The following is a 72,089-nucleotide window of genomic DNA, read 5'->3' as shown; positions in this document are numbered from 1 at the left end:
CCGTTTTGGGGACCTATGGTCAACAGTAGGAACCTGAGACAGTTGACTCGAGTGGTAGAATCGACAGCTAATATTACTGCCAGTGCCCTTGGTAATATCACCACAGAACTTCAGGCGGATAGACTTATGACGTTACAAAACCGTATGGTTTTAGATGTCATCTTAGCAGATCGTGGTGGGGTATGTAAGGTGATCCATTCGAGCTGCTGCATTTTCATTCCAGATAATGCTCCTACTGTCTATCAAGCCATCTCGAGGTTGCATAAGATCTCCGAATCCATACACGTGGATGTAGGGGATTGGACGCTGCTTGGATGGTTTTGGGGCCTGATGTCGACTTGGGGTTGGAAGATTCTGATGATCATCGGAGTCGTTGTAGTGTTCCTGTTCACGTGTTGCCTTTGTGTGCAGTGTGGTTCTGCCTTATGTGGCCTCTGTGCTACAACGTGTATAAGACAACCACCTGTTACCAAGGGGACTCGGTTGGACAGAGCTATGCTACAGCAACATCTCGATGGTCTGATGAATATCGAATATGATTCCGACTAGTGCTTGCCTACATGAGGGCAAAAGGAGCGTCTGAGGTTCCGTGACAATTGTAAGTGGTGTTTTCGACTTGCACGAATATGGTCGAGTCTGGTATCTATGAACCGCAAATGACGAGTTTAGTAAGTGTGCGCAGTTTCGCTGTGCTAACTTAAACCGTTCGTTCGTTATGTGGGTTTTTCATCTGTACCCACGGGTTCCATCTTAGATACGGCATCCATTTTGTCTCTTGCCCTCAAGTAGCCAGCGAACGGACGTTGTCCGCTTCGCGACCCTGGGACTCCCAAGACATTTGCGGAAGACACGTGTTCTTTGTAAGTGTCTTTATGACGAGGGGGATGCTACTGTAAGGCAGATGGCGCCGCTTGAGGCTCATCTTGCCGCACGGACTTATTGTCTCAGCCGTGCATCTCATTAGGCACGTCCCTTTGATTCCTGTATCTCGTGTTTCCCGATACCTCCCCTTTTACACCCTTTCCGATCTCCCCACTGTCTCCGTCTTCCTCTGCACCTGTCCTTGTTCCTATTTCGATCTGTTTTACTGCCGATTGGAATTCGCTAATGGTGGGAAGATGGGTTTTTACAGTTGGGAACCGCCAAATGTTTCCGCACTTATGTTCCGGACCTCATGTGTTTCAAAGTGACCAAAGCGACCCCTCTGGGGGATGATGGTGGGAACCGGGTTGTAAACTTTTGTGTTCAATGTAACTCTATGGGTAAAAACTGTATAAAAGGAGCGATCCACAGAACCAATTTGAAGCAGTCTCCCCGAACTACACTCGATGTACTTCCTGTGACTTCTGTGTTCCCTGCAGCAAATAAACCTTGAATCTTTGACGCCGAAGGAAGTGTCCCGTGTCTCTGTGATTCGTACGCCGGAGCAGGTTACCCACGAAGGTTTCAGGTGTTGTGCCCTGGCACCGCTGGGTCTTAAAGAACCCAGTCCTTCACCTGCTAAACAGAAGGAAGTAGCCGCACGGCCCTACCGTCAACCCGGATGAAAGGTTTTCTTAAACAAACATTCAATTTTAATGCAAATCTCCTAGCTGCACGAAAAGAGGAATACACGTGAAAAAGAATTCAAAAATCAATAAAAGATGCAATTGTTCAAAATGTTCGTAGCAACAGTAAGAGGTAATATGAATTCAAAACGAAAAACAAAAAGGGATTTCTTTATTAGTCTTTGTCACGTGAACGAAGAAAATATCGACTTCTTCCAGGTCGAGTTTGCTCTTCAAATAACTGTTCAGATGGCAAAACAGTGTTCAATCGTTCCGATGACAGTTCAGGCCTTGAATTCTCCAATGCTGACGATTCAACAGATGTATCTCGTTGCAATGAATTGTCTCCTACAAGTTGAGCATCACTAAACAGCACAATACGTAGAGGGGTCTCTGTTTCCGTTGCGGCAATTCCAGTTCTAACCCAAGAATCTGCTGGCAAAGGGATCGGGACTTTCTTGGTGTGGGTGGCGTGCACCCAGTTCTTTCTGCCTTCCAACAGAACTGCAGTCCTTGTCGCCAGCAGAACTTGGAAGGGACCCACAAATCTTGGCTCCAGATTACGCTTTCTCCCAAAGTTGCGGGTGACCACCCAGTCACCCGGTTGGCGCCGATGTCCAGGACCCTCTGTCTGTGCCGGTAGAGCTTCAAAGACCTGTTGATGAATTAACCTCAGATTAGCAGTCAGATCATGAAGATAATCAATCAACATTGGATATTCGAGACTATCAAATGCCTTAGGCCTCGGGACTCCCCAAATGTTCGCAGGACGGCCGAACACAATCTCATATGGGCTAAGCCCTACTCGAGAGTGCACAGTCGCCCTGGTTGACAAGAGAGCTAGAGGCAAAGCATCAGGCCATGAAAGACCAGTCGTAGCTTGAATCTTAGCAAGTTTCAGTTTCAGAGTACCATTGTACCCTTCCACTAAACCTGCTGACTGGGGATGATTGGCGCTATGGAATTTCTGTTGTATTCCAAGGCCCTTACACACACTCTTCATCACACTCCCCACAAACTCACTTCCGTTATCCGACCATACAATCCGTGGCATTCCATACCGAGGAAAGTATTCCTTCAGTAGGACTTTTGCTGTGGACAGGGCAGTATTATCTTTAAGAGGATAGGCCTCAATCCATCTGGAGAATGCGCAAACTACAACCAAATCGTACTTCAGGTTATTGCATCTCTCCATATGGATGAAGTCCAATTGGATGACTTCAAAGGGACATGTAGGAGGAGCAAAATGGCCAGGTAAAGTGGGGGTGCCCTTGCCAGGATTATACATCATACATACCATACAATTCTTAACCACTCTCTCAGCACACTTAGCGATACCATCATTCTTCCATACAGGGGACAACAACTTACATATACCTTTCACGCTAATATGTGATAAGCCGTGAGCCATAGTCACAACGGCTAGCACATATGCATCCGGTAACATCCACCTCTGACATTCCGACAAATCAATCCAACATCCATGCGCGTCTAACTTTCCCGTGCTTTCTTTCCACTTAGTCTTTTCAGTTTCAGTGGCCTCATTCTGAATCACTTTCACACTCTCAACAGTGTCCTCACACATACCAGTCTCCGCCGGCCACCTCACTGAACTCGTAACGTACATTAGGGTTGCAAGATTCTTAGCTGTTTCCTTAGCAATCTCATCCGCAAACGCATTACCACGACCAACATCATCCGTAACCTTTCGGTGCGCGCTGCATTTAATGATTGCCACCTGTTTAGGCAATGTAAGTGCATCCAAAAGATCGTTCACGAGCTGTCCGTGTTGGATCTTCGTGCCATGCGATGTCATAAATCCTCTTTCTCTCCACAATCGACCAAAGCTATGTGCAACGCCAAACGCATATTGACTATCTGTAAACACATTCACTCGCTTTCCCTTAGACAAAACACACGCTCTCGTCAACGCAATCAACTCAGCCGCTTGCGCTGAATTCTGGCTCAATCTCGCAGTTTCCACAACCGTACTCAACGTCACTACAGCATAGGCAGTCGTCACATCACCATTCGGCAACTTAAAACATGAGCCGTCAACATACAGAGTACCATCTGGATCTGCCAATGGTGTGTTTTTTAGGTCAACACGACCCTTCGTTTCTTCCTCAGTTCGTAGATAACAATCATGTGGTGGTACATCAACTGATTCCATATTAGTCGGCAACAATGTCGCCGGATTCAGCACATTACAACGCTTTATTTGTATAGGACTTGCCAAAAGTGTTAACTCGTAACCAGACAACCTTGCGCTCGTCAACTGCATGCGGAACCATCACCGTAAGCATATTATCCATGACCAGTCCTGCAGATTGCCGGATGGACACCGCAGCTGCCGCTGTCGCTCTTAGACAACTCGGCAATGCTCTAGCTACTGGGTCCAAGGTCGAGGAAAAATATGCACATGGACGCTGCTTACCGCCAAATTGTTGCGTCAAAACACTCAACGCACAACCTTCTCTCTCGTGAAGTATAGTGTAAACGGCTTACTGTAATCAGGGGTACCTAACACAGGAGCCGAACACAACGCATCACGCAATTCAGAAAAACTTTTCTGACACTCTTCAGTCCATGGCAAAGGAGTCGGAACGTCCTTGCACGTGAGGGCTAACAATGGCTTCGCTAGCAATGAAAAATTTGGAATCCATTGCCTGCAGTACGACGTGATACCTAGAAAGGCACGCACATCTCTCTGAGTTGTTGGCACAGTCATTCGAGCGATCGCTGCAATTCTTTCTGGGGTCAACCTTCTTCCCTCCTTTGACAATAAGTGACCTAGATAGGTTACTTCTTGACAACAATATTGTAGCTTAGAAGGTGACACTTTGTGATGTAAGTCACAGAGATGCAGAGATGCTGTAACAGCGATACTGTAGCAGTTTTGCAAATCTGTTCAGTGTCAGCAGCCACTAACAGGTCATCAACGTACTGAATCAAGGCCGCACCAGCCGGTAACACAAACGCATCAAGTTGACTCTTAAGGGCTTGGCTGTAGATCGATGGACTCTCACAGTAGCCCTGAGGAGCGCGTTTAAACCAGAAGCTGCGACCACCTAATGAGAAGCCGAATAAATCTCTGCTTTCCTCAGCAATCAGAATGCTAAAGAAAGCATTCTTCAAATCGATTACCGAGAACCAAGAGGCAGAGGCTGGAATCAGAGTCAGTAAAGCCGTAATGTCAGGCACCACAGGAAATTGTGGAATCACAATTTTATTTACCTCTCTTAAATCAATGACAAAACGATACACAGGAGGCTTGGATGGATCAGTTTGTTTCAAAATAGGTAACACAGGACTATTACACACATTTCCCCGAGTTTCCTCAATAACATCCTTCTTGATCAAGTCATAAATGATCGCTAATAGCGCTCGTTCACCATCAAGAGAGATACGATATTGGGGGATACGTGGTAATCGCACATTTGATTTCAATTGGACAACATAAGGTGATATGTCCAGCAGGCCCAAGTCATTGGGACCCGTTGCCCACAAAGACTCAGGAAGAGAACTCAATTCCGGTGGGAGCTTATCAGTTGACAAGTACATAGGAGAGATCACTCTCTGACCCAATGTAAGCTCCACTCCCGCAGGAGAACAGTACAGAGTCGCATATAACCGTTTCAACAAATCCAGGCCCAAAACATTCTCACCACAACCAGTAGTTAAAATCAAAGGAGCTTCTAGCTCACGAGGCCCAATTGTAAGGGGCAAAGGGCTAGAAACCGGATTGCTAACGGGGGCGCCAGAGAATCCAACGGAAACATTCGTTAAGCCAGACAAAGGTGCGCCAGGGAGTTTCGAATCCATGATGGAACTTTTCGCTGCACCAGTGTCCAACAGAAAAGGCTCAACTACGCCCGATGTGGCAACTGCGACGTAAGGCCCTCTCTGATCAACTGGAACTGATACTACTCCCTCTCTTTGTCTGTGGCTGTCCTAGTAATTACCGTCAGCATCGATATCATGCTAGACATAATAGTCGTCCACATGATACTGTGCAGATCTACCAGACAATGAATCGCGCTGATCAAAGCAATTATTCGAGTCTGATGAAGTGGTAGAACGCTCATTCTGATTCTGAGTAACACCGCGACCTCTACCACGTGATGCCTGTTGAGGACCACTACTACCTCCTCTGGCCGAAATACCATTATTTCGGTCACGTAAAACTGGACAATTAAACTTCAAATGGCCCTCACCCCTACAATATGCGCATTGATTGTACCCAAGCATAGATCGTGGTGTAGAGGAGTCAGTACGCGACTGCGTCCTAGAAGACTGTGATTGCGATCGATTTTGCTGCTGTGAGTCATTTTGATTCGAGCCTGGAGGATACGCTTGTTGCAACAGAACCTTAGTTTTAAGATCCTTCGTTTTCTTATCTGCACGATCACTTTCTTCCTTTTCTCTATTTTCGTAGTATTGAGCCGTGGCTAATATTTGAGCAGTGGTAGAAATAGCCCACGAACTTTCGGAATTTTTCAATTTGTGGCTTAGTTCAGGCAACAAATTCGATACAAATTTATCAACAAACAGTCGCTGACCTCCCTCAGTGCTCATATCCTGACCACTGTGATCGATGAATGCCTCCTCAAATCTGGTAAAGAAATCAGAGACACTCTCGTCCTTCTTTTGCTTGCACGCAGACAGTTTATCCCTGTTAACTCTCATTGCTGGCATAAGTGTCTTCATAAGGGTAATTATTCTTTGTGGCAGATCCGTAATGATCTGTTCAGGCTTAGCCCCACCAACTTGTCATCCGTCAGCCGCCGCAAGAGCAGCCCAATCACCACCTAACTCAGCTACATGATTCTCTTGACGGATTTTTGCCCAAATTGGTTGAGGTACTACGTTACCGAACAACATGTCAATGTCGGCAAGGTTCATAATAGTAGCATCCACAAGTTGAGATAACTCCTTGTAATAACCTGCCGGATTTTTCCGGGGGTCAGGCAAAGATTGTTTCACCTGCAAAACTTCCGATCGCTTCCATGGGAGGTGTATCCAAACCCTCTGGAAATGTGGTGGAATTATAGGATTAGCAGTGGCATCACCTGGCATCCACACTGGAGGTACTTCTCGCATGGGATACTGACCAGGTTGTGCCATCCACTCCTCAGTGGCGTCATTAAACAATGCTCGAGGTTGTACTGTAGATCGAAAGGATAAGAGACGCTCTAAAGCACGTCGAACATTACCACCCACAATCATACCGTTCGAAAACTGATTCTGGAGTTCAGTCATTTCGGGCGGTACATTGTCTACCTCATCATTATCCCACTCCTCTCGTAAGGATTTACACATTTCCTCAAACACAAATCTTTGTGTGGGCTCATTAAATTGAGAGAATGTGTCAAAAACTATGCACGGGTGTACTTAGCAGGATGCTTAATCCATTTACGCGTCATTTTCACTAACGTCTCACTCTCCCTACCACCAGGAATTTGACTTCGTCTCTGAGAGACATCAGAAACATCGGACCCAAGGACTGGTCCAAATGGAGAGTAAAGATTAGCAACAGCATTAGGTATGCGACTACGGACAGCAGGAGAAGAGGAGAGAAGTACAGGGGCAACAACATGAGGGCTAAACGTAGGAGCAGTAGGAGTAGCCAAGAGAGCAGAAGTAGCGGGTACAATAGACTGAGAAGGTATAGGCAGTGGAGCAGTAGGAAGAAGGGCAGGCAAGGGAGCAGGAACAGCTTGAGGAACAGGAGGATTCGGAGGAACAGGACCAACGGCAGGCTGACCAGCAGCTGCCGGAACAACAGGTTGAGGGACAGGAGGAACCACAGGAGCTGCAGTATCCTGTGCATAAGGAGGTGGTGATTTCGGTAGATAGGACAGCAAAGGGTCCTCTACCGTTTCTTCTCCCTTTTTATCAGAACTCGACGGTAAAACAGGATAACACTTATCCACCGCCATATGTTGCAGTCTAGCAAAAACTTCCTTTTCCTTCTCTTCTTTGTCTCGCTGAAACTGCTCTGCATTTCGCATCACCGTAATGATACCTTCTCTCTTATTTTTCTTAATCTGTTTGATTTCTTTCTGCTTGGCCTCTTTGCGCCATAACCGAAAGGAATCAAACATGGCCGGCCTAGCTTTCTTTTTGAACAATTTTGCTTCGAGATTATCTAAAATTGCAGTTTCGAAACTACCATGGGGTGGCCAACTAAGGACACCATCATCTTTAGTGTTACGGATCCAATATTCATTATATACAATAGGACCTACTCCGTGGCGACTATAGAGCTCATAAATCGGAGTTCCAACTGGAGGTATCGGACATGAGTCCTCCAACCGGGAATCCGTACCGCAACATTTAAAGAAACCAAACAAAGTACTACGGCCAGGCATCGTGCACACTAACCGAGTTTACAAACTTCAAGGGTTATCGAATTACGATGTCCTCGCAAAAATGCAAGACCCTCGGTTTTTGGCAATTGCAATCGTCAAATAAAACCCAACAACTAAGAATCAACAACTAAGAACCACAAATGCAATGGAACCATGCAAACAACCAAGTTTCAACAACAACGACCAAGGATTCTGGGAGCGACCCACAAATACTTAACTGAAAGAACAATGGCGTCACCAGGAAGGCCCGTCTATCGTCTCGCCGTACAAAGGACTACGCCAGGCGCCAAAACAGGTCGACAGTCAGGGCATCAGTCCGTCGCAGCCGTCAGGAGGCGGGAATCTTCGCGGGAAAAGTCTTCGGACCACTTATTTCGACAACAGGATCAATGAAGCGGGGTGCACCTTCCCTCGGAGATTTCACACGAAGTTCCTCACGATCGTCGGGCTTTGGACCGGTACCGCTAATGTCGCCCTACGTTGGGCGCCAACTGAAGGACTGGGCTATTCTAAGGCCCAGCGGTGCCAGGGGACAACACCTGAAACCTTCGTGGGTTACCTGTTCCGGCGTACAAATCACAGAGACACTGGACACTTCCTTCGGCGTCAAAGATCAGCGTTTATTTACTACAGGGATACAGAAATCGCAAGAAGTAGACAGCGTGTAGGTTCTGAGAGACTGCTTCGAATTGCAACAGTGCATCGCTCCTTTTATACATATTTTAGTCATAGCACAACATGGCGAACAAAAGGTTACAACTCAGTTCCCACAGTAAACTTCAAAAGGGTTGCTTTCATGTATTCAGGAGCCCGGAACATAATTACAGTAGCATCGCCGGTTCCCAACTGTAAAAGTACGTTATCCCACCATTAAGTACATTCCATTCTGGCTATAAACGAGTTAAGAACAGAGACAGAAACAGGTGCAAGGAAGACAAAGATAGACAACAGATTGAAAAAGAGTGTAGGGGGCAATATCGGAAGCACGATTGCAAGATCAAAGGATTCGTGCCTAATGCATGCACGACTGAAACAATAGACCGGCACGGCAAGATGAGCATCGAGCAAAGCCATCTGCCTTTGCAGTGTCATCCCCCTCGTCATAAAGACACCCTCAAAGCAACACGTGTCTTCCGCAAGAGCTTGGGAATCCCAGGGTCACGAAGCGGACAGTGTCCGTTCGCTGACTACTTGAGGGCAAGAAACAAAATGGATGCCGTATCTAAAATGGAACCCGTGGGTTCAGATGGAGAAACCCACGAATGAGACGAACGGTTCAAGGCAGCGTAGCGAAAACGCGTACACCCACTAAACTCGTCATTTGCGGTTCATAGATACCAAACTCGTCCATATTCGAACGAGTCAAAAACACCATTACGATTCTCACGGAACCTCAACAGGGCGAGGACCCCAGGAGATCACTGCTGCCCGACCGCGGTGTGATCGACTAGTAAAGGGAATAGTAAAGTATCTCAGCAGGAAGGAGCATGTAGCAAATATCAACAGATGGGTCACACACTGATGGGCAAGTCTGCAACAGTGCTCCCCAAATGCATCTTGGTATATGTAGTGCAGAGCAATTTGTTTCAGAGTATAAATTGATACGCTCAAGTGTAGGAGTTTGTCAACTTCTACTTGTCTTTTAACAACAACTAGATCCAAGATGGTGATGTTAACAAAAAACACTATTTAGACTTCTCTTCCATTACCTTGCGTTATCATGAAGCTTCATATTTAAGTTAGACAACATGACTCTCAAACCCTTCAGCGAGAGATCCTGTTTACTGGTGGACACATTTAAATCCTTAATGGAGAAAACCATACCCTTGCAGGACTTGAGGGTCCCACTGACCTGAGAGTCTCCTCTTGTAAGCTCGAAGGCTGAGGTACTTGAACAGTGCTCAATTTTAAAAACATAAATGCCAAGGCCTAAGGTATTTCACAGATGTCCACTGCAGTTTGCAATACCCACTACTCATATCCCTACTGCTGAATGCCTGCGCCAGCATTGCCTACTGCTGATCACTCTCAACAAGTGTGACATTGTGGTCTATTCTAGGTCACCAAAACTGCAAGGACAGCTTAGACGTCATAGCTTTAATGTTTTTTAAAAGCATATTAACAGTTAAACTGTGCCCTAATGTGCTCTTCTTAAAACACTTATGGCCAGATGTAGATAATCTCAATTTACCTATTCTTAAATACCGAATGTTACCGATTCGGTATTTAAGAATAGGTAAATGGGATGTAGATAATTTTTCGGTAAAAATTACCGAATCTGTAAGATTCGATAATGAAGAATCTGTATTTACCGATTCGATATTTACCGAATCGGTAAATACAGATTCAGTAATTCCCAATTATTCCTATGGGCCTGGAGGCCCATAGGAATGAATGTGAATTACCGATTTGGTAAATACTGAATCGATAATAGGGGGAACGCTTTCAAGGGTGGCAGGGTGTCACATTGACACCCTGGTGCACCCCTGAATAGGGCATGGGTGCACATGTGGCACACATACATGCCCTAAAGGCATGTATGTCTGCCACATGGCACTGAATAAAAAGCAAAAAATTGCTTTTTAAAAGTAATTCGTTATTTACCACCAACTAATAGTTGGTAGTAAATAACGAATCCTTAAATGTAAGAAGCATTCACTTGAGTTCTCCCTACAATACAAATTTGGTAATTTACCGAATCGGTATTTTGAGAATTCGGTAATTTACAGATTTCTTAAATTACCGATTTGGTAAATTACCGAATCCTGAAATGTGGCCTCCTACAGCTGAAAAGTCTAATACCGGTCGGTAACGGACGAAATTCGGTAATTTCGGCCGTTACCGACCGGTATTAGGCTTCCTACATCTGACCCCTAGGGGCATATTATCAAGCACATGCAATAAACATCGCAAGTCGCGCATAGCTCGTTTTTCATTATCGCCGTCTATCGCTGGATTCAGCGCCGGGTTAGTGACGTATTATTAATGCTTTTCACCAAGGCGATGTGAAATCCAGCAATAAAGGGTGATAACATGCATTAGCGTCAGAAAAGCAGGGAAAATTACCTGCGATAATGTAAACCTTGATAATAGGCAGATGTTGACTTAGCCCTGAGGTCCACCTCCCATGTTACAGATGGCTATGTCGGATTAATAGCAGGAGCTAGAATCCTGCAATAAAGGGGCCTTATCCCGACTTTGATCATCGATTCGCGGGTCTGGGGCATCCTTGTAAATATCGCGATTCAGTTTTAGCAATGTTTACCCATGTTGTTCTGTGAGGAACGCCTACTTTGCATGTCATTAGTGATAATAGTCGCTGACATGCAAAGTGGAGAAGAGACAGCTGCTAACTCAAGGAAACACGCGTTAGCGTGTCCTTGATAATTGAGCGATATTTAACTCGCCGCTTTTTGGCCGAAAACGGCAGCTAAAGCTGCGAAATTGGGCTTGATAATGTGCCCCATACTGTGCCACCAAGTTGTGGATAATAAATACTAGTGCCGAGCACCGGAAAACACAGGCACAAATTAAGCACTTTGTTATGGGCTCTGTTTCTGAGAGCTGGAAAGCAGTTCATTTTGTAGCGGGGGCCCTTTAGCACTTCAACATTCCAAAGCTTGTGCAAGGTGCTCCTTGATCTTTTTTTACCTCCTCCTTTCAAACCTGCAACAACTACTTCATAGACATCCATGCTTATTAATGCCCCTAGAGAAATGTGTGCAGTGTAAGGATGCTCCATTGGCTGAGCAGTTGCGCTTAATTTAAAAGCAGAGGACATGTCCTTACTGCTTTCATATCCTAAAAACGGAGTCAAACCCATTAAGCTGCCACATCAATAAAACCATTCTTGACTGCACGTTTGAGTGGTTGACACAATTATCTTTAAAAAAGACAATTATTACAGACTTGTATTAAGTCTTTTTCAGCCTGCATTGTTCACTGCACTAAAATGAGTTTTTGTTCAGTTTGCATTGTTCTTTATAAGTGCTAGTGTTTGCCTTTTTTTTCTGCCTTACATTGCCTTTCCAGTCTACATTTATTTTGTTTCCCATACACTAACCTTTGACTTCTTTAGTAGGCACTTTGCAATATATACAATGACGTTTACATGCACTAACCTTTATCCTTAACAGCCTACCCCTATCTGTAAATGCACTAACGTGTCTTTTCAGTTCGCCTTAAGTGCATTATTCTTTGCTCTTTATCTTGAACAATTGGGCAGCCGCTAAATCATCCTCCTAAGGCAGTTTGACAGCAGAGAGTGCATCCCTTACAATGATCATAAATAAATAAACAAATGAATGAATAAATACACACATAAATGAATAAAGTAGCAGCCCTGTGTCAACATATGACACTATGACATTTGACACTTGAGACATATCTCTCATAGCTTATCCTATCAGTGTTCAATAACCTTTCCTGTTGACTGCTACTCGCAAACTAAAAAGCATTGCTAAACTTAATAGGTCTGGCGCTGGACCTCGCCATTTGACATTGTCAATGCTTGTTTTGTTTTGTCATTCTTTTTGCAAAACTTTCTGGTTTAGAAAGACGAGGGGGCTCATCAGTCACAAAGAAATAAATGGCAAAAATATTTTAATTTAGTCTCATGAAGGCTTATAGTAGACTATGGCACTTAAGTGAACTGACTTTGTGAATATGTGCTCCTTTTGAAAGGGCTGAATCAATCAAATAGTACTTGTATAGCATGGCTTATCACCCTAGACTAGATTGTATGCAGGCGCTGTGCAAAATGCTGTCACTGTGAATCACAGTTAAATTAGCCAATGGCTGAAGAGAACTAGCCCATTAACCCATGCTGTAAGCTGTAGTGGGCGGACGACAAATGTGAATGAAACAGTTACAGACTAATGATAAAAGAAGGCTGCTGAAAGCCCTTATATGTATGTTATGAACATAATTTTAGCGAAACCAAAGGGCCAGATGTATCTTACTTTGACACCGGGCAACGCAGGAAGACAACTTGTAACACTGCATCAAATGGAGACAGCAGGAATACACCACATTTACCATAATATGGTGCATTCCTGTTCTCTCTTTGCCTTGTTGTACTATGTGCTGCCTAGCACCAACGCAGACACCCTTACGCCATGTTGCAAGGGTGCCTGCGTTGCAGCCAGGAGTGTTTTTGTGCAGGAAGGGACCCCTTCCTGTACAAAAACAAACCTCAGAGGCATTTTCCTCTTTCTAAGTGTGCTTGCAGTTCGGGCTGGACTGTTCCCATGAGGCACAGGGTCAGACTGATATGCATATGGCCATGTCTGAACTGGGGTGGTGGAGTGAGCTAAAGAATGATGATGGATTAAATCCAGATCAGTTGACTGGGGGTGAGTGTTTGATTTGCTCAAACGCTCCGTCCATCATCCCCTTTGGTATCGCTTTGTCAGCAACGTGTACTTCCTTTTTTTTGTAGATTAATATAGTGCAAACTCGACCCCAAGGTGTCGAGTTCGCGATATATTAGTTCACGCTAGAGTGCTTTACATGAGCCCCAGTTATGTTACAAAAGGACACATTCATTTGTTTGGGTAGGTACAGGGAGTTTAAGTGATTTGCCAAGAATCACAGGATGTGGAGTCGACCCCAAGGCTCGAACCTTGGTTGCCACACTTCAAAGTTGCCAGTTTAGCCGTGAGACGACATCCCTCTTTCTTGCATTACTCAGATTTGCCAATCAACACAGGGCCATGCAAGGTGACCTTGCATCACTTAGTAAATCTGACATAAGTATTGCGTTGTCCTTGGACATCATGTGTGACACAAGTGCTACGCAATACAAATCTATATCTGGTCCAAAAGTTATTGGTTAACATCACACCAAATTAAAGGAGTGGGGAAGGCAGATACCTTCTAGCAAGCATCTGTTTTATGTACAAGACAATTCTAAATAAAATCATGCACACAATAGGTTTAACATTATTATCCGTTAGCTGACAGCAGTGGCTTGCAGTGACTAACCATACAGTGACTGTGGTCTCCACATTCTCCAATCACTCCAAAACTCTGTCTCTATGACATCCACTGATTCCCTTTTTGAGCTGCAAGAAAGCAAGATAGTCTGGGAGGGCAAAAGCACCACACAACTTCACTCTCTGTGTGTTCTTAAAGACTGAAAGGATTAACAGGGCTCAACATTACACACCAATACAAAGCAACAGATCTTTAAAGCGTACCAATACATGATTTTTCATTTTCCATGGAGCTTAACGTGAAACACTTAAAGGAAAATCACTGAAATATTACACCCTCACCTACTTGGTGACAGATAAGCACAGAATAATTCTTAATCGCCAGAGTTATAGACTTACAAAAAAGGAGACCTAATTTATCAAGACCCACGAAAGGAAAAATAATTTCTCATAACTGCTCAACAAGCAATCAGGATGGTGTAGCAATCTCCTTGTATGATGGAGTGACAACAGCAAGTGCACTGCAGACCAAGGAGCTCTAGGGTGCAATGTATTTTGTAAGTTGCCCTCCCACTGCATGCCTTTATATACACATGTTCTCTTTGGCTTTGGGACTTGGAAAACAAGGGTCTTTTTGAGATTGCAACTACATCTCCTTCCGTTAACAATATCTCCGTAGAGTCCTGGGAAAGTTATGTCATCACCAAAGGAGTCCAGACTTCTTCCTCAACCAATGCGAAGTTGGATGTCATGTGCAAGACTCTCCTAGACCTTCAAACACTGGTGGTTTTTCCACAATGCCAAAGTCCCCTAGTGATCATCCTTAAGGCAAAACCAGCTATGAACCAATAATAAGTAGGGGCCCCCTGAGAACTAATCAGGGGCAGACCAACAGGGGAAAACAAATACTATCAAACACAGAAATGTCTGCCCCCTCTGGTTTATACAAATAGCTCAAGCAGAGTCCAAAGTTTATAATTACCAGAATTGAGCTCACTAGGAGGCACCACCAGACCACATAATCAACAGAACAGCATAATGAAAATATATAAGGATTTTTTATTCATTAAGTTCATCACATGTAAATAATTTCATGATCGAAAGTCAAATAATTAAAATCACCAAATCAAAACTTAAAGGCCCCACACAACCCAAAAATCTTTCATTCACTCAAAAACACTTAAATACATTCTCTTCTTCCTCTCAAAAAACATACCAGCAAGCATACCCATATATTCATCAAACAATTCATCACTCATCCATATCAAGATTTCAGATGTAGCACACTTTAACTGTCCCGCAGCATCTTCCCAGTTGACAACTGGGAACCAGATAGCGTAATTACAGGGCAGGATAGAACAACGCCTGAACTTAATGAATAAAAAATCCTTATATCTTTTCATTAAAACCAGCTATGACACTAGATTTTCCCATTGCCAGAAAGGGACCGGAAAAGACTGGCAAACAGACAGAGAACAATTATATTTTCAATCAATCACTATTTGTAGAGTGCAGCACTGCCACCCCTATGTGTATCTGGGTGTTTAGGATGCCATGTCTCCATAAAAAGCCAAGTCTTGAGTTTTTTTTTCTGCAGTCCGCCAGGGAGAGAGCTATTTGGAGGTGGAGGGGCAAGTTATTCCACGTCTTTGTGGTGATGTAGGTGAAGGAGCTGCATCTGCTCTGGGGGTGGCGGATGCAGGAGTGAGAGCGAGTGAGGAGGAGCAAAGGTGTCTAAAGGGTTGATGGAAATTCAGTCAATGGTTGAAGTGGGATGTCCTTGATCGTGGAGGGCTTTGAAGGCGTGCTTAAGGACCTTGGACTGGCATCTCTTCTGCATGGTGAGCAAGCGGAGGTCTTGGAGGTGGGGGGTGATGTGCAATCGTTTGGGAAGGTCCAGGATGAGTTTGGCTGCAGCGTTCTGTATGGTCTGGAGTGTTCTGAGGTGTTGGGTGGAGATCCCGGTGTAGCGACCATTGCCATGGTCGAGGCGGCTGGTGACGAGGGCCTGAATGACAGTCTTTGTTTGTGCTGACTGTGATCCATTTAAAGATCCTGTGGAGCATACGAAGAGAGTGGAAGCAGGATGAGTCAGCTGCATTGACTCAACACAGCTGACTCATCCTGCTTCCACTCTCTTCATTGTCAATTAGCTGTCAAGAGTGATCCCCAGGTTGTGTGCATGGTCTGTTGGTGTAGGGGTTGGTCCAAATTCAGCTGGCCACCAGCGGAGGTCCCAGTTGAAGTATTGTTCCCAAAAAGTACCACTTCGGCCTTGTTGGAGTTCAGTTTGAGGCAGTTGTCTCTCATCCAGCTGGCAACATTGGTCATGGCAATGGAGAGTTTGTTGAGGCTGTGGAATCTGATGCCATCTACTAAAGGGGTCATGCAGGTGTTGAATAATGTGGGGCTGAGTAAGGATCCGTGGGGTATGTGACAGATGATGTCCTTGGGCGCGGAGGTGAAGGGAGGCAGTTGGACATTCTGTGTGTATCCTGAAAGAAAGAAGCGATCCGCTTGAGGGTGTTGTGCTGTATGCCGATGTTGTAGACTCTGTTGATGAGGGTGTTGTGGGAGATGCTGTTAAACACTGCAGAGAGGTCGAGGAGGACCTGGGCCTCTGTTTCTCTGTGGTTGAGGAGACTTCTGATGTAGTCTGTGACCACAATCAGTACGGTCTCAGTGCTGTGATTTGCACCAAATCCATTTTGGGAGGCTTCCAGTAGGTGGTTATGTTCCAGGAATTCGGTGAGCTGGTGGCTGATGGCTTTCTCAAAGACTTTAGCCAGGTATAGGAGCAGGGAGATTGGTCAATAATTTTTTACGTGTGTTGTGGTGTCTAGGTGGTAAGTGGAGACCAGGCAGTGAGCATTTGGCTTTTGTTCACTGGTTGGTTGAGTTTGGATGGTCGGGGGTCGAAGTTGTTTTAGATGGTGGCAATCTTGCTGTGGAAGTAGTCTGAGAGGGTGTTGCAGAGCTCCTCGGAAGGCTGGATTGTGTTCTCTGAGGCTGTCGGGTTGGGGAACTCCTTGATTATTTTGGAGAGGTCCTTAGTGTGATTACCTGGGGTGTCAATATGGGCGGTGATGGCTGATTTCTTGGCTTCCTTGATTACCCGGTGATTGTTGCTGAGGGCTGTTTTGTGGGCAGCTCTGTCGGCGGGGTTCTTCATGGTGCACCATTGCTACTCCAGCTGGTAGAATTAGCACTTGATAGTCCTGACCTCTGGGGTGTACAAGCTGGCATGTTTGGAGGTTTTCTTGGCTTTTGCTGGTTTCAGTGGGGCAACTCAGTCGAAGCAGTTGATGATTCAAGTGGAGAAGTTCTTGATGGCTTAGTCGAGGTTCATTTGGGCTTCGGTTTGGGTTGTGGTAAGTGCTTTTGTCCAATGGGAGTCGGTGACCCTCCTCCAGTTGCGATGGGACTCCTCACTTAATGATGGGGTGTGGGGCATTGGCAATGGTGAAGTGTACGATCGAGTGGTACATCCATGTGAGTTCTGTGGTGTGGCTGAATTTGATTTGGTTGCTGGAGGTGAAGACTGGGTTGAGTGTGTGTCAGGCCTTGAATGTGGGTCTGGTGACCAGTTGAATGAGGCCAATGTTGTAGAGGTTCTCTAGGAGGGCAATGGAGTGACTTGGTGTTGTTTGGGTTATCAATTTGGAAGTTGAGGTCACTGAGTAGGATGTAGTTGTGGGAGTAAATGGCCAGGGACAAAATGAGGTTGGAGATGGTGTGCAGAAGGAAGGACGGGGTCCCTGTGATCTATAGGCGGGTGTGCCCCTTATCAATCAATCAATCAGGTGACTTGTGGAGCACAACTACTCACCCGTAAGGGTCTCATGGCGCTGGGGGGGGGGGAGGGGGAGGGACTGCTGGTCTATCAAAGGTGCTGTGATTTAGTTGAAGAGCCAGGTCTTGAGGTCCTTCCTGAATTGAGGCAGTGACAGTGATTGCCTAAGGTGGAGAGGATATTTGCTGCGATGTAGGAGAAGAATCTTCCTCTGGCCGTGGTCTTGTGGATACATGAGATGGTAGCCAGGGCCAGTAGCTCAGAGCAGCGTCTCTGGTGGGTGCCTGGAATGCGAAGCGGTGGTTAATATATACAGGTCCTGCATCATGTAGGGCTTTGTAGAAGTGTGTGAGGAGCTTGGAAATAATTATTTTGCTAACTGGGAGCCAGTGGAGGTCTCTCAGGTGTCCGGTGATGTGGCTGTGGCGAGGGATCTTGGGGATAAGTCTGGTGGAGGTGTTCTGAATGTTCTGCAGTTTCTGGAGGAGTTTCTGGGTGATGCTGGCATAGAGTGCATTGCTGTAGTCGACTCTGCTGCTGATGAGTGCATGGATGACCGCCTTTCTGGGCTAGGTGGGGATCCACTAGAAGATCTTTTGGAGCAAATGAAACGTGTAGAAACAGGATGATGAGATGGTGTTGATTTGGCAGCTCATGGTGAGCGAGGTGTTCAGGATGATACAGAAGTTTTGTGTGTGGTATGTGGGTGTGGGGGAGGGGGTTCCAAGTGCTCCGGGTCACCAGGAGTCGTCCCAGGCGGAGGAGGTGGAGACTTCGGTCTTCTCTGAGTTGAGCTTGAGGCAGCTGTTCTTCATCCTGGTGGTGACAGCCTTCATCCTGTCATGGAAGTTGTTCATGGTAACTTTGGGTTTGTTGGTGAGGGAGAGAACCAGTTGGGTGTCATTGGCGTAGGAGACAATGTTGAGTGCGTGGTTCTTGATGATGGCTGCAAACGAAGCCATGTAGATATTGGTCTGTGAGGAAGGAGAGGATACATTCCAGGGCTTTGCCGCGGATGTCTGTGTTGTGGAGTCTTGTGCTTAGGGTGCAGTGAGAGATGGTCTTATCGTGGTATTTGCGTCACTCTCCAGTTGGAAGTTGATGTGCTCGATGAGAAGCTTGTGTCCTTCATTGGTGGTGTTGCATTTGATGGTTTCCTTGAAAATGATGGCGATGCCTCGTCCTTGTTGGTTGGTTCAGTCACAGTGAACAGGGCCCATAGTTGGCTCGGGCGTTTCTCCGGTTAGCTGCCAGGGTGAGGGCCAGTTTTGGACTCCTGAGGGGCGTTTTAGTTACCGGGCCGGTTTTGCAGCATAGCTGCAATATCAGCCCCCTTTGAAAAAAGAAGCTGCAGCATTTCCCACTCCCCAACCCATCCCCCGTGGCCGGTCGACTCAATTGCCAGGGCCGGTTTGTGTTCATAGTCCAGCCCTGATGTTGAATGACCTTGCAGCCATCAGGGGTGGTGATGGCTATGTCAGGGTTCGGGGAGGAGGTTGAGCCAAGTTTCAGTGATGAAGGCAACGTCAGTGGAGAGGGCGGTGATGGTGTCCCAGAATTTAGTGGTGTGCTTGCAGAGGAACTAGGCATTGAGCAAATACATTGGAGTGATTCTGGGTTGTTCAAGGCCTTCTGGGTGGCGTGGGAACCTATGTACGTTGTGTTGAAGAAGCAGTAGAGTTCTGGTCTCCAGGAGCCAGGCGTGGAAGTGGTGCAGAGACCAGAGGTCAATGGGATACTGAAATCTCTGAAAAACAGTAAAATCTGAAATGAAGACTGAAAGACCTCTTAAAGATTTATTTGTCAATAGGCATTAGGATGTATTGTGGTACATTGGCCTTCCAAACATTCATGTACTGTCCTTGCTCCGACAGCTCCTGGTGTCGATCCTAGCTTGTGGGCAAAGAGGGTCTGATAGACAGGGTGAAAAAAAAGAAAGAAGCCTTCATTATTAATAACAGAAAAAATGGTAGTGGTGTGATTCTCAGTGTGTTTAGTTTGCTGTGTTACCTTTTTTTATATTTCGATTTCTGATTCCTATCATAGCCTACTGCACCTCTTCAAAGAATGCATGATGCACTCAACAATTGGCACAACTTTGTTAACACTTGTCCTCTCAGACTAAAATAAGTTCAAGACACTTGATCTATGGATCTTTTCCAGGGCTGTAAAATGAATATTGATTTTATACATATGCCAGAGGGCACCTCTCATTAGCAGCACTATGCTGACACACAGCTTTCTGATCCAGATTGGAAATCACACTCCACTGACTGGCTGCATGCCCAATTCCAGCTAGTTAAGTAGAGTGTGTTTCTGCATTGCTCTCTAGAGGGCCTCATTATAAATTAAGCCTCAAGGCTGCTGTCAAGCTTTTGTGGCCAGATTCTGCACCTCTGCCACACTAGCCACATCCAGGCTCCATACTTTTACATTTTCCTTTTTTCGTATGGACATTTTCCCCCAGACAAACCTCCTGTATACAAGACACTTCGGTGAAAAATAATCCGACTCCTGGTCCATCAGGCCCTACTGTCATGGCTGACCTGCCATTACTAATACTATTCTAGAAGACAGACTTTAAAAGCTGAGATCCATCTTGAGGCGTAACATAACTAATGTCCTCCTCATGATGGGAGTTTTCTCCCTGCACCTAAGTGATATTTTGGGGGATTTATGTCAAAGGCTACCATGGTGTTCATAATGGTCTTGGACAGAAAATACACTGTTGGAATAGGCATTGGAGGGTCTTTTCTAAATTGGGTTGACTCTCCAAGACCACTTCCACTGGCTTTGGGTAAGCCAAAATGGTATTCTAATGGTGGAATCAACAGCAGTTTCCCAATTGAAAATACAGCATTGCCACAAACTCTAACTGAGATGGAGGAACAAAGTAGAGCTGGTGGGACAGCTGTGTGTTTTGGATGGATGTCCCATTACCTATTATAGCCATTTACACAATACATTTTTTTAAATATATTTTCTTCCTCCAAGATAAAGCAAGGCTTGGCACATGTAACTTTCTTCTTAATTCTAATAAGGCATATCATTGAAATCACAATACACTTGGAAGCGGTACACAATTTTGTAAGTTTAATTCTTACTTAATATAAACCATGCTTTTGGAATACACTGTCTCATTGCAATACTCACTAATTTCCACAACAGCCCCAATATTCTCAACAGTGTGACTGAATCTGGGACATATCATATTTTGAGTACAATTCAGCATATATCAGAGATGTATAGATACCGGTGTAGTTCCGGTTTTGGGATCTATAGTTAGGAGTCCTAACTTTACTACTACTAAATTGAGAAAAATCCTAATTTTAAGACTTTCGGTATTTACAGAACGCATTTAGGAGTCCTAAAGTTAGGACTCCTAACTTTACTACTACTAAACTGAGAAAAATCCTAATTTTAAGACTTTCGGTATTCACAGAAGGCATTTAGGAGTCCTAAAGTTAGGACTACTAACTTCTGTGAATACCGAAATGAGTAAGTGCATTCTGTGAATACCGAAATGAGTAAGTGCATTCTGTGAATACCAAAATAGTAGTAAGTTTAGGATTGAGTCTTAAGTTCATTCTGTGAATCGGGCCCTGAAAGTGCGAAAAATATGTTTATTAGAGATCGTCCAAATGTCATGGATAAAAACAACCTGATAGTATGGAACAAATTCACTATCATATGGCAATAGGTAAGGTCGACATATTTCAGCCGCTATGGCAATGTTACCCGGCTTTCTTCAGGACCTAGTGGGTGAAATATGCTACTGCAAGAATAAAACACTATGTGAGAGAAATAAATATATAATCAGTGAATATTTCAAAAGGAATGAGTACATCAGTGGTCTAAGACCACCCTACCAGAACTCGATGGCGTGTACGTGTAGGTAAGTACGTACTCTTCTTTCCTAAAATAAACCAAAGAGGAAAGTTAAACTGAAAAATGAGGAGCAAAACATTCTGAACAAAGAGGTTAAGTCAGATATCAATTCTAAATAGTAATTGACAATACCAGCCCTGTAAGTGGCTCCATTCGAAAATACTATGTTTCTAGAAGAAATTTTGGATTACTCACCCACCTGGCTGTGGGAGTATGCCTCACCTCACCCGGCAACTGCTCGGTGGTTGAGGCTCCGCTCTATTTGTAAGTGAAACAAGGGAACAAAGGTGATGTCATCATACAACATGGTCCCTCAGTTTTACTTTTATATCAAATAAAAACTAAATTAAACCTAGATCAGATATAAGATCTGAGCATTCAAACATTATGCCGAAATACAGGTAGGCCCCTTTGGAATAATATTTATTGCCTTATGAGAGGATAATTAAGACAAATTCATAGCTGATGAGGAATACTAGCCAATCACAGCTAATATGTATGGCCATTTCTCATAAATATGCACAATTGGTCATAGTTGTTTTAGCAGGTTCAACATATGTATAGAAGCAAGGGAGATCAAGTACAGTTTTCAGAAACAGCCAAAGTTCTACTGAGGCATTTTGCAGAAAGGTATAACCTAAAAGCTTGTATTGGTCGTTTAAAAACTTTAATGGCATATAAGAGAGGAAGTCAAGCAGCAGAAGCCCTCCAATTGAGTCTCCTTACCTGTCCGTCGGTACCCCCTGCCGAGCTCCGAGCCGAAGGGGAGGTACCTGACGGCACGATGGTGTTTCTTTTTTATAGTACGCTTGATTGGATCAATAATTTTTTTTTTTATTAATAAACTGCATGATTACTTAAAATCTTTACAGTATAAAAGTGAAAAAAAGAATAAAAAGCTTTATGAACGTCCCGACTCCCCCACTCTCAAGTCCCATCCAAACATAAAAGTGAGAGTCACTTTAAGTTAAAATACTAACATATTAGTCCTGATTAGCTGTCCTAAACATGGTTCTTTTAAAAGGAGTGATGAATAGATTGTACAAGTGTTTCCCAGCTGATAAAGGGGGGCACATGAAAGTTCGGTAGAGTCAATTCATGTACCTAGGGCTGTTGACGAAAGATGGATTCTTCGTGGATCTTTAAACCAGCCCAAGTTAGGTAACTGCGGCAGGAGGCTTCCAGTTACTTTGCAGACAATGCCGTTAAGTGGGAGTCGAGTGCCATTTTTACCTGGTGTATAAATTTCCCAACTCTGGCTATCAAACAGGTCGTGGAGACTGAGAGGCACCAGTCCGAGGCCTCTCTACAAGTTCTATAGGCCGTGTTACGTAAAATCGGAAGCAGCAAGCGATGGCGGTCATTGGTCAGCTTTGTGCAGCAGCACAGCAAGTGTAGCCAGGATTCTCTACGGTAATTGCATAGACGACAGGCCAAGGTGCCATCCGTACGGGCCCATTTGGGGTTGAAGTCCATGATCCTGAGGGCCAAAAGTCGAAAGTACAAAATTTTCTTTCTCGCGTAAGTGGATACTGGATCTTGCAGGTAAGGTTGGGGTTTACCTGGAATATATGATTTGTCCAGGGCCTGGGTTAGTGGATTTTGCCGAAGAGATGCAAGGTCAAGTCCAAAGGAGATGATCCGGACTTGGCGCTTAACAGCTTGGGCCCAGGCTGAGAAAGGAATTTCGTGCAGGGGCAAACTCCTTCTTTCGATTTTCAATGCTGCAATAGCTTGTCCTACCTTTGAGTACCAGGGGGAGCCCACCTCATCAAAGATTGATTTTAGGGAGTGCTTTAGCGAATGTTCTGGTGCTTTCAATACTCTAATATAGAGTTTTAAAAGGTCCCCCAATAATACCAGCTCCGGTCGCTTAAGGCCTATTTCTAGCCTTAATCTAGTGTTCCTTGCATATCTAGGGGCCTGTAGCACCAACTTGTAGGCTTTCGCCTGGGCTGCGTTGACCACTTTGTCAAATGCACCAGGGTAGGCTATGTGCCCATATGCAATGGCAGGGATCAGTTTTGCCCTGAGCACTGTCAACATTGGTTCTGCTGAGGGACTGTCCAAGCGGTGGCATAAGCGTCTTAGCGACAGAATGGTTTTGTCAATTTTAGGTTTAAGCTCCTTCAGATGTTTGGCTGCAGAGGCACTCTCAGAGACCCAGGTGCCCAGATAGTTGTAGGATGGGGCAGTGACGATACGGTGCTCCCCCAGGGACCATGAAGCTTCTTTTTTGTGGGGGTATTTGCCAAAAATGACAATTTTGGTCTTGCCCACATTGATCCGTAAGTCATTTGACTTATTGTATAATGCCAAACTGCTTAAGGCTCTTTGGAGCCCCACCCTAGTGTGGTCCATGATCACCGTGTCGTCTGCATACTGGAGTGTTCCCAAGACGAGCCTCCCCAGTTTTGGAGGTGCTAAGTTGGCATCTTTCAGAGCTGTCCCCATGTCCGCAGTATACAAGTTGAAAAGCATGGGGGCCAAGACGCACCCCTGCTTGAGGCCCGAGTTGGTTTCAATTCTTGCAGTTGTTATTGTAGGGCTTAGCTTCACCTTGACCCAGGTGCCCTCATAGAGCGCTTTTATAGCTTTTAGTAGAGCCTGTGGTAGCCCCCACGAGTCGAGTTTTGCCCAGAGCCGGCCCCTGTTCACTCGATCAAAGGCTGTGGAGTAGTCTATGAAACAGCAGAACAGGGGCGGTTTGTTTCTCATATTGGCCTTCTTCGCAAGGTAGGAAAGGGCTAAGATGTTGTCGAGGGTGGAGCTGTAAGCCCTAAAGCCGGTCTGTGTGGGCGGAAGAATGCCGTTCTTGTCCACCCAGTCCTCCAGATCCCTGAGAAGAAGGCGGGCGTATATCTTTGCTTCTACGTCGAGGAGAGCTATAAGCCTATAATTGGCCGGGTTCGTGTGGTCCCCTTTTTATGGATGGGGAATAGAATAGAACCTTTCCAAGAGGATGGCAACATTGCCGTGGCAAAAGAATGGTTAAATAAAGGGGTGAGTCTGGATGCAAAAAAGGCTGAGGCAGTTTTCAGAACCTGGGCCGGAATCCCATTTGGGCCTGGAGCGCCATCAGTTCTAATGGCCTTGATGCACTTTAGTACCTCCATTTCTGTGAACAATCCGGTGCAGGTCGGATTTACGCCTTCTGACGTAACTCTTTCGGGTTCGATAATTTCCGCCACCACCTTGGACCACGCACGGCTTCCTGCAGTGGCTTGATTTGACTCGCAGGTATACAGCCCCTTGGCATACTGTTCCCACACTTTCCCTGCAACACTATTTTCCTTTTGCTCTCCTCTGGGGGTCAGACTGTTGATGAAACGCCAAAGCTTGCTATTGTCATTTCCTTTAATTAAGGAAAACACAGTCAACCAATTCTGTTCAGTCTGCCGTTTTTTGTGGGCCCAGACTTTCTTTTTATAGTCAGTTCGCAGAGCAGCAATGGAGTATCTCCCTGACAGATGAGTGCCTTTCTTTTGTGCCCTGATTGCCTTATTTAGATCACGCTTACACTGTGACAGGCACCACGATGTTGCACGGCGAGGACCAGAGTGGAATTGGCGACTTCTTGGGTGACGGTTATTGCCCAGACGTTCCAATAAATCGGAGGTCAGGGTTTCCCAGAGGTGAATGACGTTCTTAGTTTGAACTGGGTTAGGTTCTTCCTCCCTTCTAGCTACATAGTCTAGCAGGCTATGACTGAGATTGATTGACCATTTTATTCTTTTAAGCACTTTGTGATGTTCCTCCCCCGTGGTAGTTCCAATAACTACTTGTAATTCTGCTTGTACCCGCGCCAGATTGAATGTGGCGCGGAGGGGCCTATGATCACTTTCCTCTCTGTCGTCCACTGTGAAGTTGCAAAGATTGTGGACAAGCCCTTCGTTGATAAAGATGTAGTCTATTGTAGAGACATTTCTAAAGGTCGGGATGGTGGGCCATTCAGGTTGGGTCTGTTTTTGTATTCTATGGGTGGAGTGCAGCTTAAAATTTGCGAGAAATTCAGTCAGTAGGGCTGACTTCTTGCTTGATGGAGCCTCTGAAATTAAACCCAAGCCTCTGTGATTAAAGTCGCCCGCGATTATTACGTCTTGGTCCTTCCAATTTATTAAAAGATCTTCCAAAATTGAAATAAGTGATTCCATGGCCTGGGAGGATTGATACTTGTTTGGATTGAAATAACAATTAATTAGTAGAAGGGGGCGAGATTTTTGACCCGATGACAACCCACTGATTATGATGGCTTGAAGATCAGGAGACCCCAACTTTAATTCAGTTGTGTTAATTTTGCACGCATGACTTACGTAGATAGAAAGACCCCCTGACGGGCGTCCAAAGATTGTCCTTTTGGTTGCTGGTTTAAAATGTTCGTAAAAGCCACCAATGGCGGTCGTTGCCCTTGCCCAGGTTTCCTGAATACACAGTATGTCCCCCTGTGCGAGGTATTCAGATGTAGTTATGTCCCTAAAGATGTTGCTCACCCCCGCAATGTTCCATGAAATAATGGATAACTCGCGGACTAGGCCCCTGAGTGGGTTTGAACAGGCGTTATTTGCATAGCTGTTTATTAGGTTAGGGACGCTGTCTCCATGTGGCCTCCAGGTGATCCGATGTCTGGAGATGCCGATTGGATCAACAAGCGCTCGTTAATCAATAAGCCAATGGGCCAGTGCAATGTTACAATGCATGCCGAGCCACCACCAATCGCGTAATGCGGGATTTCGTAATATCTATCCCTCGTGCGGTAAGACACGCGTCTAGTGAATACACTGCCTCACAGAGAACGCGCACATGCGTGCCTGGCAGTGTGTTCTGTCCTGCGCATGCGTGCTCGAGTTTAATGACGCTGTTTAGACCAGAGACAGCACAGGGCTGCGCCAATAGAAAAAGAAAAGTCGGGGCAGATGTTATTATTATTATTTTCAAGTAGCAGCATTCAGTGTCACCACAGAGCCTTGTTAGACATATTAATAGTGCCTCATATCCATTTTGAGCATGATGCTGTCCTGACAGGACAAGAGTGGTTTAAAAGGAATAAGCTACCAGTCAGGCTACCCACGCCATATTTTTAAACTGTTTAGAAAAACTGGGGGATAATTGTCATATTTGTTATATTTATTCACTGGTCTATCTAATTTCTTTTGTTACTTTAGCCTAAGATCTTTACACAAGAGCGATGGGAAATGTCCATTTTGATGCCCTAGATGTTTTTTTAAGACAGCGTACCAGGAATGGATTGGTTCACATGGTTTTTAATGGAAATCCTAATTAAATTAAGACCCAGCCTGGTGTGTGTCCTAGATATTCAGGGAAGTCCGTCGCTAGGGCTGAAATGGCTCCTAGTACTCATGATGTATAAATGTTCTGGTGGGTATCTTTCAGGATCGTGCACATAGGTGCTACTACATTAAACATTATAGCAAACTTTGTACATGGAGTAGTCGACAGACAACCGTTCGTATGAAGTGGCAGAGGTTGTCCAATGGAGATAGTGTTCACATCAACACCCACGGAATGTTGTCGTTGAGGCCGTTTGTATCACATTTAAGTTTAAAAATCCACTTTTGTTCTTTGATGAACAGAAATCTTGAGATGTCAGTCACATGTTGTGGAATAAATGGACGTTCCAAAACCAGCCAGCTCATGTCATCCGCTTTGTGTTTTAGGGCCAGAAAGTGATTTGTCAGGCATGTAGATTGCTTGTTACAGCGCACTGTGCTTTTGTGCTCTCTGATGCGCAATTTTTTTTTGCGAGTAGTGTGACCTATGTATTTCAGTGAGCACGGACATGTGATCATGTAGATTACACGATCTGAGTTACAGTTTGTGTGGGTTTTCAGAATCCATGGCCTTCCTGTACCAATATCCACGGATTCTGTCCTCGCAGTCTGTGGGCACACACTGCACGAGCCACATGGATAGTGGCCTCGTACTGGTGGAAGGTTTCTGAGGGTGTTAGTATCATTACTTGACTGTGACCTAGGTCGTGTGTGTATCAGACTGTAATGTAGACTCGGGCCTCTCTTGAATGAGAACAGAGGCATGGGGATGCTCTCTGTCGCAACGTTGAGGATCCGCAAGTGTCAACGCACAGTCTTTTGAACTTTATTGGAAAGTGTGCAAAACGTGTTTACAAAGGTCAGCCTGTTTGTCATTGGTTTGGTGATGCTATGGTCTAGCAAAGCATCCTGATTGCTATTGGACACCCTCTTCTAGGCGCGTCGCACAAGACGTTTGGGATAATCACGTGCCTGTAACTGCGATGAAAGTTCCTTAGCATGCTTCTCAAAGAGTTCCGTTGTTGAACAGTTCCTGTGGATCCTCAGGAACTGGCTTATGGGTTGGTTTTCACACAGGGCTGTAGGGGGATAACTATTGAACGCCAGAAGAGAGTTCCTAGCCATTGGTTTTTTAAAAAGTTCACAGTGTAGTTTCCCATTCTCCGGGAAGATGGAGATATCAAGAAACGACAGTTGGACCTTGCTAAAATCGATGGTAAATCTCGAAAAGGAATTTTGTTGATTTAACCAGGCGTGGAAGGCCTGGATCTCGAGGGCAGAGACCCGCCAAACCACCAGAATGTCGTCTATGTACCTCTTCCACAGCACCAGTTGATTGAAGAAGGGGTTGCTGGTGTTGAGGACATAGTTCTGTTCAAACAGATGGACATAGAGGTTGGCGAGGCTGGGCGCAAAGACACTGCCCATTGAGGTGCCCGAGATTTGAAGAAAGACCTGGTCTTCGAACCAAAAATAATTCTCCATCATGGCGAGCCTGGCGCACTCCATGATGAAGCTTACCGGAGTGATGCTCTCCAGGTCTCGTGCCTCAAGCAAACCTCTGATGGAGTCCAGAGTGTCTTGTTGAGGAATGCACGTATATAGCGACTCCACATCAAAGCTCGCTATTAGGTCAGTAGTAGTGTCAAAGTCTATCCCTGGTAGAATCCTAAGTACATCTGCTGTATCTTTCAGATAGGTTTGCATCTCTGCAACCAGTGGCCGTAAGAAAAAATACACAAAGGCGGATAGTGGTTCCAACAGAGACCCAATGCCGGAAATGATAGGGCATCCCGGAGGTGGTCGCTGGGTTTTGTGAATCTTTGGCAGACAATAAAAATAAGGCATCACGGGATGGCTTGTAATCAAAAACCTTGCTTCATGTGGTGTGATCCAGCCTTCCGCGTCAGCCCCCTCAACAAGTTGTTTAATCTCCAAGGATAACCTAGAGGTAGGATCTGAGTCAAGCAGACAATAGTATTTTGTATCATCCAATTGTCTGCGGCATTCAGATCGATAAGTCTCTGTATCCAGTAAGGCAGTGGCACCCTCCTTGTCAGCTGGTTTTATTATGATAGAATCATCTTTCATCAGGTTCTGGAGGGCCTATCTGTCTCTGGAGGAGAAGTTCTGATAATTGTTCTCCCTAGAGTTGCACAATGTCATAACATCATGTGTGAATGCCTTCTCAAATGTTGCAACTTGAGATGGAACCTGGTGTGCCAAAGGAGTAAAGACTGACTTAGGACGAAGTCCTGTATTGCTCACCCCAGTGTCTTGTTTGCTGGTGTCACCTTCTTTATTTTTAAAGAAGAAATGCAAGCAAATCTTTCTGAAAAAATTCTCTAATTCACACCTGAGTTTAAAAGGGTCTCCTGTGTGTGTTGGAACAAATCCTCCTAACCCTTTGTTTAAAACTACGTGCTTATCTGGTGTCAGTGTACGGGAGCTAAGGTTCACAACTAGGTCGATCACTCCGCAGCCGCGTTAGTCGCCTGTTGTTGGCCTCTCCTGCTCCGCGTGTTCGGGAATGAGGGGTCCGCTTCCCAATGTACCGAAGGTGCTCCCCTTCTTTTGCCACGGTTGCGTCCCCGGCCTTGCCCTAAAAAAGACTGGTCTTGAAAGAAATGTTGTGGCTGAAATGATTGTATATGTGGTGCAAATGGTGGTGGTTGATATCCCCATGGGGCTGGTGACCACCACTGACCCTGATTCTGGTAAAAGCCTTACATTCCACGTCTTCTGTTGGATCTACGTGAAGATCCCCTCTACCTAATCTGGGGTGTGTCGGTGTTTGATGAGTCGGAATCACTGGACCCTTGGTCTGATCCTGATGTTGAATAATTAGACCCATAACGTCTGGCCCTACTGTTAAACTCAGGTGCCACGTAAGTGTCACTAGTGTAGGGATAGATCTTCACAAGGGAGAAACGGGCAAGGCCTTTCTTAAACTTGTAGATTTTATTTATTAGAATGTTGTCCCGGTACCCTTTATTAGTTTTATTGATTTCATCCATTTGTTTTTTATATGGAGTCCCTGTGGTGGTTGTTTTTATTTGTCCCTCGAGGACCTGGATCTCTATAAGGATGGCGTCAGCCAGGCGTTTAGCAGTGCTGATTATTAAAATTAACCAATCACGAGTGCATCGCCAAGCCATTAGCGACCAGTCTCGCAGGAATTCCTTATCTGTAAGAAAGAGTCTAGGTGTATTAGTTACAATCAAGCCAGTGGGGGCACATTTGCCCCGTAAATACTCAGCCATTATGATTCCATGGATAGATGTGCGGTAGTGAGTTCTCTTGAGATTAAGTAGAGTAAGCCAGTCGTCTTTGGTACCGCCAGTTATCTCGTGTAAAGAGTCTAAAATGCTGGGATTGTTAGACAGAATGGTATTGAGAACCTCATCGTCGAAGACCAAACCTGCAAAATCAGCCATAGTGGAACGACTAGATTAAAATAAATGATAAAGGTGAGCGTGTAAATTGACTCCTAGTTATTCTGGAAGCCTGTGTTATGACCCTGCTCTAAGAACAGAAAATATAAAGATATACACAAGGGTCTAAGGGATAGTATTTATCGACCAACTTAACTCCATACCCCTAATTCAATATATACAACATAAGGGAGATAGTCAGTCTACCTAATCAGACAAAAACCTCTTATTGCTCTGAAGGAATGCTCCCCAAACTCAGATAGCTTGCCCAGCACTCGGCATGAGTGTGAATTCCATCAGCCCACCACTTCGGCGCACCTCGTCATCTGACCTTTGTAAACACGTTTTTCACACTTTCCAATAAAGTGCAAAAGACTGTGCGTAGACACTGGAGGATCCTCAACGTTGCGACAGAGAGCAGCCCCATGCCTCTGTTCTCATTCAAGAGAGGCCCGAGTCTACGTGACAGTCTGATACACACACGACCTAGGTCACAGTCAAGTAATGATACTAACACCCTCTGGAACCTTCCACCAGTACGAGGCCACTATCCATGTGGCTCGTGTAGTGTGTGCCCACAGACTGCGAGGACAGAATCCGTGGATATTGGTACAGGAAGACCATGGATTCTGAAAACCCACACAAACTGTAACTCAGATCATGTAATCTACATGATCACATGTCCGTGCTCACTGAAATACATAGGTCACACTACTCGCAAAATATAATTGCGCATCAGCGAGCACAAGAGCACAGTGCATTGTAACAAGCAATCTACATGCCAGACAAATCACTTTCTGGCCCTAAAACAAATAGCAGATGACATGAGATGGCTGGTTTTGGAACGTCCATTTATTCCACAACATGTGACTGACATCTCAAGATTTCTGTTTATCAAAGAACAAAAGTGGATTTTTAAACTTAAATGTGATACAAATGGCCTCAACGACAACATTCCATGGGTGTTGATCTGAACACTATCTCCATTGGACAACCTCTGCCACTTCATACGAACGGTTGTCTGTGGACTACCCCATGTACAAAGTTTGTTATAATGTTTAATGTAGTAGCACCAATGTGCACGATCCTGAAAGATACCCACCAGAACATTTATACATCACGAGTACTAGGAGCCAGTTCAACCCTAGCGACGGACTTCCCTGAATATCTACGACACACACCAGGCTGGGTCTTAATTTAATTAGGATTTCCATTAAAAACCATGTGAACCAACCCATTCCTGGTACGTTGTCTTAAAAAAATCATCTAGGGCAACAAAATGGACATTTTCCATCGCTCTTGTGTAAAGATCTTAGGCTAAACTAACAAAAGAAATGAGATAGACCAGTGAATAAATATAACAAATATGACAATTATCCCCCAGTTTTTCTGAACTGTTTAAAAATATGGCGGTGGTAGCCTGACTAGTAGCTTATTCCTTTTGAACCACTCTTGTCCTTATAGGACAGCATCATGCTCAAAATGGATATGATATAGTACAGTTAACAGGAGTATGACCCATGTACCTAATTAGGACTGGGTAGGAAGGTATAAATAAAAAAACAATGTCCCAATAGGAAATAATAAACAGTCAATTAATTATGCATGCACATTGCATTGCTAGCAAGGGAAAAAGGAGACTCTCTAATAAACTTTCAGGCAAGGTAGTAAATCATCTTGTTTTATGGTGAAATGTATGGTCGGAATAATACAGTTATAAGCAGCACTGCATATATTCAAATTAGATGACAACCAAAAAGAAACTTGGTGCTCTACAAAAAGTGACTGTGGTGCAGGTGGCGACGCAAGTGAAGAAGTGAAACAGCAGAAACGGCGCACTGTGAGAGGGTGCAAATTATCTACAGTGAGTGGTTCGGATCATGTGACAAAGTGAAATCACAGATACAATGTTATATTTCCAATTTTTGTTTTTAAGAACCACAATATAGAGAATGCGCCTATTAATAAGCTGTGTAGTCGACGGGGTTTCGATCCATGTAAATAAGGATCATCATCAGGACTTGGCTGTCTTGTTAGGGGCGTGCTGCAAGGGTAAAGAGAAGGAGGGAATGAGGAACAAGGAACCAGTGGTGGGGAAGGGACTGGGAGTTTGGAAAACCCGGTAGTAATTACCTGAAGGATTGGACGATATTAATTGGTCCTCAGTGATTGAATGGTGAACTGCACAGGGGCGCTGTAAGTAAAAAGGCAGTGGGGGGTCTGGAGTTAGAATATATAATCACTTATGGGAGGTTAGCAAAAGACAGTAATTAATGCATACATACAGGTCTAGGGGCGCTGGGCGGTCATCTGTGATCCGCCGATCCAGCACGAGTCCTATAAAGAAAGGGACACGAGCAGGATGAGTAGTGCTCGAAATGCGAGCTTTCTAGTGTTCAGGGGGCGCATTAGGGTGAAGGGTAAGGCTAATTTACCTCAGATCAGCGTGCAGGCTCCAGAGTAATTCTGCAAGTCTGTAAAACTGGACGATATTGATTGATCCTCAGTGATTGAATGGTGACCTGCACCGAGGCTCTGTAGGTAAAAAGGCAGTGGGGGGTCTAGAGTCAGCATATGAAATCACTTATTGACGGTTAGCAAAAGGCAGAAATTAATGTGTACATACAGGTCTAGAAGCGCTGGGCGGTCATCTGTGATCCGCCGATCCAGCACGAGTCCTGTAAAGAAAGGAACACGAGCAGGATGAGTAATGCTCGAAATGCGAGCTTTCCAGTGTTCAGGGGGGGCGCGTTAGGGTGTAGGAAGAGGCTGATTTACCTTAGATCAGCTTGCCGGCACCGGAGTGAATCTGCAGGTCTGTAGGATTGCTGGCGTTCGAATGGAGGCCGGGACAACACTTCCGCGTGTGGGAGGAGAGTGGGCGGTGCCTGGGAAACTGACGTAGGGACGGGGTGGTGGAGAGACAAGTCTTAAAGGGAAAGGGCATGTGTAAGGTCCAGAAAATGATCGCAACTTTGTGGGAATAAGTGGCGCAATGTAAACAGACATAGTCATATCTAATACACTATACAGCATCACTGTGTTCTAAAAGCAAACGACATTTAGGATATGTATAAATAATATATACAATATTGTCGAGGAGATTTCGCCATCGATATAGCATTTTCCAATAGTATAGACAATGTAATAGACTGTTGTACCGTTCTATTTACAATTTGAATTTACACTATTATACAGTCATATTTTTCAGTTCACTGGAAGAGACAGGGAAGCGAGTTACAGTGAAGGGGGATTCAATTTACTAGATGGAGCAGGGTAGACTGATCAATGAAGGGGGATTCAGTTTACTGGATGGAACAGGGTAGACTGATCACAGGGGTCAGGAGAGAATGTATATCATCAGGCGGTAACAGTACTGTTCCATTCATCGATGGTGTTGAGGCCATTATTCACAGAGTTACAAATTGTTATCCATTTGCATTCAGCTTTATTAAGTAAGGATTTCATATCCCCTCCACGGATCGGTAGGGTTGGTTTCTCCACCACTTGCCACACCATATCTGTATCCAAATGTCCAAGTTCTAGATAGTGTGTTACCAAAGGTGCCGTCAAGGTTCTGCAGTTTATCCTGCTTTTGTGTTGGATGACACGTTGCTTAATCATCTGTGTTGTTTGACCGATGTATAGAAGGTCACATGGGCATCTTATCGCATAGATGACATTCTGCGATCTACAGTTCGTGTGATTTTTCAGTTTGTACGAACGGCCCCTGACTTTGAAGTCCTTTGTATCGAAATTGCTATATCGATGGCAAAATCTCCTCGATAATATTGTATATATTATTTATACATATCCTAAATGTCGTTTGCTTTTAGAACAAAGTGATGCTGTATAGTGTATTAGATATGACTATGTCTGTTTACATTGCGCCACTTATTGCCACAAAGTTGCGATCATTTTCTGGACCTTACACATGCCCTTTCCCTTTAAGACTTGTCTCTCCACCACCCCGTCCCTACGTCAGTTTCCCAGGCACCGCCCACTCTCCTCCCACACGCGGAAGTGTTGTCCCGGCCTCCATTCGAACGCCAGCAAGCCTACAGACCTGCAGATTCACTCCGGTGCCGGCACGCTGATCTAAGGTAAATCAGCCTCTTCCTACACCCTAACGCGCCCCCCTGAACACTGGAAAGCTCGCATTTCGAGCATTACTCATCCTGCTCGTGTCCCTTTCTTTACAGGACTCGTGCTGGATCGGCGGATCACAGATGACCGCCCAGCGCTTCTAGACCTGTATGTACACATTAATTTCTGCCTTTTGCTAACCGTCAATAAGTGATTTCATATGCTGACTCTAGACCCCCCACTGCCTTTTTACCTACAGAGCCTCGGTGTAGGTCACCATTCAATCACTGAGGATCAATCAATATCGTCCAGTTTTACAGACTTGCAGAATTACTCTGGAGCCTGCACGCTGATCTGAGGTAAATTAGCCTTACCCTTCACCCTAATGCGCCCCCTGAACACTAGAAAGCTCGCATTTCGAGCACTACTCATCCTGCTCGTGTCCCTTTCTTTATAGGACTCGTGCTGGATCGGCGGATCACAGATGACTGCCCAGCGCCCCTAGACCTGTATGTATGCATTAATTACTGTCTTTTGCTAACCTCCCATAAGTGATTATATATTCTAACTCCAGACCCCCCACTGCCTTTTTACTTACAGCGCCCCTGTGCAGTTCACCATTCAATCACTGAGGACCAATTAATATCGTCCAATCCTTCAGGTAATTACTACCGGGTTTTCCAAACTCCCAGTCCCTTCCCCACCACTGGTTCCTTGTTCCTCATTCCCTCCTTCTCTTTCCCCTTGCAGCACACCCCTAACAAGACAGCCAAGTCCTGATGATGATCCTTATTTACATGGATCGAAACGCCGTCGACTACACAGCTTATTAATAGGCGCATTCTCTATATTGTGGTTCTTAAAAACAAAAATTGGAAATATAACATTGTATCTGTGATTTCACTTTGTCACATGATCCGAACCACTCACTGTAGATAATTTGCACCCTCTCACAGTGCGCCGTTTCTGCTGTTTCACTTCTTCACTTGCGTCGCCACCTGCACCACAGTCACTTTTTGTAGAGCACCAAGTTTCTTTTTGGTTGTCATCTAATTTGAATATATGCAGTGCTGCTTATAACTGTATTATTCCGACCATACATTTCACCATAAAACAAGATGATTTACTACCTTGCCTGAAAGTTTATTAGAGAGTCTCCTTTTTCCCTTGCTAGCAATGCAATGTGCATGCATAATTAATTGACTGTTTATTATTTCCTATTGGGACAAAATGGATATGAGGCACTATTAAAATGTGTAAATATCTATAGGCAAATATCGAACAATGCTGTGTGGTGACACTGAATGCTGCCACTATAATAATAATAATAATAACATCTGCCCCGGCTTTTCTTTTTCTATTGGGGCAGCCCTATGCTGTCTCTGCCTCTAAACAGCGTCATTGAACTCGAGCACGCATGCGCAGGACAGAACACACTGCCCGGCATGCATGCACGCGGCGCGTTCTCTGTGAGGCAGTGTTTTCACTAGACGCGTGTCTTACCACGTGAGGGATAGTTTATAGGAAATCCCGCATTACGCGATTGGTGGTGGATCGGCATGCATTGTAACATTGCACCCGCCCATTGGCTTATTGATTAACGAGCGCTTGTTGATCCAGTCAAGGGTACTATAAAAAAGAAACACCATCCTGCCGTCAGGTACCTCCCCTTCGGCTCGGAGCTCGACAGGGGATACCGACGGACAGGTAAGGAGACTCAATTGGAGGGCTTGTGCTGTTTGACTTCCTCTCTTATATGCCATTAAAGTTTTTAAATGACCAATACAAGCTTTTAGGTTATACCTTTCTGCAAAATGCATCAGTAGAACGTTGGCTGTTTCTGAAAACTGTACTTGATCTCCCTTGCTCGTATACATATGTTGAACCTGCTAAAACAACTATGACCAATTGTGCATATTTATGAGAAATGGCCATACATATTAGCTGTGATTGGCTAGTATTCCTCATCAGCTATGAATTTGTCTTAATTATCCTCTCATAAGGCAATAAATATTATTCCAAAGGGGCCTACCTGTATTTTGGCATAGTGTTTGAATGCTCAGATCTTATATCGGATCTAGGTTTAATTTAGTTTTTATTTGATATAAAAGTAAAACTGAGGGACCATGTTGTATGATGACATCACATGTGTTCCCTTTTTTCACTTTCAAATAGAGCGGGCCTCAACCACCGAGCAGTTGCCGGGTGAGGTGAGGCATACTCCCACAGCAAGGTGGGTGAGTAATTCAACATTTCTTCTAGAAACATAGTATTTTCGAATGGAGCCACTTACAGGGCTGGTATTGTCAATTACTATTTAGAATTGATATCTGACTTAACCTCTTTGCTCAGAATGTTTTGCTCCTCATTTTTCAGTTTAACTTTCCTCTTTGGTTTATTTTAGGAAAGAAGAGTACGTACTTACCTACACGTACACGCCATCCTGTTCTGGAAGGGTGGTCTTAGACCACTGATGTACTCATTCCTTTTGAAGTATTCACTGATTATATATTTATTTGTCTCACATAGTGTTTTATTCTTGCAGTAGCATATTTCACCCTCTAGGTCCTGAAAAAAGCTGGGTAACATTGCCATAGCGGCTGAAACATGTCGACCTTACCTATTGCCATACGATAGTGAATTCGTTCCATACTATCAGGTTGTTTTTATCCATGACATTTGGACGATCTTTAATAAACATATTTTCCGCCCTTATAGTCATTTTTATTTTCACGTCCACAATAGCACTGCACACCACCAGCACTCACATATTTTGAAAAGCACTTTGGCTGAGTTCATTTGAAGTAAGAAGTCAAGTATCCAACACTGTTAGCCTATGAGCAACATTGGCTACATAAACTTTACTCCTTTGTTTTCCAGATGATGAGGTTCCGCCGAAGTGGTGGGCTGATGGAATTCACACTCATGCCGAGTACTGGGCAAGCTATCTGAGTTGGGTGAGCATTCCTTCTGAGCAATAAGAGGTTTTTGTCTGATTAAGTAGACTGACTATCTCCCTTATGTTTCATAAGTTTAGTGGTGTCCCCACAGTGGTGAAAGATGTCATGTTGAATGTATTGGAAAGGCGGAGGAAAGAAAGCACAATTAAAGAAGTTGAATGGATTGGGTGGCACCTGCAGTCGTAGCATGTAAGCCCATGGTGAGGTAAGGCTATGCATTGATCTTAGTGAACTGAAGGAAAGTATTAAAGTAGACAGATGTCCATTACCAAAAATACCGGAGATGCTGTCACTGGCGTAAGAAAAGTGAGGGGGCCTCCCTGCACGGTACTTAGAGGGGCCCCCTACAGGCTCAATCAGGAGCACTTCGGCCAGAGTGCAGTGCCGAGGGGGCCCCTTTGAGCTAGTGGCCCCCCGCAGCACCTGTGGTGCGAGGGCCTGTGTTACGCCCCTGGATGCTGTCACTATTGGAAGGTGCTATGGTGTCCTTGACGCTAGATCTTCTGTCAGCATTCACCAGATCAAACTGCACTAGCATTCTGGGGACCTAATCACACCTATTACTCCTTTTGGCCTGTTTAGGTCGTTTGGGATTCCATTCTGTATCGTTTCTGCCACCCCAGTTGTCCAACAAGCGATGAAGAAAGTACTGAAAGGCATCCTCAGGAAAAAGAATGATCAAGATGACATTCTTGTTTTTGGTAAACAATTGATATGTAACAATCTAGGCAACCAAGAAGAAACAAATCAATATAGAGAATAGTAATTGGAAGGGAACTGAGCTACAACATTAATTTGTTAAAAAATTCCACAGTTTATTAAAAATTGACAAAAAACATACAATATCACATTTCAACGTTAATATGCACAATAAAGAGATATATATAATATAATTTGCACAATGAAAAATTAAACACCATACATAAATCAAATTACATATAACAGTACATGTAAAGTTAAAAAGAGAGAGAGTGGCAAGATATTTCTCTTGTTTTTGGTACCACTGATGTAGAACACAAATGTAGGCTTAGGCAGGTGCTGGCTAAACTCGGGGACAATGGCCTTACACTGAAGCGCTCCAAATTTAGGTTTGATAAACACGAAATATTGTAATTATATGATATCACAGCATTAAAACCAACGGGTGGGTTGTTAGAAACTAAACAGAGCTGTTCTAGAGAATAAGAAGGATGAACTGGTGTTGCTTCTTTGGGTGACCAAGTATTACAATACAGTTGTACCTAGTGTTCCTTATTATACCAAAAACATAAAGTTTGTGTTAAAAAAGGTGCTGAATTTCAATGGTCTGTTAACTGTAATAATGAGTTCACTGATATCAAAAAGAGTTTGGTGGATGCACTGGATCTTCCAAGTTTTGATCCTAGATTTAAATCTATGGTAATCACTGTTGCTAGCTTTAATGGCTTGCAAACAGATTTGATGCAAGGAGATGGAGTCAATGATAAGATGATAATGTTTATATCACGAGGGTTGAGAGGACCTGAGCTGAACTATTAAGTCATCGACACAGAGCACTGGTTATATTCGTATATTCTGGCGACTGAGGAAATTAATGAGGTATCTTTAGGGCAGCTAGATTGTTATTAAACCTGAGCATAACCATTTGAAAGGTTTGTGCACAAGCAAATGTATTTACTCTATCTCTAGCACAATTTTAAAGTGGGTTATGGCCCTGAAAAGGTTTAACTTTGATGTTGTTCATCCTTGGGGCACCTGATTGTGTAGCAGACTGTCTTCCAAAGCTACATTTCAGAAAGTATAATGACAAGGAAGAAGAGGATTGGGATGAGCTAAAATAAACCATTGTGTGTGAAATACTTTATGGAACCATAAGTGAAGGTAAATGGGGGGACGTAGTAGGCAAAGAACTGACTCTCTCATGAAAAGTTGACAAGATAAAAGTGCAATGGAGGTCCAAGTTGACTTGCAGTCAAGACTGTAGGAAATTGTAGGATTTTAGAAATGTTGTGTATGAAAAGCATGGATTTAGTTTAGAGGCTTGAAACTGGTGCCACCATGTGTGTTTAAAGACGTGTTAGTAAGCATGGCTCATGAGAGTAATTTAGGTATTAGAAAGACTGAGACAAGGTTTAGGGTGGCCTTTTGGTTGCCAGCTATGGACGTTCAGGTACAGAGTATTGTTAGAGACTGTGTGGAATGTCTACTGAGTGATAAAGTCTGTATGCCGAGAGTACAGCTTATAGTAACAAGGAAATTACTGGACAAACTTTGCAGGGTATGACATTGGACATTTTGGGTCCGATAGCAGATAGAGAATGTTCTGATACTATGACATAATGCTGGCATTCTGTACCTACTATTGGATTCAGCAAAAGAGAATCAGGTTTTATTTTCTCTGTACAGTACAAACGGCCAACTGGAAAAAATACCCAGATCCTCAAAGAATCTTCACAGCAGATCAACAAGCCTTCAAGAAAAAAGAGAACAGAGGCAGATTCCTAGGAGTTCAAGATCCAAATGTGTGGAAGACTATGAACACAACCTTGATGGTATAACCAACTATTTGCACATTAAGAAACTTCTAAAAGAACACTTTTAAAAATAACATTTCACTAGACCACAGACCTATCAGTAGTAAGCTAGGAACATCTGATAGAAAACACTATAAATAATTGGACTTCTGCTATTACACACTCTTAAACTGTACATCACTTTAAAGTACCATGGGACGATGCTTCCTTCTATATAAAGTTTCAAAATAAATAAACAAATTTGGACGTTATTTATCTTATATCTATCTACTGGCTAATTATTCATTCCTATAAAAACACTGAAAGCATTTCAATGCGGTTCTAGGAATTATGTATTTTGCCTTTCAAAATATCTTTCTGGATGCTATCACAGCAAGTTCACATCAGCAATTCCTGTAATGTTATCAAAACAGATATCAATTCCAAAAATGTCATCAGGGGTCAGAGGGTGTAGATTATATCACCTCAACTACCAACAATATTTTCGCAATTTGAAATATTTGCATTTATGTAATACTTAAAGTTTGTTCATGGACTATTTTCTGTAATTATTTTTCTACATTGAGGGTCTCTGCAGAGACTTTCTCCCTCCAAACTTCATATCTGTATCATAATACATGGGATAATTCTTAAAATCGTATAGGATAATTTTAAGCTATGGACACTGGCCGAGTCCCTGCTATGTACATTTCAAACTGAAGAGATTATTATTTGCTCTGCATATTGACATTATCCCATTTGATAACATTTCTCTAAACATTTACCTGAAGCCATAGCATTGCATTTGTGTCAAAGCTGTTTTGGGCCAAGTCGCCGAAACAAATAGTCATGAAACCTTTAATTTTCTTTGCAGTGTCTAATTTTTACTGTTTTATAAATCTAATCCATATAAAAAATATGCATATTAATAAGAGATAGTCACTTAGACCTTGAGTGTAGCACGAAAATGCAGTGTCACGTAGAAACTGCTGCAAATGCCTTCTAGCCAACAAGACCCTGGGAAAAAGCCTGAGACTGGTAAGGGTGATTGATTTGGCTAATGAGTGGCAACTGGATTGACACATACCATTTCTGGTCCCACATGTCATGTCATGTTCACAATGCATTGATGGAGTGCATGGTGTGTGTCCAGTAGCAAGGCAACCAGGAAGTAGGTGCTATCTTCTTGAACCAGTTGAGGTGCTTGATAGGCTGTAAGTGAAAGTGACTCTAGATCTGAAAATTCAATTCAAGGTTTTGGATCAGCAGGTAAAATCTGCACTAGTTTTTGCGACTTACCGAATTCAATGGCATGAGTTGGAACTAGTTAAAAAGTTATGTAGAAATTGGTGTAATATCTGCTTTTGGTTTTCGAGAAGGTGTTAGACAGTGTCAGGTCGCCCAGAACACTTGTAAAAGTACTGTGTCAAAAATGTGGTGGCAAAAGAGTCGGATCTCAATTTGGAAGAAAGAGTGAGGGTCAAGAATTACATGCCGGGTTTCCATTTCTGTGGGTTCAAAAAGGGATTTTTGTGAAAAAAGTAAATGATAGAAATGGATGGGGGCAAGGATGCCATGGAAGGTGAGATATTTGAGAATGGTTTTGAGAATGCTGGGAATGAAGTAGAGATCTGACTGTCACTGAGCAAAGGCTTTTACACCATATGGTGGTGGGGGGATCTGACACGTAATTATGTATTCATTTATGTAGGTATGTGTTGCATAAATTCAGTTGGAAAGAAACAGGGCACTGTATACAACAAGGGGGAGAGATTATTTGTGACTACGGACAAGTGGTCGGGAGGTTCACTTCTGGTTGGGCTCCGGGGCTGGGGATGTGTTAGCTTCCTTGATCACTGGAGACATGCAAAAAGAGGCCCCTCCCCTGTAGAATGTGACAAAGGACCTCCGAGTCTCCCATATCTCACAGATAAGCATTCACCTTGATTGCATGGGGTCCCCTTAAAGGATTGGGGACCTCCTGGCGGGTTGCCGCCACCCCTGCGGGCAGGGGCTGCAGGAGCCCGCGTTGTACTTAATGATGTTGCATGAAATAAACCCAGGCCACACCACAGCATTTAATATGTGCTGTGTTCATCATTGTGTTTCTATGGCTAGTATACATAAGTAAGGAAGGTGACGTGCTGAAACTAGGGGGCATATTTACAAGCTCCTATCACCACAGGAATGTCACTTTTAACAACATTCCTTTGGCAATAGGGGCTTTGCCTTATTTACAAGGCAGCGTTACCGCCTTATAATAGGACACCCTTTCAAGCTATACTCAGCTTGAAAGGGGTGGGCTATTGTGTTGTGGTGGGTGTTCTGTCGCAACACCTACTGATTTTTATGCTGCCCCCTATTTACAAGGGTGGTGTAAATAGGAGGCAGCTCCAAAATTAAGACCAGGGGAAACCTGGTATTAACATGGTGAAAAGAGGAGAAATGCTTTATTTCTCCAGGTTTTCACTGTTTGTATGTGTGCTGCTCTGTGCAGCACACATAGAAACAGCATAATGCCATGAATGATTGTTTATGTGCAGGAAAGTCTCCCTTCCTGCACATAAACCATCATTACAAAACTGACAATTTGCAACTTTTATGTGTGCTGCACAATGCAGCACATATAGAAGTTACAAATCACCATTTGTGATTATTTATGTGCAGGCAGTGGCGACTTGTAGCGACAGGGTGTGGGGTTTGAAAATATTTGCTTTTAAAACTTACTTTTTTCCGACGGCCGCGTTTCTCCTCCACTTCTTTGCTCTTCCGGACTCCAAACCGGAAGAAGCAGCAGGAAACACTCGGCACACAGGCTCATCTGAGCCAATAAGGATGCTGCAATACAGCGCTGTGATTGGTTTGAGCACCATGGTTAGGCGCTGAGACAGAGACTGTGAGGCTTTGCATGTTCCGCACCAGGCTGTGTATAGCAAGCCTGGTGGGAAAGTTGAAAAGTGCACAGGACTGCTTGGCCACCGAAAAGGGCCAAGCAGTCATGCACCCTTAGGGGCATATTTACAAGCTCCTTGCACCACTTTTGCGTCACTTTTCCCATGTTAAAAGTGACTCAAAAGTAGTGCAAGGGGCTTGTAAATCTGCCCCTTAGTGTGCACAAACCACTCCTCCTCCCACCCTGAGCTATCAAACCTGCCCCGCCGTAACCCAGCCCGCAGCAACCAAAAATAAAACGATAATAACCTTGTTATTATCATTTAATTTTCCCCTTTTAAAGAGCAGTGGGACGCCACTCCTCCGCCTTAGTGGAGGAACAACCACTGTGTGCAGGAAGGGACACCTTCCTGCACATTAACAGTCATTGCCTCAAAGTAGGCACCCTTACACTATGGTGCAAAGGTGCCTGTGTTGGCGCTAGGCAGCTTACTTCAGCGCCAGCGCTAGGGACAACGCAGGGTGAACCGTATCGTTGTAAATACAGCACATCCCTGCGTTTTCGGAATGGCGGACTAAGCACCACACTTTGCTATTCCCTTGTAAATATGGCCCTAGGAATGTTCCAAGTGGCAAAGTTATTTTCTTGTGTCCTTGTATTCATGCACAACGTACAAAAAATGTGTGAACGTCTCATATTTGCACATTTGTTGAGATTTGGGTAAGCTTTGTGATACTTCGAGGCTGCATACTCCTCACTTGCAACATTCTGTAACCAAGTATATTTGATGCACCGTTTCTTCAAGAGTGTTGACTCACCTGAGATGGAAAGTTATGTAAGTTGTGAAATCATATTCAAAATCTATGTGACCTAACCTGGTTGGATGGTTTTACGGTATTCTCAGGAAAAATAAACATCTGATTCCTGTGCTGGTTAATTATTGTGGGATGTTAACTATTCTCAGGGGAAAGCAAAGGGAACACAGGAAAATGTGCATGCTGCATGAATAACAGTAACCCTTGTAGTAATGGACATATGTTGGGACTGAAATAACCCCGTGCATGGCTCGGTAATAGGCATTGCTTGGTAGTTTGTGCAATCAATCCTTAAATTTCCCTAACTGAAGTTTTTCATTTTTTCACCTCAGCGCACACAGCAATCTTTTGTGTTCACTGGAGGCCTTCATTTAAATGCTTGGAGACCCAAAGCAGGGGTAGTAGTGTGGACACGCACACCAAGAGCACCCTGATTTTACGAGATGGTCCACTGTCCTCTGATCTGGCTGCATAGAACTTGAATTGACGCATGTGTGAGGAGGAGTGAGCGTGGACTAGCATGTTGTGCTTCACTGCACATAGACCGGAATCCATTTTGGAACTACTCTGTATCAACGGAAAACAATATGGAGTCTGGGAATGAGACTCCCAGAAAGGTACTAGGCAGAAAACCAGGGAACATCCTAGGCCACTTTGAAATGACCCAGGGTAATATGAGTCGAAGATGGAGTATTTTGTAGTCAAATTAACGCCACTACTTCCTTCCTGCTTCATCGTTCCAACTAAGTGTACGGAAACCAGCTTCATATAGCAGCCATATAGCGAAGTCCCCTCTCCGTTTGACCCATTGTTTCAGATGCCCTGACAGAAACACTCAGTTCCATGCCCTTTGCCAACTTTGCAGTTCACAAAGTATGGCTGGGCAGCCTGTGTATGATGTACACTCTCTCAAAACCAGACCTATCACTAAATTGAGAGAGGCTCTGGAATTCACCTTTGTGACTGCAAGCTAATACTGAAAAGAAACTAAAAGTCAATGTTCCAGTGATTCCTTACTGACAGATATCTAGGCACCACATTTGTGTTTGGAGTAGAATGATTTCTGAGGTCCATGGATGGTGTTCGTGAAAGTCACCTCCCCTGCCAGAATGGGACAGAACCTGCAATCTAAGTTTATGTGGAAGTGCTTTGGATTTTGAGACATGGGGCTAATTCTGGCTGCCACTGGTTTAGCTTGGCAGAGGATGGGGATGAGGACAGCCTTGCTTGCCAATGGAAGTGTATTCCCTGCGTCCCGCTGGCTAAAGGGAGGAAACTAGACACTGAAGTAAGGGTGGATGCAGATAGAGCTCTCCTTAGAAATTCAGTGAGTGCCTTGAAAGTAAGGGGCTGCTAATAACTTGTGTTTCCTGAGCACTGCAGGTCTGGTAGATGGTAAGTGTGAAGAGCAGGACTGCGGTTTATATTTTTCAAGGCGATGGAAAGTTTCTAGGCAGAGCCTTTCCATTAGTCTACGAAAACTGCTAGAGAAAGACTGAAGACAGAAAAGTGCATGGATCTCACACTTAAATGTGCTTATGTGTAGGTGCTCCAGACTGGATGCCTTCAAGGGATTTTGTTAGTCTTATTCATAACTTCAAGCAAGTAGCGCAAATTTTGTGACTCAAAGTGATTTCGGTCAATCTTGCAAAAGAGCAACAGAGATTAATCATTCAAATTCAAACAGTCACACTTGGTGATCTGAACATGAAGGGCAAAAGCAAAACGGGTGTATATGAAATATTTGTATTTAATACGTTTCAAGAAATTAAAAAAGGGTACACAATCAATATCAACAATGTTGCAAGAAGTACATGTTAAAATAATAAATTGAACACTTCATTGGAACAATTGTTTAAGCTTTTCTCCCAATTCACAATTAGTACATCGAATTCAACAGAGAAAAAGCGTGAGTCGACGTTTCGGTCTCTAGTAGACAATTGATGAGACCATCATCAGGACAAGAGGATATTTCTGAAGACCCTACAAATGATATAGAATTATTATTATTGTCATATTCTATATCAAATTTAGCAAATAAAAGTTATACATTATATACATATCACACCCGTGATTTTTTCGCTTCGAACACATATTTAGATCAAAAACCATGTTTTTAGATGTTTACAGTCTTGGCCTATCTCCCAGCAGTAGCCATGTACTATAGGTAGCATCTAATCATAACAAGCTCATGTTTTATGCATACATTTATCATTTAGATCTACATAGTCTTTGGAGCCTGAACAATTTGAATGAGTCAAATAGCACATCTCTGATTTTAATTGGAAAACAACAATGAACAAATGCAAGGGCAGGACAACTCAGTTTTCAATTTTTTGTGACAGGGTATACTGATCTACACTGCCCATACAGTGGAAAGATCATTATTTGTGTAAGTCTATGTATACCTTAACTGCCGTGAGGTGAGTGTCCTATGGGCTGATGGCTATTCTCTTCGTCGGTATTTCACTCGTTGAGAAATTCCTGAAATATATATGTATAGGCATTTCGTTGTCATACCACCTAATGATGTCATGATACAATAATCGTATTCCCTAAAAGTTTATCCTACAATTCCAGGATATGCATTTAAAAGAATCACAGCTTAATGTATATTCGCAGACTGTATAACATCTTACTGCAACATATCTGGTCGATGTTTGGCACGATATGGAAAAATAGCATTGCCTTAAGTCCACTTGCGAGAAGAAAATTTGTCCCATACGGCAATGGACACAGAATTGACATCATTGGGAACTCTATCATAAGCTAATTCTTCTCATACACTCAGAGATGTCTACATTTAGCTGTGTATGTTATCTGCATGGTATGAACAATGTGGTATACATTTAATTCAAATGGAAAATATGCTTTTTTCATTGGAATCATAAGTCTAATATAGCTTAGTAAATATAACACATACCAGTATTTCAATGAATAGTGTATCTTTTATGAATAAAGTTTTTGTAGATACAATTGGTAAACAAAAGGCTGCAAGGCAGGACTCATCGATTCAGTCCTCCATCACACTTTAGGATGGCCGAATCTGGTCATTTACCTGTACCACTTTCCTCATTTTGCTTAGTAACACTAGCGCTTCAAGCAGGATTCCATTTAATGGTTAGCCAGATGGATATGGATACCACAAATGAAGATTAGCGCTTATGTATATTTTATCTATATACATCTGTAAGTAATCAGATTTTCTTGGTACGTCAACACAACGTGTATTTATTATATTCCACGATGTATACACCACACAAGGTGTCTGTGATACAGATAGGTAACTTATGATACCATATTCTTCACTAGAACAATGCACTTAAAGATGGCTGACACTTTGGCAAGATATTATCACCATTGAATGTTCGGTGAGCTAAATAAGTCCTGTTTCGATCTCCAAACAATAGAATAAAATGAGCCCGGTTAGGCTTGAAAGTTTCTGCCACTACTCGAGCTTCCCGATCGAGACGATCAGATTTACTAAACAAGGAGAAGAGAATTAACCACATGGCTGCTAGGCGTTTTCCCTTCCTGCGCTGCAGAACCAAAATTACCATTATTCATGACGAGCTGGCCTTGTCATCCGCGCACGGCAGGTAAGCGCCATGACGAGCCCAGCTCGTCATTAGCTTCGAAGGGGTTAAGGGACTCCGTGATTAGGATTCAAGAACTTCGTGTTTTTACTGTTAGCCGACACTTTCGATACCATACTATAACGGTGCCCACTCTTTCTTTATACAGGCTCATTTCTTGGCCTCCTCCTTCTCAAAATAACTGTTCAGGAGCTGATGCACATTTGTAGCAGGTATACTCCACTAATTATTGCGATATGTCTGTGTTCAACCATGAATGTCTGTTTCCCAACCTAGCAATAAGACGCATGGGTGAAACAACAAAATAATGACACGCATGCCCTCTAATCTCTCCATTTTTAATGAAAATATATATCTAAATTGACCACTGGAGATTAGAAACTTTACGCTAAATATGACAGTGCTAACGCATCAAACAGACTTTTCAATAATAAAAATGATTGCTCGATACCATATGGTACATTTAACATCTTAAATATACTACATGTCTTTTAATCAGGTGATCTATCGATATTGAGAGTGCTGCACAAATTGCCAAGCCGCCACGCGCCTGACTGAAGATTGTTTTAACTTCAGGTACTCGGTCCAGATTCTGTATATATTTCTACTTTATACTTTGCGATATTAGAGGGCCGCTCCATTTTACTTATGCCAGGGATGACTTAGGCCAAAATATTTTGCTCGTAATCCTAACACGATAGTAGGCACAAACCTAGCATCAATAATGTTTATCAATCTATGACCAAAATCAGAGAATTTTAATTAGCTTATGATAGAGTTCCCAATAATGTCAATTCTGTGTCCATTGCCGTATGGGACAACCTTATTCTCGCAAGTGGACTTAAGGCAATGCTATTTTTCCATATCGTGCAAAACATCGACCAGATATGTTGCAGTAAGATGTTATACAGTCTGCGAATATACATTAGGCTGTGATTCTTTTAAATGCATATCCTGGAATTGTAGGATAAACTTTTAGGGAATACGATTATTGTATCATTACATCATTAGGTGGTATGACAACGAAATGCCTATACATATATATTTCAGGAATTTGTAAACGAGTGAAATACAGACGAAGAGAATAGCCATCACATTTGTTCATTTTTGTTTTCCAATTAAAATCAGAGATGTGCTATTTGACTCATTCAAATTGTTCAGGCTCAAAAGACTATGTAGATTTAAATGATAAATGTATGCATAAAACATGAGGTTGTTATGATTAGATGCTACCTATAGTACATGGCCACTGCTAGGAGATAGGCCAAGACTGTAAACATCTAAAAACATGGTTTTTGATGTAAATATGTGTTCGAAGCGAAAAAATCACTGGTGTGATATTTATATTATGTATAAATATTTTTTGCTAAATTTGATATAGAATATGACAATAATAATAATTCTATATCATTTGTAGGGTCTTCAGAAATATCCTCTTGTCCTGAAGAAGGTCTCATCAATTGTCTACTAGAGACCGAAACGTCGGCTCATGCTTTTTCTCTGTTGAATTCGATGTACTATTTGTGAATAGGGTGAAAAGCTTAAACAATTGTTCCAATGAAGTGTTCAATTTATTATTTTAACATGTACTTCTTGCAACATTGTTGATATTGATTGTGTACCCTTTTTTAATTTCTTGAAACATATTAAATACAAATATTTCATATACATCCGTTTTGCTTTTGCCCTTCATGTTCAGATCACCAAGTGTGACTGTTTGAACTTGAATGATTAATCTCTGTTGCTCTTTTGCACGATTGACCGAAATCACTTCAAGTCACAAAATTTGCGCTATTTGCTTGAAGTTATAAATAAGACGAACAAAATCCCTTGAAGGTACCTTTACCCTACCATACTTCTTGCCCGAACCCTCAAGGGTATATTGGGTTGCTTGCTTTTTCAATACCAGATTGGATGCAGCCCCAATCCTACTTTCTGACAGAAGCATCACTTTACAAAATGGCTGTATCTGGCAAAGAACCTGAGAATGACAGTGTAATTACTACATCATTAAGTGTACTTTTGAAATGTAAAATTCTATCACTCGTGAATTTATGAATCAGGATCCCCATCACAAACACCCTCCTTCTATATATCACTGTTGCAATTAATTTCCTCCCTGCTTTCTCTGTCACTGTTTTCTCTTCTTTCTCTTTACCGTTACTCAACACCTCTATCACCACTGCCACATTTCCCGATTCCTGCAAACATGCTGAAGTTAGACCACTACTCAAAAACCACTTGGCTGACCCCAGCGAACTCAAACACTACCAGCCAATGTCCCTGCACCCATTACCAGTGAATATACTGTAAAGGATCTTCAAGAATCAAATCATGACACACTTGGAGCAGAACCAGCTACTATGCGCCTTCCAATTCGGCTTCCACAGCAATTATAGCACCAAAACTGCCCTGATTGCTGCCACTAATGACATCTGAACCCTCAACGATCAAAGAGAACCAGCAGCATTGATCCTCCTCGACCTCTCAGCAGCCTTTTACCTCGTATCCCACCACACACTGATAAAACGACTCCACCACATCGGTATCCCAAGGGACACACACAGATGGATCACCTCCTTCCTCACGGTGCGGTGTCCTCCTGGGCTCAACCCCAGCCCTATGCTCTTCAGCGCATATATGACCCCGCTGGCCAACAACAACAACTGGCTAATGGGGGATGATGCCCTGAAGCTGCTCCCAGGATATTTTTTTCTGGTCCACGGAGAACCTGGCTTGGGAGTTCAGTATAGAATGTTCCCATAAGGATCAGGGTCAAGGCTGATTTGCATATGGCTGGGTCCAAACTGGGGTGGGGTGGTAAATAAAAGAACAATGGATTAAATCCAGATAATTGTGACTGGGGGTGAATGTTTTCATTGTTCAGCATTCCGCCCATCAAGTGTTCCTTTTTCTTTTGTTGTCCTAATTGGGAAGGGTATGCCCAGACATGGGTCCAGTGCTCACTGCAAAACTGGATTCAAGCCAGCCTGGTTGATGAGAGGTGATGCCCCGAAACTGGTCACAGGATGCTTGTTTCTAGTCTAGAAATGACCTGGCTTGACAGTTTGGGCTGGTCTGTTCCCATAAGGAGCATGGTCAAGACTGATTTGCACATGGCTAGGTCCAAACTAGAGTTGCATGGTGAGCAAAAGAACAATGGATTAAACCCTGATCTTAGTGTCTAGGGGTGAACGAATGCATGATCAGCATTCCTTCCAATATTGTTCTTTTTGCTTTTGTTGCCCGAAGTGGAAAGGCTATGCCAAGACATGTGTCACCAGTTCACTGATCCACTGGATTTAGGCGAGCCTTGCTGATGAAGGGTAATGCCCCGAAACCAGTCCAAGGATGCTTGTTTCCTGTCCGGGAAAGATCTGGCTTGGCAGTTCAGCCTGGACTGTTCCCATAAGAAGCAGCTTCAAGACTGGTTTGCATTTGGCTAGGTCCAAACTGGGGTGTTGTGGTGAGCAAAAAAACTATGGATTAAATATACATCTTTGTGACTGGGGGTGAATGTTTGCATTGTTCATCATTCCATCCATCAATTGTTCCTTCCGCTGGCCATCATCGTCGGTTCCCACGATCTCAACATAATTTCCTACGCAGACAACACCAAACTCATCCTCCCACTCAGTGAAGACCCCGCCACCACCAGAACCAACTTCCAAAGATACATGACAAATGTCACCGACTGGATGAAGAACAACTGCCTGCAGCTGAACACAGACACGACAGGAGTACTGAACTTTGGCAACAGCAGCAACACATGGAATAACTCCTGGTGGCGATCAGATCTAGGACCGCACCCATTCCCTCAGACCATGCCAGACACCTCAAATCATCATTGACAAGCTCACCATGAAATCTCAGATCAACGCAGTCTCCCCTAACTGCTTTCTCACTCTATGCAAGCTATGTAGGATCTTCAAGTGGCTACCCCTACCTACGTGACGCACTGTGTCACAGGCCCTCATCACCAGCCGACTGGACTAAAGCCCCACCCTCTATGTACAAATCGTCGCACACCTCCTACAGAGACATCAGACCATACAGAACACCACAGTTAGACTCATCATCGGCCTTCCCTGATGAACCCCCATCATACCCTACCTCAGGCAACTCCACTGGCTCCACAAACAGCAGAGATGCCAATTCATGCTGCTGACCCGCATACTCAAGGCTCTACACAACCATGGACCCGCATACAATAACCACTGCCTGAACTTCCACCAATCATTGAGAAGACTACGCTCCATCTCCTTTCACTTGCCCAAATTCCCCCATCTACCAAAGCAGAAGTGTAGGATGATCCTTCTCCCACATCACAGCAATGACCTGGAACAGCCTCCATACGCATCTCTGGATAGTCAACTCACTTCTGGAATTCCGAATGAATGGCCCTCAAGACCTGGATGTTCGAATAAGCCTCCAGGACCTGTAAGTGCCTGGATACCCTATCAGGTGATTAGTCACTCTTTATAAATCCCGATTGATCATTCCTTTTCCCTTTATCTTTCTTACTCTGGGTCAAATTATACTAATGGTCTGTGACCAACACCTGCAATTGTACAAATTAAGCACTAACTCCACCTTTATTAGGCAGCGTCAGTTTTTCTGGCTAAGCTCCCAGTTGCGCACTTGCCAAAAGGGTCACTTAAACCAGGTTTACTGTGTCTACTTAAGATTCTGTGTTTTAATATGTTCTCACTGTGTATGCTGCGATTTCTAGCTTTAGGACTCAAACAATCTTCCACACTTTGTTTGCGTGATTGAAGGTCACACAGCGCAGCACAGTTTCTGAGACCATTGAAGTCCTTTCCCTTCTTTTGGTCATTTCTCTATCTGTCTTTATGGTACCCTGGTGGATTTGTTGGTTCTTAATGCCATGATGCTCTTAGGTTATATTTTGAGCTCTATAAATATATCCATAAATGCATTAATAAAAATGCATACACACACAAATAAATAAATAAATATGAGCATTTTACTAATATTACCTCCTGACCAATAATATTCCCACTATGTTAACACTGAATCACAGTTTCTCTGGTGAACAGCTCAAATATTTCATATCACACGTCAACATTATATTTGTAGCTGGTACTCCAAAATTCCTAACTCTCTCTTAATCTCCCTGGGCCTCATCTTTGAAAAGTGTTGCATCTCTGGTAAAAGCAGCGATGCAATACTTTTCAGTGCACCCTCCTTGCGACACGATGGATGCGCTGTAGTTAATATACGGCGCACCATGTCGCAAGGGATGGCAAATACATCAGGAATCCTGACTGTATCTGTCGATGCAAAGCCCACGCACTGCTGAAGTTATGCTGTAAGCATGACTCAACTCCAGCAATGCACAGGGGAGGCCTATTCCCATTGCACTGCATCACCCTTATGCCTGCTGTGAGGCAGGTCTACGGTTATGACGCTGTAGCGTCCTAGAAATGGCGCAGTAAAATTCTGATACATTTCACTGGACCACTTCTACAAGGCTTTTTCACGTGGGAACGCCCACCCTGTATACATTAAAGCTGACATAGGTATCATGTAGCGCAGGCGGATGTATGTCGTTACTAAGCATGTTTTTACAACGCGTGCCTTTACCGCGCAACTTTTACAACGCAAGTCGTTACAACGACTTGCGTTGGGGGCGCTGGATAGTGAATAGTTTAATTTACTATTCAAACTCCAGTCCCCGTGGATAGTAGGGAAGGTTTTGGAAAGTAAATTAAACCGTTCCCTATCCTACAGCGCCCCCCAGTGCAAGTCGTTGTAACGACTTGCGTTGTAAAAGTTGCGTGGTAAAGGTAGTGCGTGGTAAAAGTTGCGATGTAAACGCTGTTCCCCAGCGCAGGCATTTACAAAGTGCCACATCTACTTTTTTTTTTTAACAGAGTTTTATATAGCGTGAACTTGACCCGAATCGGGTGTCAGAGCGCCTACATAGCACTCAACTCCTCTCCCCAGATGCGTCACTTTGTAAATGTGGCACATTATTTGTGTTGCCGCTGTGCCACAAAAAGGAAGGCAACTGCGGCGTAAAAGTGAAGCAAACCTGCATAAATAAGGTCCTTGTTTCTTTTTGTAGCACCTGTTCAGCAGGACAATAAGCAGCAGGGGATATGTTGAGAGTCGTGTGGAGCAGTGCTTCTTTAGCAAGGAGTAGCTTGAAGTGGATAAACTGATCCAGGCAGGAGCCTGCTGTGAGCAAAATAAACGAAATTAACCTGGGTCATAGAACAGTGGGAGCGGATTACATGAGTAGCAGGATTTAGACTGCCAGCTCTGGGGCATGTTTTTTCAGAACACCGGGCAAAGTAACTTTTTGCTGTTTGGTTACTCCACTTCTCCTAGCAACAAGCCCGTTTACGAGGCCATTGTTTGCACTCTTGATCCATCATATGGTTCTGGCAGCCAGCCACAATGGAGCTGCCTACAGCCACATATTAATGAAGATCCGTCCACCTCGATAGCGTGTGGACGTCAGCAGAATGTGTGTGAGACACATAGCACGCTCCTGTGCATTCAGAGTTGTGGGTGAAAGATGTGTGTGATGAAGGTAAAGAGAAAGCATGACGGAATATGGCGAGGACTCATGTGGATGGAAGGCATCTGCACACTCACGTGTATGCAAAGTAGCTGTGTGTTTTAAGAATGTGTGTGGTCGTGTGTGTGTAGATATGGATATTTCTGTGTGTCTGGAAGGCATCTGACAACACGTGCGTGTAAAGTATCTATGCATTTTAAAGGTGTCTGTGTGCAGATATGTATATATCTGTGTGTCTTTGTGACTGTGTGGCTACGTTTGTGGGTGTCTGATTATGTTTGTGTGTGTCTGTGTATATATGTGCGTGTCTGTGTGTGTGTGTCTATATCTGCCCGTGTGTGTCTGTACCAGGGCGTAAAGTCTACCTGACTATTATCCCCTGTACATGATTCGAGATTAGGCCTATCGAATCATATTTAGGGGACAAACCCCTGACCTAACCAATTTGCCATCTTTTTAAGATAATAAAAATCTGTTGCTGGATTCAGAGAACCCCTTTTATAACTCAAAGAGACCCACAAAATGGTTCTCGATCAAGTGGGCCTCATAGAGTTTTCCCTTAACATGCATTCAGTGGCTGATTGGGCCTTATTAAAAAGAGGTACCCTGAACCCCTCAATAGATCATTTATCCTAAAAAGAAGCAGTGGCGTGATGGCCATTTACCTACAAGGGCAAATAACTTGTTGTCCTGCTGCTCAAAGTTTAAAGGCTGGCGTCCTGCTGAGTTATGGCAACATGCTTGTCTCTGCTCACCACCCCTTCGAGCCCCAGACCATGCCCAAAGCTCTTACACCAGAGACAAATAAATACACAATTGATTTATTAGAAATGATTACATCTTTCAACATAGGTTTCAGTCTCATCCAAAAGAAAGTGCCAAACATGCTCCTGGAAAGTGCTAGAAGCGATAACAGGAGAATGCAGCATCGTTCACAGTTTGTTTGTGGTTGCCAATTTTAAAAAGCAGGATTGGCCACTTTTTTTTACCACTCCATAAAAGTTGACAGAGTTTCGACACTGTATGAGTAGGAATGGAGTTGGAACGTAGGTATTCCCATGAAAAGTGAGTGGAGGGTTACGTGCATTGTTAGTAAATCCCAATGAATTGTCTTACTCAATTTACCATTTCACTTTAACAAGTAAAAAGCTCTGGAGCAAATGGGCAAATCGGGGGTGAAAGCAACACAATAGACCCTGATTTTACCAGGTAGTAAAATTGAAGCGTTTTCTCCATATGCAAATTTATTTTTCGTATAGCTAAAGAATGGAAAAAGTAAAGAAGTGCACAGGCATATACAGGAGTGTACTCCCTGGCATTCTGTGAAGGACATTTTTGTAAATCTATGCGTAGCATAGACGGAAATCTATGATTGACTGCTTTTGTGACCTGACAGGAGTGATTATATTTACAGTAAAATAATGGGTTTGCCGTTTTAAAAAAAAATAGTCTAAAAGGCGACTATCCTAAATTACTGTGAGATGTGAAGCCCATAAATTAGAGCCCAAGGTATCACTTTCTGCCAAAAAAAGATAGAGAAGATTAGAATATTGCGAGGCAGATAACAATCAAGCATGTTTGGCAAGGCAACCTTAGAGTGGTCCCAGTGCTTTAAATGGGCCGGTACTGTCTGGTACGGAGTACCGGCACTTTTTTATTTTGAGAGGGAGAGTACCGACACTTCTCAAGAAAAATGCAATACTCACTGTTCATTGGAGAGTACCAACACCTTTCAGAAACACGCAGGTATTTTGGTAGAGTTCCTGCACTTCTATTTTTGCATTTCAAGCACTGCACATAACTGAAACTTTACACACACACACACACGCGCGCCTACACATACAAACCCTACACATACAAACGAAGTTGGCATTACTTACGAGGGTACACGGAATTGTTTTTTCAACCCCATCATTTTTCACTTGACGCCCGACTTCGCTATAATTCATTCTGAAGGCATTTTCAGCTAAACACCCATCTCCTCATTCGTTAGAGATTCTTGCGCGTGCGCAAAGTTCTAACTGCCCTGCACAGTGACTTTAATTGGCTCATCTAGCTCATTTTCAGAGCCAACGTCACCACCCTGCATAGGCATCGCTGGACGCATTAAGCGTTTTAATGCGCAGGTTCGGCAGCCTTTGACTGAGCTTGTCTTCGACGACTGTTGCTAGGGGATTTCACGTTTCTATAAATAGGCTATTTAGAATCTTCGACATTCAAACTCATTCAAGCCCATTTGTTGCAATGCGTGTTTTTCTTGGAATAAAACTCACCTTCCTAGGATCACAGATAAACCTTTTTGACCTCTTAAATTTTTTTTTTAACAAAATCGTTATTCTCACGTGAGTGGATTGCAGAGCCGGTTACATCCAAGCCCATTTGTTCCAATACGTGTTTTTCTTGGAATTAAACTCACCTTCCTATGATCACAGATAAACCTTTTTGTCCTCTTCAATATATATATTTTTTTAACAAAATCTTTATTCTCACGTGAGTGGATTGCAGAGGCTGTTACATTCAAGCCCATTTGTTGTAATACGTGTTTTTCTTGGAATTAAACTCGCCTTCCTAGGATCACAGATAAACCTTCTTGTCCTCTTACATTTTTTTTTTTTAACAAAATCATTATTCTCACGTGAGGGGATTGCAGAGGCTGTACATATCCTCCGTGCATACCTGAACGGATCTCTTGTAGCAACTTAGCTATTGTAAATGGTGGAATTTACCGAATGGGCCTGGTCTTGTTTATATCAGTTACTGTTATGTTTATGTTATGTTATGTTAATAACTACTTATAGAGCGCACGTACACCCGTAGGTTTCATGGCACTACCTACTCACTGATACGACATAAGGGGGCGTGGGTGAAAGAATTTGGCGGGAGCGTGGGGGGAAGGCAAACCTAAAACGGAGCCCCATTCAGGCCAAGGTCAAATAATATGTGGGAAATATGGTAGACTCAGAGCCCATCATCACATTCTGCAGGGGGGGGGCCCATAATTTTGCCTTAGGCCACTGTCGGTTATGTGGTGTTAGGATGTGGTAGAAGCTGGACAAATTCCTAAACACCTACAAACCCCCATAGGCAATGCTTGCAGGCCTAATAAACCAACCCAGGTCAAGGTATCCTGCGCTCTGTAACCAAATAGCCACCATTAGCTTCTATGTTTTATGTTTCAACTAGACATGCGCCCTATTGCAACAAACTAAGTGTTTTATGTTAGATGTGAGCCAGACCACGTGGGGTGAACAAGCAACATTGATAAAACCAAACAACCACCATTATCTTCTATGTTTTAGATACTGACCAGAAAAGCGCCCCATCGCAACAAACTAAGTGTTTTATGTTATATGTGAGCTAGACCAAGTGGGGCTGACAAGCAAAAGTCTGATAAAACATCCATTGTAGCCCTATACCAGCAGACTGCGAAACCTGATAGACGTTATTCAATGTTGTGTCTTTTGTAATATGTAATGTTTAAATACAACTAAAAATACTTTAAACAAAAAAAAAACTTCAAAAACATCAATTGGTAAGAACACTGTGGCGGTGGAGCTGGGTGTTCTTCATGCTTAATCACTGACTAATATTTCCCTCCTCCATCCAAGTGAATGTGTACTCTCAAAAGAAACATGGCTTCCATAAAGTGACATGGCAGTTCCTCCGCTTGTGCTCTTCATAAAAAGTATCATTTCTTTTACTTATGAGATCACAGATGCTTGTAATGAGATCACAAATCCACAACACTTCTGATAAAGCCATGAGATTTAGCAGTTCTGGGTACCAGAGATGCTTAATTCATCTGGTGCACTAGCACCTAAATATACTGACGTTTTACGCAGGTGCCCCAACGCAATTTAGCGTTGTACGTGCAGGCCTTTACAATGGCAAGTAAATAGATGCTATCATTTGCGTTGCGCAAGCGCTCCCTCAAAATGTTATCATATTTGGGCCTTGGTGATCATGCACCCTCTTCTCAAGTGCTGCTTAAAGTATCTGGCTTTTGACAAATACATACTATTAATGCCCCCACCTACCACAGCAGGTATCATTCTGTAGTATCCTGTATATTGTGTGTATGCATATTTCCCACTACTCCATCTGTAGAACACTCTGGTGTGATGTCATTTGGAATGTTGTTCTATGAAGCAGTCAGTTGGAGTAGGGCTGAGTGCCTAGCTGGGTGCTCCTGTGTGGGGCTATATACTGATGTATCCCATCCTCGTCGCCAAAATAATGTAGTAATTAAGTCCACGCTTGAAGGTAGTTCTCAAGTAGATTTATTGAGCAGTTAGATTATGACAAGTACAAGCTCAATAGGAGACCATAGGGGGACCTTGGGGAACCCAAGGGAGACCCCACCAGGAGCATCCATCTAGGTGCTCAGCCCATCCAACTGTCACTACCTAGGCAGAGCACCAACATTCTGACAGCTGCACTTATGAACATTCCAAAGATGGTAGAAGGGCATCACTTTGAGAATAGCAGGATACTACACATTCTTTTTCAGTTCCTGCTGGAGATCCAGATTTATTTTCAGTCTTACCTGGTTTCTCTTTCGGCGAACACTTTAGGGTGCTCTAACCTTGGCTTTGATTAGCGGCATACTCCCATCAAAATATCAGACAGTTTGATCCTATTTTGTTGTTGTTGATGGTTCTCCTTGTAAAGAGACTGCACCTAGAACATGAGAATTCAAATAAAAATAAGAACTTTCATCCTGACTTTAACTCACATTTAAACGACAATAATCTTTTTTCAGAGTAATTGAGGTTCCAGTGACAATGGTTCATTTTTAGGTCAAGCCTGGACTGCGCATGCACTGCTCTGTGATGCATGCTGAATTGGGTACATGGTCTATCAGGGACTTTGAGCACGCCCACCGCTTTTGGCTGGTTAGCTGGGCTGCTTTTGAAAATTCCCTTTCTCTGGTTGGTTAATATTGTGCATCTGTCCCGCCTTTGGGTGCTTGGTTCCCTCCCAGCAGACATCACCAATTGATTCTTTTGGTTGGACAGCTCTGGCCATCTCTTGACTCCTCGCTCACACACCCTCCCCCACCCCCGTCACGTTCAAATGCAGTGTCCATCCATGTCATTATCTGGAGGGGGAACACTTGTGCCCTTGACAGAATCTAGATTCACCTGTTGTGTATTTCATTTTGGTTTCATTGACACTTCAACTGTTATCTAGTAAGGTTTTGACTTGTCTATGATATTCTTTTTTTACCTACTTCTTTATTACTTTTTGATACACTGATTCCACCTTGTTTATACACGTGTTGGATATTTTCTGCGTATATGTTCTTTCATGTTTTCCAGTTTTTCCCTTCACTGTTATTTATATATTTAGCCTTCGTTTCATTTTTTCAGCCTTTTTGCATTAAGGTCTCGTTCTATTTCTTTCCTTTCCTCATTTTTTAGAAACCTTCAGTCCTACTTTACATTTCCCGACCACCTTTTACATTTCGTGACCGTTAGTCTTATTTCTATTTTCACTTTCCTTTATCTGTGAACTTGTGCGCACACTCGGCGTCTTCCGGGTTTCCAACTCGGAACTACCGCTGCGAGCCCACCGTGGTACATGCCCGTTCTTGGTGACGGGTAAGTTTCGTTCATGCACGAATTTCTGTGGTTTAGGTGTTGGGTTCACCGTCTTTCTCACGAGACGTTACCACTGTATTTGAATGCAGATGCAGGCACTATTTTTCTTTACATATTTTCACCGTGACGACTACCCACATATTATTGTGATTCACTTTGGCACTGTTATGTTTCTCCGCTTAATGCACAATGTTACCTGGTTCCCTAATACATTATCTGCGCTCTTTTTTCACAGTATTTTCTGCACAGTCGTCCCATTTTAAGTTCTTCTGATGCTCCATGGTTCTTGATTCACTTTGCTCTTTTTAATTATCTTTCCCACAGTGGTTCTATTCTTAGTTTTTCTGATTCCTTATGATTCTGGATTCACTCTGCTTTTTTTAAGCATCTTTTCTATGATGGTTCACGACCTCACTCTGGGACATTTTACTTGTGTTCTTTTATCTTCATCTTTCCTTAACCTGTTTTGCATACATTTTTATGCTATGAAGTTCCTGTTCAGCTATACACCTACAAATTGGTTCACTTCTTTTCCTTTTAGAAATATATCCCCCTGAAGAAGTGCCACCTTGGCACGAAATGCATTGGGGTTTCCATGTCATCTTATGTTGATCATTTGCTATGAATTATGATGGATTTTTGATCAGAAGTTGAATCATATGAAGATATATGTACTAATGAATATCGGCTTTTGGACCTATTCAAAAACACTTGGATGAATAAGTATTCATGAAATTCTTTAAACTACGTTCATTTACTTTAAGTTAATATATAGCCACGCACCATGCAGTGCATCAAGAGTGCTCAGGGCAGTTCTTACCTGTCGTAAGACTTCCCATTTTATAATTTGATTATGAACATCTAGCAGTTTCTTGCAATATGTATTGGGTACCATGTGTTTACAGTAGAAAGAAAGTGTCAGATTCCTAGAATTCAATTTCTTCAAGTAGCCAAAATCTATACTATGGCTTTCTTACCCACATTGTTCAGTGACTAAGCAGATTTCTAGTACTGCACAGACAGTTATTATGGCCAGGCAAAGAGCAATGCTGTAACTTGTGCTTGAATCTTCTCAGCTCTTACTGAACGAGAAGTGTCCAGAACTTTCTGCCTCTTTAGAGAATGATCCAGCTTATTCGGAATGTCCCAAGTTTCTGCAACGTTCTGACTCTTTCCACGTTGTCCCACAATTGCTCAGCGGTATCACCTCATGACGCCACCCTCCTTTGCTTACCCAGGGACCAATTAGCTATCACCAGCTTCCAAGGCTAGACCACAGCAAGATTTTATCATGGAGTCTGAGAAATGTATGCTTGTGTTCCAGTGATACTGAACATGATCCTCAGAGAGCGTGAACTCCAGAATTCCTGACAGTTCAGCGGAGGTGGTGGCACTGTCCTCTGGTCCTGCATCAGCAGAAGAAGAAGGAGGTGCACTTGGCATGGAGGAAGGTCTCATCATCAGCTTCACCCAGGGTGGCAGCTCAGCACTGGTGTGCTTGGTGGTACAATGGCCATGTAGGGTTGTCGTTGACTGCGAGCAAACCTGTTTGTGTTCCGCTGAGACTTTGGAGAATGGAGTATGGCGGCATGGAGGATCAGAGATGCCAGTTTTATGGGCAGGATGTGAGGCATTTAAACTGTCCTCCTGTGCCCGTCTGCCATACTAGTACAACTCCATTTTCCTGGTACTCTGGAAATGTTAGGGTTGTAGTGCCAGAGCGTTCCTTTCCAGGATGGCTTTGATCATTTTTCTGGGAACTCATTTCCTGTTCGACTCATGTATACGGGAGATGGAACCTGAGAAGGGTGGGTAGCAATGCTCATCACTCTTGTTTTGAGAATTACTTTATGTTCTCTGGTTGGTTAATATTGTGCATCTGTCCCGCCTTTCGGTGCTTGGTTCCCTCCCAGCAGACATCACCAATTGATTATTTTGTTGGACAGCTTTGGCCATCTGTTGACTCCTCACTCACACACCCTCCCCCTCCCCCATCACGTTCAAATGCAGTGTCCATCCATGTCATTATCTGGAGAGGGAACACTTGGGCCCTTTTCTACAGACCTACAGCCAGCTGAAGAAGGTCATGGTATCCTGGAGTTAAGATCAAGATTAAACAAGCATTTGTAAGGCAATAGGTCTCGCATTACTGAAATTTTGACCTATTGAAGTTGCAAACAATATTGCAACGGCAATAGCTCAAACGTTCAGTAATGCGAAACCTATAGTGTTGCAAATGCTTCTTGAATGTTTCAAGTGGCCGTAAGATTCGTCACACTAAAACGAGGGGTGATAAAATGTGGGTCTTCCGTGAACCTCCAGTAATTCTGGTAGTATAACGTGCAGTACTGGTTGGTTGCAAAGTATTCTGCATGTGTGTTCTCACGTGAATATCAGGAGTGTTGATTCCCTGTTTAGTTGTTGCAAGAAAAAAAAACACTAACAACAGTTCAGTTTCAAAGAGCGAACATAACTGTTGATTCTCGAGAAAAAAAGACACTTATATTTTAAGCTCCAAATGGCACCCTTCGGGAAATATTGGCACTCATGATGAAATGTTGCTACTTTGTAGGAGAAAACATACATGCATGAGACGTGTTAAACTTTATGAACTAAAGGCCAGGCAATAATCAGGACCTACACTATACTTTAATTGGATATTAAAAACTTGGCACGCCCCCCTAAAAAGCCCTCTGAGTGCCCTTAGTTTCTGGGGACACAAACTGATCTTCACATACCAATTAACATAATTTAGTCAATAATTCACAAAGGTATTTTAACAGGATTTCAGCAGTTTTTACCAGACTGACATTTGCATTTACCATATTTTGATGAAGTCCCAATTTGATTATGAACATCTAGCAGTTTCTTGCAATACGTATTGGGTACCATGTGTTTACAGTAGAAAGAAAGTGTCAGATTCCTAGAATTCAATTTCTTCAAGTAGCCACAATCTATACTATGGCTTTCTTACCCACATTGTTCAGTGACTAAGCAGATTTCTATTACTGCACAGACAGTTATTATGGCCAGGCAAAGAGCAATGCTGTAACTTGTGCTTGAATCTTCCCAGCTCTTACTGAACGAGAAGTGTCCAGAACTTTCTGGCTCTTTAGAGAATGATTGAGCTTATTCGGAATGTCCCAAGTTTCTGCAGTGTTCTCACTCTTTCCACTTTGTCCCACAATTGCTCAGCGGTATCACCTCATGACGCCACCCACCTTTGCTTACCCAGGGACCAATTAGCTACCACCAGCTTCCAAGGCCAGACCACAGCAAGATTTTATCATGGAGTCTGAGAAATATATGCTTGTGTTCTAGTGATACTGAACATGATCCTCAGAGAGCGTGAACTCCAGAATTCCTGACAGTTCAGCGGAGGTGGTGGCACTGTCCTCTGGTCCTGCATCAGCAGAAGAAGAAGGTGGTGCACTTGGCATGGAGGAAGGTCTCATCATCAGCTTCACATGGGTGGCAGCTCAGCACTGGTGTGCTTGGTGGTACAATGGCCATGAAGGGTTGCAGTTGACTGCGAGCAAACCTGTGTGTGTTCCGCTGAGAGTTTGGAGAATGGAGTATGGCGGCATGGAGGATCAGAGATGCCAGTTTTATGGGCAGGATGTGAGGCATTTAAACTGTCCTCCTGTGCCCGTCTGCCATACTAGTACAACTCCATTTTCCTGGTACTCAGGAAGTGTTAGTGTTGTAGTGCCAGAGCGTTCCTGTCCAGGATAGCTTTGATCATTTTTCTGGGAACTCTTTTCCTGTTCGACTCATGTATACGGGAGATGGAACCTGAGAAGGATGGGTAGCAATGCTCATCACTCTCGTTTAGAGAACTACTTTCTGTTCCTGATTTCTGCTCCTTTTTTCTGCTGCTGTTTTCACTGCTGGATTCTTCAGCATGGGCGTTCATGCTAGATAGTCTTTCTCTACGCCGTCTCAGGGACATTTTGGTGTCTTGCATTCCAGTCCTTGTAAAGCTCCTCATCTTGAATCAAGAATTATTCATATTGCAAAGATTATTTCTGTTGTTTTGGCACTTTCCACCTAACTGGGATCCTCTTAAGGAGGCACATGACTTATATGTTAAGTGAGAGGTGGCACTATGTGTATGGGGAGAAGTCACCCTTTCTTTGAGCTATCACATAGGAAATGAGGGACTGCTTCCATACCTTTGCTTCTTGGCACAACCAGGCACATGCATCAAGGTAGGATTTTGCAAGTCCTTAAATTCGAATATTAAGGATTTGCAATTAAGGACTCGCAAAATCCTATGAATGTAGGAATCGCTATAAAAATAGCGATTCCTACATATTCCTTATATGTGACTCGCAAATTGCGAGTCGCAAATAAGGAATGGCTCCCATTCATTCCTATGGGCCTACAGGCCCAAAGGAATGAATGAGAATTTGCATGTGCAATTTGCGAGTACCAATAGGTACTAGAAAATTGCACATGCAATTTCAAGGGTGCCAGGGTGTCAAAAGGACACCCTGTTGCACCCCTGAAATAGATCCATGCACATATGTTGCGCACAGACATGTCCCAAGGGCATGTGTATGGGTTGTGTAACCGACAACTTTGAACAATGCACTTTAGTGCATTTTTCAACGTTTTCGATATTTACCATCTGGTATGATTTTGAGGTAAATAGTGGGCCAAAATAGCGAAATCACTATTTTAAAAGACATCTTGCATTGCATTTAAGAAATTGCAATATGTGATTCCTTACATGCATTCTCAATTTGAGAAATCCCAAAATATTGCAATTTCTTAAATTGAGAGTGGCAAGTTATTTCATGCATCGCAAAAGCTAATTTTGGGATCGCAAAAGGCCGATTTTTGCAAATTGCACCGTTTGCAATCCCAAAAAGCTTTGATGCATGTGCCTGAACGTTTCCTAGAATTAGAATCATCCGGGTTACTGGAAAGATAACTAGAAAACTTAAGTCTCTAGAGAAGGGGTCTCCAACCAGTAGCTCGGGAGCTACTGGTAGCTCACCAGCACCCTCAAAGTAGCTCTCAGAAGTGAAGCCAAATCAAGCTGATCTCAGAGATTTTGTGTATATTAAAAAAGGCAGCACTGCTTGTTTCATTACAGGTAAGAGTGACAGACACCCAATCCAATGGCAGGGCCTCTTGATAACACACAAACACACACTGTGTTGGCCTAGCAATCAATCAATCGGGGATTTATAGAGCGCACTGCTCACCCTTGAGGGTCTCAAGGTGCTGGGGGGGGGGGGGCATTTGGGCAGCTTAAGTCATTTGAAAAGCCAGGTCTTGAGGCTCTTCCTGAATGCTTGCAGTGTGGGGCTTCTTCTGATGCTGAGGAGAAGTTTGTTCTTGGTCTTGGCTGCAATGTAGGAGAAGGATCTGTGGATGTGGGGGATTTCGGCCAAGTCCTAGTCAGGGGAGCGGAAAGTTTCTCTTGAGGATGAACAAGGAGATTCTTTTTTTTTTTTGGTATTGGGGTCCAGTGTTGTTGAGGGCTTTGTAGGTGTGTGTGAGCAGCTTGAAGGTCACCCTTTTTTCGACGGGGAGCCAGTGGAGTTCTCCTAGGTGCTGGGAGATGTAGTCTTGTTGTGGGATGGTAAAATTGCTGAGGGGGGCGCACCATTGCTGTGGTCACCAGATTGGTGGCAAGTGGATCTAGGTGATCCCCCTGTGCCTAAGACCTTAGTCAAGAACCCCAGCATACGCCTATACAAGGCACTGACCAAGAAAGAGCACAAATCTACCACCGCGGGCTCCTGTTTCCATGGACCTGGTTTATACGGCAAATCTTCCCCTTCCTTCCATTGTCCACATGGAAAACTGTCATCCAGGAACTTGTACTAAGCCACTTAGACTACTGTAATGCCCTTTTGGTCTCAGCTAATGAGTCTTCGCTGAACAGATTACAGGTGGTCCAAAATACCATGGAGTGCCTTGTCTCAAATGCTCCCCCTAGAGCTGCATCTCTTCCTCTCCTACAACAACTCCCCAAAACTGCATTACTTTAACATGCCCCTTTCATGGCTTAAACATGCACCTCCATAGCGCAGAGATACCCCTTCGGGGGTGATTCAGGCTCTTTACAAATGAAATAAATCAATAAAATAATTAAGATGCTAAGGATGAGTCTGGTTGCGGCGTACTGGACAGTCTTGAGTTTGTGAAGCAGAGATTGGTTGATACCGGCGTAGAGGGCATTCCCATAGTCTAGCCTGCTGGTGATGAGTGCACGAGTGATGGTCTTCCTGGATTCCAGGGGGGATCCATTTGAAGGACAAGCAGAGGGTGCTGAAGCATATGGAGGCACCAGCTTTGGCCAATGGGTCTGCAACATGAAGCATTTATATCCACTTTAAATCTACCTAAGAAGGAGATTGGCCATGTTATACACCCTGTTCTACCAGGCACACGGTGTGTGACATCAAAGAATAGTGGCAGCAGTAACCAGGGCTGACCCACCAAAGTTCCGGACTGCAAGAACTAGAGTGAAAATGTGTAAGTTGGGTGCATGATCAACCAAAGAGCTGAGGGAAAAGAGTACGCATCCAGGGTAAATAAAATTAGAAGCATCACATTCATTGTTGTGTGGGTGTGTGCCATTGTGTCCTTTCCTAATAAACAGTGTTGATTCCTTAAAGCTACTCCTGGTGTCAAGGACTGGCAAATATGTATGCTGTTCCCCATCATAAGAGTATTATCTCTGACACAATTGTGCCCGTTCATGTTATAATTGTGACATAGTCATGATATTTTCCTTCTTGACTATTTTGGGCATACAAGTCTAGTAATTACATACTTGCTGCCATCACTGACATATTAAGAGCATCACTGGCTTACTTTTAGACATTTCTGACAGAGTGGCAACCGCTTTTCCCGCAATAATGGCCATAACTGATATATGTTGGGCATCCAGCTATGGCACTGTGGTAGCCCTGAGTTAATGGTGGGCATTATTAGCATACAGAGGCATTCTTAGTGTTATGGTGAGCAAGCTAGGCCTATGATTCCAATACCTGGGTATTTGAAGCAGAATTTGTCCATGAGAGGCATTTTTACATGGTGTTACTCAATGAAAACTAAAAGCTGATGTTTAGGGACTGTATTTTCTAACAATACAAACCGATTGGATATTTAAAGTAAAGAAATATGCTTTTTCAAAAAAGGTTTTTTCTTCTGGAAAATTTAGTTTGATTGCTCAAAGTGAAAAGTGGTTTTGATAGAAAAGATGTGTATTTTCAAAACGTAAATATGGTAATGAAGACAAAATATTGCAATTCTAAAACACATTTAAAGTTGTTATCTGAATGATAATTCAATTTCAGTTGGGACAACTTACTGCTGTGGTAATACCCTTTGTGGCACACAGCATGTGATGATTCAAATTTTACTTGATTACAAGCATTTACAGGCACATGCATCAATGTTGGCTTTTGCGATTTCTTAATTGCGATCTTTAAGGAATCGCAATGAAGGAATCGTAAAAGCCTATGCATGTAGAAATCGCTTAAAAAAATAGCGATTTCTAAATATTCTTTAATTGTGACTCGCAAATTGCGAGTCACAATTAAGGAATACCTCCCCATTCATTCCTATAGACCCAGAGGCCTATTGTGATGAATGGGAAGACATTCTCAATTAGCGAATCTCAATTAGAGAATCGCAAATTGAGAATGCAATTTCAATGGTCCAGAGTGTCAAAAGGACACCCTGTTGCACCCCTGAAATATGCATATGAGTACTTTTTGCACACACACATGCCCACAGGGCACGTGTGTGTGTAAAATGGAACTTTGAAAAATGCACTTTAGTGCATTTTTCAAAGTTTTTGCAACTTACCATGAAGTTCAACTTCATGGTAATATGCGCCCCCTATTAGCGAAATCTCTAAGTTTTTAACTTTAATGCATTGCATTTAAGGAATCTCAATTTGCGATTCCTTAAATGCAATCGCAATTTGAGAACTCGTAATTAATTGCGAATTCCCAAATTGCGAGGGCCTTGACCCTTGATGCATCGCAAAAGCTAATTTTGCGATCGCAAATGGATGATTTTTGCAAATTGCACCGTTTGCAATCGCAAAAACTTTGATGCATGTGTCTGATAATATTGCTTAACTTTTTCCTAGCATTCTGCTGATAACTTCACCTGGAATGTTTGGCTGGTTACTACTGATAATTGTGCTTAGGGTCGTCATAGTGTAATGTTCATACTTATCATCAGCATTTTACAGTGATAAAATATGCTAGTAGCTCAGCAGGGCTTTCCTTGAGCAGATTGTATGAACAGGTAGTGAGGTATCCTCAGCGCATAGCCCGCGCAGCTAATATTTTAGAATGAATTGTTCATGAATTGCATCAAGGGGAACCAAAGACAGCGACCACCTAACGCTGTCAAATAATATCAATAATGCAACAATTGTTATTATAACAAATGAAAAGGGAAAGGAACCCCGAGCACTCAAAAAAGTATTTACAAATATCAATAGAATATTTTGTTCAAATTGATTGTCCATATGCACACATTCGTAGTGATTAGCCCTTTGTCTTTTATTTTCTTATTTCATAGATGTTCATGAAGACTTGTTGATACATATGTGGAGTCTTGATAATGCACAAAACAGCCAATAGCCAACACGTGTTATGTCAAAGGGTGTAACCCAAAGACTTGAGCAGAACTAGCTCTCACAACAGAAAAGGTTGGAGACCCCTGCTCTAGAGTCCAGCTAGGAACAGCTTACCTATGACAACCTAGAAGAGATATCTTAAATCCTCAAATAAGTTGGCTTCCAAAACCATAATACTGTTAGGTAAAAAAAAAAATTCCGTTGGAAGATAATTACTCACTAGTTTCACACATACACTAGACCCTTTCATTCATACCGCTCATGGCCCATATACTAAAGAGTTGGCAAACACTTAACAAGGAAAAAACCAAGTGGGGTCACATAAAGTACAATTATTTATAATTAAAAACATGAATTCATACACTAAAACATTAAAATCGTTAAAAACTCAACTAGACACCTATTGTGAAAAAGGTGGAGAAAAGAAAGCGAGACAACACACTTTGTCTTGTTATGGGGTTAATTCAGATTATTTGTTGGCAACAATGGGGAGGCTTTCCCTTCCTGTACCCAATACTCTGTTGACAACTAGGAATTGTAACCCATCTGTAATGCGTCGACGCGTTTCGGAAGCCTTAGATGATTATGGCTTTCTTCTTCAGGACAGTTTCAATATATTTCTCCACAGCCAAATAGTCACCTAATACATACATAAAATATTCTTTACTAATCACAAATTGGTTAAATCTATACATCATCAAATTAAGTCTATACATGATCCAGTTAGACATTTTGCAAGACTAGAATCCTTATTTCAGCAACAATGGTTTGTTAAACATCATATTAGGAGTCACATTAAGAACCAGGATCTCTAAACAGTAAATATATTCCCTTTTCTTTACTCATCACAAGTACTTCCTATTTTTTTCTCGAAAAGTTTTTTGAACCATGGTAAGTATTATGCCAACATATCACTGGTCTAACAACCACTCACACTCGATCCAAAAGCACATTATTTTGCCATTCTATATAACTCACCGGTGTAATGACATCTTAGTGAGTGGGTTTGGAGTAAAACTTGTTTTCTTTGCGGTGAGACGTTCTCCCCCGCAGCTGTAAGGCATAAATTAGTACAGCTCTTTAAAAAGACACATGGTTTCGGATTGGCATTACAGCCTTTTTGTTACTACTAATCAGTTGCTGTTACCTGTATTAGTCTAAACTTAGATTATATTCTTCTCTTCAAAGGTCCTACCGGAATTATTCGTAGGTACCTGATAATAAATGGAAACATGTTACTGTATTTCCCAGCACCTGTCCAAAACTGGACTAGTCTTCGATTCTCAAAAGGTAATTACCTCAATAACTTTCTTCACTATCTTGTTATCGAGAAATTATTTTATTCTTGCCGTTTTTTTTTACTGTAAAACATAAGAATAATGTGGCTACTCAGCATTTTCAAATCACCAAAGAATTATGTTATATTATTGCGCCTCGAACATTTATCAGGTTCGCTCACCTCATTTAAAACCAGCTTTTCAGTCTAATGTTTATCTTCAGCCCGGGTACTCAGAGTTTGTGGCTGCATGATGAATGTAAAACAAAAGGTTTAATTCACTATTTCATAATTGACACTGACTATAACGTTTACTTTTTTGTTATTATTAAATATAAGACACAGTTTATGTTAACCTCCTTTAAACTGCTAATACGTACAAACGAGACTAACTGCCGTAAAGCCGTCTGTGGCTACCGTCCTTAAGATTTAGATTCTACTGTTGTCTTAACAGAGTACGGTATTTTGTGGTAGATTTACGATTAATGATTCATTGTAAGATTAAACCTATTTAAACGTATTTGGGCATTTAATCTAACATACCTTTTTCAATGCACCTGCAAATTTCCCTGGGGTGTTCCAAATCGGGTCCTTCCGATCACGGTACTTTTTTTGGCAAAGGACTTGCTCTTGTGCTCGGCGATTTTTAACTGCGTCTAATCTGACGTCACTATGGTATGCGCTCGTTTTTTCTGAATCCTCCCTGAATCTACAACTGTACTGGTTTATGTGCGGATCAATTATACTCCTACAGCGTTTCAGTAAAATGTGTCTAATAACTTTTTTTTAAAACATTTAGCTGAACACAAAATCCCCGTTATTTTTTTTATTTTATTTTTTATTTTTTGAAAACCTTTATTGCGCAGTATAAGCAAACAAATACGGGCCTACAACCATCAGGCCGGCCTCGATATCTTTTGAAGCACAGTAGCAAGCAGTATTGCGACTCAGTAGTATATCGGAACAAAGTACAAGCAACCTGAGTTACACTGGAGGGATTTGCACTACCGAGAAGTAGGAGAAGTTAAGGTTTATTTTTAAAAGTTTTTTAAAGTAAGTTTAAAATAGTAGGAACTAAGAAGGATCAGAGTCATACAATCAGTCTAGAACATAAGTGGGCGATTTCCACCAGAAGAAAGAAATCCCCGTTATTTTTGATCTCTCTGCTAACGCTCGTAGTTTGGAGCAATTCAGTTATTTAGAGCAGTAAGGTCAACTCTGTTTATTTTAAATGTCTATGTTTATTTATTGGATGTCGATGTTTACGTTAGTAAATTTGAATTCAATCTATTACAATGTCGATGAACTTGAATCTCAGTGTTGTAATGGAGCCTACAGTTATTCTTTGCATACAGTTACCTTTTGCATACAACTCAATGCATGATGACTTATGGTTTCCACCTAACTACATTCAGCCCATCGCACACAGAATATAACTGGATATTATACCTTGAATTATTTGCAGAATTTCTTTTATTTATCTAGACTATGATCCTCATCCAGTCTTCCTTAGTGTTAAGGCCCTTATTTACTGTATCCAACATTGAAATATACCACTGCTCCCTATTTTTGCGTTTCATCTCTACATTTCCACCTCTTTTAGAGGAGAAAATTTTTTCCACTACGAACCAAGAGAATTCAGTACATTTATGTCCTAACCTAGTAAAGTGTTCAACCATTGGTGCATTTGTTTTACATGTTTTCAAGGCTGATCTAAGCTCTAGTAGGCGTAGCCTGATCTCTCTTCCTGTTTCACCCACATATGCTAGCCCACATGGGCACAGAATGATATATATTAGGTTGCTGCTCCTACAGTTGTTAAGAGTCTTGGATGTCATAGTGTAGTTATTATAAGTTAATGTTTTGGAAACAATACAGTTGTCGCAAACCGAACAGCTGCTACATTTATAGTTGCCAACTGCTCTTGTTCCATCTATCGTCGACGATAGATGGAACAAGAGCAGTCCAAGTTTAGACTAATACAGGTAACAGCAACTGATTAGCAGTAACAAAAAGGCTAAAATGCCAATCCGAAACCATGTGTCTTTTTAAAGAGCTGTACTAATTTATGCCTTACAGCTGCGGGGGAGATCGTCTCACCGCAAAGAAAACAAGTTTTATTCCAAACCCACTCACTAAGATGTCATTACACCGGTGAGTTATATAGAATGGCAAAATAATGTGCGGATGGATCGAGTGTGAGTGGTTGTTAGACCAGTGACATGTTGGCATAATACTTACCATGGTTCAAAAAACTTTTCGAGAAAAAAATAGGAAGTACTTGTGATGAGTAAAGAAAAGGGAATATATTTCCCTTGGGTTATATCAAGCCCCTCTTTTTTTGTTAAAGATTCCAAAACCATAAGCTAATTTAGATTCTATGGGATCCACATTTGTTTAGGACCGGAAAGCGGACAGTTTCTTACGACTGAGACTAATCACAGATATTAGTTGCTTAAGCATGTTATGACCCCTGACAACAAATCACTGTAAGAGGAATATTCCATAAACTACAACCTAGCTTACAAATCCACCTCTGAAAATGCACCTTCCAAATTCACTAGGTAATGTACAAGTGTATTGCATCCACCTAGGAGTCATGAAGGGGCAACTCACAGAAAAACACAGCTTCCAAAAACTACAAGGTAATTAAGAATCTAAGATGACCAAGTGCAGGTTTTGCTTGTGCAACCCCAAGAAGACGTAGCTTCCAAAAGCCTCCAGTAAACTTAAGAATCTATGGAGCCCCCAAGGAGTGATGGAATACCAACCATCGGAATACTTGTCTCTGGGCCACACTCAGAGTTTGTTGGACCAGATATTCTATTACAAATTAGATGGGTGTTCTGGCTACCGTATTGCAAGTGCATTATACTCAATGACACTTAAAATTAAGGCTCCCTGTTATCCGTATTTACTGATTTTTACAGATTAA

The sequence above is a fragment of the Lissotriton vulgaris genome, chromosome 9 (genome assembly GCF_964263255.1).
Source record: "Lissotriton vulgaris chromosome 9, aLisVul1.2, whole genome shotgun sequence".
In the NCBI taxonomy this organism is placed as follows: domain Eukaryota; kingdom Metazoa; phylum Chordata; class Amphibia; order Caudata; family Salamandridae; genus Lissotriton; species Lissotriton vulgaris.
This window is presented reverse-complemented; position numbering follows the sequence as displayed.